At 45.9% G+C, this 72089-nt stretch overlaps 1 protein-coding gene across 2 annotated transcripts; it reads left to right on the top strand.

Annotated features, from left to right (window-relative positions):
* Positions 1–18470: 18470 nt before the first annotated feature.
* Positions 18471–49350, top strand: LOC138503236 (uromodulin-like). 2 transcript variants are annotated; one of them, XM_069622822.1, is made up of 10 exons: positions 18471–18699; positions 25413–25488; positions 26372–26467; positions 27507–27718; positions 28833–28993; positions 37262–37510; positions 41227–41380; positions 45533–45617; positions 47295–47327; positions 48661–49350. In XM_069622822.1, exons 2-10 carry the CDS (start codon positions 25440–25442, stop codon positions 48723–48725), a joined length of 1104 nt encoding a protein of 367 aa, XP_069478923.1. In that variant the 5' UTR covers positions 18471–18699; positions 25413–25439; the 3' UTR covers positions 48726–49350. The 2 variants fall into 2 exon arrangements, with proteins under 2 accessions (XP_069478923.1, XP_069478924.1); XM_069622823.1 differs by lacking the exon at positions 18471–18699 and adding an exon at positions 19188–19305.
* The last annotated feature ends 22739 nt before the right edge of the window (positions 49351–72089 follow it).

The following is a 72089-nucleotide window of genomic DNA, read 5'->3' on the forward strand; positions in this document are numbered from 1 at the left end:
CCCGGACTCCCTTCGGATACCTTAACTCCGGTAATGAGTTCAATATTTTCCTACATAAGGCCATGCCCGACCTGGGTGCGAGGGGTAACCTGGCTTATGTAGATGATGTCCTCATCAAAAGTTCATCTGTGGAGGAACACATAGCAGAGATCCGTTATGTTCTGACCCAGTTGAGGGCCGCCGGAGCAAAACTTTCCTTTCAGAAAGCACAGTGGTGTAGAACCCGTGTTAATTTCTTGGGGCATGAGATTACTCCTCAGGGTCTCTGTCCCCAGGAAAAGAAAGTGGAAGCACTTCAGAAACTGAAAGACCCCACAACTCTGCGGGAACTAAGGCGCCTCCTTGGACTGACTAATTACAGCAGAAAGTTCATTGAGGGCTACGCAGAGATCACCAGACCCCTGATTCATCTCCTGAAAGGGGGGGTCAAGTGGGAATGGGGCCCAGAACAAGCCGAGGCAGTAAAACAACTCAAAAGAAGCCTCTCAAAAGCGCCTTGCCTAGCTTACCCTGTCAGAAACAAGGAGTTCGTCCTGGAGACGGGGTTCTCTAATACGTCCTTGACAGCAGCATTATACCAAAAGCATGACAAGGTCAATAAAGATATCTCCTATGCGAGCAAAACTTTATCCTCTGTGGAGGAAAAATTCAACGATTGTGAGAAGGCACTCCTGGCAACGGTGTGGGCATTGAAGAATTACCGCCCGTTTATCCATGGGGAACACATCATAGTGGAGACTCTACACCAGCCTCTGCAATATCTCCAAAGTGATAGAATCCGGGCCGGAAATGTGAGTAATTCCCGAATTACTTCCTGGATTCTGTCAATGCAAGGCTTTCCTGTGGAGGTCAGATATGGCCAAAACAAGAAGAGTCCCCTCGCGCAAGGTCTGGCTGACTTGCATGATTGTGCCAGAGAAAACTGTCTCGAGGACGAAAGTCTAAAAATAAAGGACAACACGGAGGCATACATTAATTCCCCACACAAAGTCTTTGAAGAGGAAAAGTGTGAGGGAATGCCCACTGTCTATGTGGATGGATGCTCTTACCATGTTGACAACAACGGGGAGAAAGAACTGGTGGCTGGCGTAGGGAATGCATGGGTGAAGGAGTTTCCAGAACCCTCCGCTGGATACAAAATTGGTCCCCGAAGTAGTCAGGTGGCAGAATTGATGGCTGTGCATCAGGCCATCCTCACTGCTGTCCAGCATCAACTCCACGAACTGGTCATAATCACAGATTCGGATTATGTACGGACTGGGTTCGTGGAGCACCTGGTTAATTGGAAAACCAGAGGCATGTTATGTGCTAACAACAAACCCTTGAAACATGGGAAGTTGATCCAAAACATTGATGATCTGGTCACCTCGAATGAGATGACCATCTATTGGAAAAAGATCAAGGGTCATTCCAAAGTAGAGGGACCAGACAAAACTGGAAATGACTTAGCTGATCAGCAGCCAAAACTGGGGCCACCCAAGGGGATCTAATTGATATTGAGTCCCTGTTGGGGGAAATCCAGGTCACTGCTATCACTAGGTCCCAGACAAATGCTCACAATGACCTTTCAATTGCACAATGGAGTAAGGAGACCCCTGATGCTGATTTGATTACCGCTCAGAAGGGGGATCCAATAATTGGTAAATTTTACCAGCACCTTGAGGACCCTGAGAACTTTCCCCTGACGGATACCGATTACATTGGGAAAGAGGACCTAAGAGTGTTGATGAAATGTCCAAAAATGTTCCGAATCCAAGACGGTTTGCTGGTAAGGAAATCCAAAGCTGGCCACGATCAGTGGGTGGTTCCTACCTCATTCCGAAGCCTGATGTTAAGTCACGCCCATGATGCGGCCACCGCCGGTCATAGGGGGTTTCACACAACATTGGAAATCTTAAGAGAGGTTGCATACTGGCCACACATGGGGCAGGACCTCGACCAATACTTGAAGGGGTGTCTTGTGTGTGCACAATTTCAGCCATCATCCCTCACGCACCGTGCGCCTCTCCAAAAGCGGGGGATGACACTGCCATGGTCAGATTTACAAATCGACTTTGTAGGCCCCGTGATTCGCTCTGCTAGGGGGAATAAGTACATGTTGACTGTGACATGCTTGTTTACCAAGTGGGTGGAATGTCTCCCAGCCCCAAATTGCAAGGCAGAGACTGCAGCTGCCCTGATGATTAACCACATCTTTTCCCGTTTTGGTCTACCTCAAAGGATTGAGTCAGACAGGGGTAGCCACTTCACCAGTGAAGTGATGACAAAGACGTGGGAGATACTGGGGGTCAAAAGGAAGTTACATATTGCTTACAGGCCAGCTTCTTCTGGAGCAGTGGAACGCTACAACCGGACAATTGTGAGCATCTTAAAAATGTTTGTCGCAGATTCTGGGCCAAGTTGGGATATCCGATTACCTGTGGTCCTAATGGCCATCAGATCTACCCCTTCATCTGCAACCAAAATGTCACCATTTGAGTTGATGACTGGGTGCAAGATGGTGCTTCCTCAGCATTTGCTCTACAGGACCCAAGAGCAGACACTGATAAATGCCTCCACAACTCATGAGTATGTGGAGAATTTAAGGAAACACCTTCAACATGCTTTTGCTTATGCTCAGCGGAATCTAGAAAGATCAGCTGATAGCATGAAGACCCACTATGACCTGAAAACTTCCAGGAAGGAATATCAGGTGGGGGACCGGGTCTATCTATACAATTTCCAAAGGAACCAGGCCAAACAGCGAAAATGTTTGCCTACATGGAAGGGACCCTTTGAGATTATAGACAAAATCTCCCCTGTGGCCTACAAGATCCGCATCCCCAAAGGCGGTTTGGCAGAGGGGGAAGACAAGTTGGTCCACATTAACCAGTTGAAGTGTTGCCATCCCAGGCACACTCTGCAACAACTGGAGGAATCCTCTGGAATCCTAGAGGGTACTGTCTCAGATTAATTCAGTTCTAACTTAAAATATCCTACATATCGCCTATCAAATTCTGAGTTTCTCAATGTGGGTGTTTTCATTTTTGAATGCAAAAAGAAATGTGCATGTCCATATGTTTTGACTATAAATTTATATGCCACCCCACTATATCAATGGTGGGGGAAAAATGTCTATGAATAGGTATTGCCGCTCTTCCTTTGTCGTCCTAGGAGAAAGAAAACCTCGAGACTGGCCAAGGAGGACGATCCGGAGACCGGGAGCAGAGACGCAAGGGGCCCGGGGTACCGCCCAATCTTCCCATCAGGACCGGCGAGGAGAACCGATCGATCCGACCGGATGGAGAAAAAGATGCTGAACTGTGCCATCTATTGGAAGAAGATGAGGAAACATCCCAGGTCTTGCGAGTTCCATCAGTGAAACAGAATAGCCATCGCAAGAGGGGGGCTTGTGGGATGTTTTTACCCATACATCCGAGCCCTACCTCAAAACTGTGCAGTACTGACATGAAAAACATCATGATGGCCAGAGCTTCCCAGAAAATGCACAGGGAAATGCATGAAGAATAGGCTGCCACTCATTTTTGCCGATGTTATGGGCACAGAAGGGCACTGCCTAAAACCACCATTGGACTACCCACACAGTAGTCTGAAACCATTGGGAATGGCAATGCTGATTGCCAAAAGCAACCTAGAATTGTGAGGAATTCATTTTCTTAAATCCCAAAAATGGGTGCAGTACCAGTACTCACCACTATCAGAAAGCCGGCGTTTTAAAACAACACCAGACTTTGTGTAAAACTAAATAAATGAAGGCAGGCCAAAGAAAGACTTACTGAGAGGTGGATCCAATGTAAAGTTATATTCTGAAGTGACTTGAAGGTTTATAACAAGACTGGCTGAGCTGTGGATTTCAGCAGTTTAAGTAAATTTGGACTGAAAGACAGAAAAATCTAAATGTTTAGAAGAAATGAGTGACCTACTTTTGAGTGTCACATAGGTTGCAATTGTTTTAATGTAATAGTTCTAAACTTAGAATCAGCATCCTAGCTGCATATGTAAAAAATTGTCTTGACTTAAACTGGGGAACAAAAGTGACATTTTATCTGAAACCTGGCTTAAGGAACTGAATTCTGCCCACCAGCTACCCCCGACAGGAGATGAGACTTGCACAACAGCTGTGTTCCCAGGCCTAGCTGCCTTTTTGCTGCTCCCACCAAAAGGGATCTGACACTTCTCTGATTGAATTATCTGGGCTCTGCAGGAAATTGAACAAAGCCCTGTCCTGACTCAGGCAAATGTTTTATGGAAGTGGCCATAAAGGGCTTCCTCTTGAACAATGGGCCTTCCAGGGCCCAGGCAGATGGTTTATTGCAGGGGTAATAAAAATGGCTTCCTCTTGGCAGAAACTGGAAGGGGGAGAAACTGGAGACAGAGGCTGAGCTTGAAGAAAGTGGAAAGACTAGTTTCTGTACCATGTGACCTGAAAAGACACACCCCTGTAGACAGAATATGGTTTTAGAAAAATATGAATAACTCATAGTACGGACTTGTCATAATTATTTAAATGATACCATAATTCTTGTGATTTTTCTGCCCACATTTTAAGAGGTTTTTAGAACCGGTGGCATGATCTGGGGGCAAGCTAGCAGTTAAGAGGGTATTACTTAAAATGTATGCATGTTAAAAGTCTGATACTTCATCAATTAATGCCTGCATGCCTTGCACACATGTGTATAAATTTGAGTAAGAATCTGATATTGGTAACCTGACCAAAAAGTGAAATATGTTTCCATTTCTGAATGCAAGCTCCCAGGAAGAGCAGATTTGGACAGGGTATACCTCCTGTGATATGTGATGGGTGCATGTAATTTTAAACAAATGTGTACCTGTGCAATTATGTCTTTTGGGTCAAAATATAGATTGTGTGTAATTTGACAGGGGTGGGTTCTCTGTATCATAAACAGACCTCATCATGATGACACTTCATTTCATTCCCCCAATCAAGGGGAAGAGGATGAAGTGGCCAATGACAAGTGGAGAGGGGTAGAGCCTAGTGACGCTGCACACACACCCATTTTCAAAACACATAAAAGCAGACAGTCAGGACAGATAGGGACATTCAATTCCATTTGCTGCAACGCGCTCTGCCGGACCATACAACATCCAGAGATCCAGACTTCAAATCCATCAATCTCCAGAATCCAGAGAGGCTAGACCAGAGAGAGCAGAGCTGACCCAGACCACTGTTAGCAGAACCAGAGAGCTGACCCAGATCACTGTGAAGTGCAGAGACCAGACCAGAGTCCAGTCTAAAACCTGATCAGATCTGTGGCGAGGCCCATTTATTTCAAAAATATATTGTGAGTACCTAGCAGACTGTGCAGAACCAACTTCTTAGTTAAAATAATATAATTCAATCTATTTTATCTAAGTAGAACTGCCTCCTAACTGTCACCTGTCATTTGTAAAGCTGTCACCTGTCATTTTCTAGTTGCAAGCTGCACTTGTCACTTTGAATTTTAACATTCCAAATCCGAAAAACTACCTTTATTTAATCGCTCATATCTCCGTGACCGTTTGTGCTAGTTTAACTTTCCTCTGAAAGCTTAGAATCCTGGCTTTTCAACGAACCTAGAACCGCATTCCGATTCCATACACTTTTGCTGCAATCGCGAAAAACGCACACGCGAATTTGCCGCGATTTGCAAATTTCTCTACGTGTGAAAACAGCAGTTTCCTTGCTAAAAATTCGTTTGCCTCTTAAGAACCATCCCTGAATCATTGCTAGAGTGAGCCTGGACTAATATTAACTTAATACCACTCACCCTGAACCTCTAGAGGGAATTAAAAGCATTTTAGCATATTTTTCACTTCATTGCCAGCACATATAAAAGCATTTTGGGCCTGTGTTTCCAACTTCTGTAGTCTAAGCTTGCTGGGGTGAACTGAATTACATTTGATTGCATTTCTGAGAACTGTGTGTTTTCCTTCCATTTCCTTGCATTGCATAAAGGGGGGAGGGGATTGCCAGAGAAAAGTGATTACATTGTTTTGTTGAAATCATATTGAGTATTTTCTGTACTGCCTTTCATTCAACATTACATCCATCTGAACTTATATAAAGCATTCTCTACCACATTATTCTTCTGTTCCTATTCACAAGTGTGCTAGTGCCAGACTATCCATTATTGATTACTGCTCAGATTCAGTGTGATATTCAATTATTAATTTATTATAAAGTGTGATATATATATCTATTGTTTAAATTATCAAATAAACCTTTTAAACTTGCAAAACAGAACTACTTCTTGGCTCAGCGGGGTCAGGAGGATTCCAAGAGAGGGGTGTTATATAGGGGTAGTCATCCAGAACGCATGAACTGGACATAAAGACATATCAATAAGGGCTTCCATTCAGTATCCCAGACTAGGCATTGACTTAGCTGTAGTGTTGAATTGAATCCTCTTACAGTTACAGCAATCATCAGAAAGCACCACACCAGGCAGCGAAATAAGAGGACAGAGGTAAAAAGAATAAGGATAAAGCTACAATTACAAGCGCACACAGATATGACTCTCCAAGAGAGGGAGAAGGCAAATATGGAGGCACATCCAGTAGTTTAAAAAAAACACACACATGTGACTTTCAATAATGGGAAAAAAGCCTAGCTATTAATCAGAGCAGCCAAATACGCAGAGCACCCTTATTTGACATTCACTATTAAGGGAAAAAGACCTAGCTTTTAAGGACAGCCAGAAGTTTCAAAACATATAGATTTTACTTTCAAAAGTACGTAAAAAAGCCTAACAATTAAGCACAGCAAGCAATTATCAGGCAGCACACAGATTATATTTTGATGGCCTCAGTGATGGATTACAGACTGAGACTAGGCAGGTAAGAGGCTAATGCAGAGTGGGGCAGTACTGCCAAATTGAAAAGCATATGCACGAAAATACATATATGACTTTCCCAAAAGAGAGGGAGAAGCCCAGTTTCCAAGAGGCAGCAGTTGCAGAGACATACAGATTCACATTTTCTGCTCTCAATGGACTGATATATGAACAGTGAAGGGAGAATGCAAAGTGAGACAGAGGAACCCAGGATACAGTTCAGTTAGAAAGTCTAGCAGTGCAGACATAGAAAAAAGGCAAAACATGGTCAATTGCAGCCACTATGTACAGAAGATGCAGTGAGCGGCATTGTCTGTTGAGATGAGCAGGTCAGTGTGAAAGAGCGTCATTGATGGGGAGAGGTAGGTAAGACAGATGGTGGTGACACATATAATATGTTATACATGCAATGGCCTTTGGGACCTCAGAGGGGGAGGATATGCACTGTGGCAAGGACGAGAAATGAATGAGGCAGAAAGTTAAGAAGTAGCAGACTGTGAGATGAAGGATGTGTGAGGGCACACCCAGGGGGGAACTTAGAAGGGGATTCAGAAGGAGAAGTCGAAATGCGCCCTGTGACACACTCAGAGACATGAAGTGGGTGAGGGTGGAAGAGGAGGGTGAGAGAGAGGGTCTTACCAGTTCAGTGTACATGCAGGCATGGAGGCGGGATTATGGTCACGGATGAGAGTGGCGAGCAGGGTGCAGGCCCCCTACAGTCCCAGACAGGCCCAACAGGGAAAGCCTCAGCCCTTAAAGGCGGTCCTTTGAGGTGGCGGGTGTCGCCTGCCTGCTCCCGGGCCTGGAAGTGAGATGTAGATCAACCCGACCAATCAGGCACATCAAAGGGCAGCGGCCGGCTGAATAGACAATCAATGAATCTCCACGAGATCACAGGGGCTATGGCAAGATGTTGTATCCAAGAAGCAGGATGGCAAATCCAAAGCATAACAGAATGCAAGAGGTACAACTGGCATGGCTATTGGTTGGATAGTCCCATTGATCTGAAAAGATAAGGAAAAGGTTGTAATATCTATTTATAAGAGAGAACAACCCTCCGTTCTGTTCAAGCCCTGAAATTCTATTTACCAAAGGGCACGTACTAGATAGCTATGAAAACCAGGCCTTGTACCTAACAATGCTATCTTGAAAGGTTCAGCGAGTGCGACGACAGACAAACATGGCAGGAGAAAACACAAGTTCTCTAGAAGTGACAAAAGTACTGACTTGACACAAAAGGGCAGCAACGGCATACAGGAAGGGAATGAGTAACCGCACTATGAGATTCTAAATCTCCTATGTTTCCTTACTCATGAGGACTGAAGGGGAATAAATGAAGGGCTTGAATGTTGGATCGCTGGATTTGCATAAGAAACCTTCTGGTACCACCTGTGGAGCAACTCTGGCAATCAGATGCCGCTTTCAGCAGTACGTCTGTCTGCAAGCGGTACACCCCGGAAACACTCGGTTTGAGCTTCTGGCACCTTGCGACTTGTCTCCGAGCCTGGCACTATCCCTGTAATTGCCAAATTCGGTACAGACACCAGGCATCAGGACGTGTTAGAAGCCTCTGGTGTGGAACAGAGGTAAGTAATATGTATATAGATGTAAATGTTGCTGTGGGTAATGTTAGATGCATTACTGAATGTATAATGTCTGTTAGTGCCGACACAAATGTATCTTTGAAGGGACATGCATCACAATCAGGAAAAAACATAGGCCTGGGTTTTGAAAAATAATCGCTGTTCTAGAGTAAACCGTTTTTGTATCTGTGTTGACACTTTCGTTGACTACCAGCAGGATTGACCATACAAAGTCATTTAGAATAGTGCCAGTCCTTCAGCATGCTCACATGGGGGAATATTGGATGCTCATCCTTTACAGGTGCCCTCTTCAGCTGGTTCCTAACAAATAGAATTCTAATTATAGACACATTTCCACAAAGTGGAATATGCGTTGACCTGTACCCGACCTTTTATGTGGAACTGCTCCATAATTTTGAACAAGTTCTCTTGGCCGTTTTTAGTGTCTGAGAAGCTTGAGACAGGACAATCATCTTCATCATCTCGGCAGTAAACTAATGCGGTGCCCACAAAAGGAGTATCTGAGAAGCTTGAGACAGGATAATCGCCTTCATCATCTAGACATTAAACTGATGCAGTGCCCACAAAAGGAGTATCTGAGAAGCTTGAGACGGGACAATCATCTTCATCATCTAGACATTAAACTGATGCGGTGCCCACAAAAGGAGTATCTGAGAAGCTTGAGACAGGATAATCGCCTTCATCATCTAGACATTAAACTGATGCGGTGCCCACAAAAGGAGTATCTGAGAAGCTTGAGACGGGACAATCATCTTCATCATCTAGACATTAAACTGATACGGTGCCCACAACATGAGTGTCTGAGAAGCTTGAGACAGGACAATCACCTTCATCATCTAGACATTAAACTGATGCGGTGCCCACAAAAGGAGTATCTGAGAAGCTTGAGACAGGATAATCACCTTCATCATCTAGAGATTAAACTGATGCGGTGCCCACAACATGAGTGTCTGAGAAGCTTGAGACAGGACAATCACCTTCATCATCTAGACATTAAACTGATGCGGTGCCCACAAAAGGAGTATCTGAGAAGCTTGAGACAAGACAATCACCTTCATCATCTAGACATTAAACTGATGCGGTGCCCACAAAAGGAGTATCTGAGAAGCTTGAGACAAGACAATCATCTTCATCATATAGACATTAAACTGATGCGGTGCCCACAACATGAGTGTCTGAGAAGCTTGAGACAGGACAATCACCTTCATCATCTAGACATTAAACTGATGCGGTGCCCACAACATGAGTACTACTCACCCTCAACTTAATAGCAGGTACTCCTGCTAGTATTCTGAACAGAGAGACTCCTGCTAGGATTCCGCATAGAGGCATTCTTGTACGTTTTGATCTGCAGCTGATGGTAGATCTCCAAACTGAATTGCTACAAATCAGTCGCTGTCTGTTTTCATCTCTTCTCCCTATGCTCTCACATTTCACAGATTCAAGACAATCACACCTTTCCTTACCATGTTTCACCATTCATGCGGAGGATTCCCCGTGCTACATGCATAAGCCTGGGTTGACTGCTTTACAAATTGACTAGTACTTAAGCCTGAACGTAAGCAATCATTTTACTGTTGCAACACTCAGACACACACAAGTGTGGATTCTTAACTATTGGTTTCACACATATTATGTTGCAATGCACTAAATACACATGCGTACTGCCTACTTTCACAGGCAGTGGCCATGTATCCCAAGGAAATCATGCCATGGCCTTCACTTCTAAACAAGCTATACATGTCCTTTTTACATTTCTCTGCATCTCTCTCTAACAAAACATTAATCGCCCTGATCTTCCGATTGTTAAGCCCTTGGATACCATGTTGCCACCGATAAGTGTGCAACCTTTTCTTGACTAGACCGCTTTATTAAATCAGCAGGTGTTGGTTACCATAATGCAATGTAATTGCTTGGGTAGTACTTCTTTTTTAAGTCCATTGGGAAGCAAAAGTCTTTCTGAATGTTTCAGTCCATTTTTCCTTCTAATATGTAAACAATGATGCACTTTTTGGTATTGTGTTCAAAATAGAGTTCCTGGAGCCATGAAAATAGCAGCGGTGCATGGTATAAATCAACTTAAGAGAACATTTATACAATCATTTAGAAGAAAGCGGAAATCCCCAGTTTGAGGAAAACTCACTCGCATTAATGTAGGCCTGCACCTTTGTGTTTTAAGCTGTCTGTTATATGTGAAGGGTTGCACATTTTGCACTAAACACTTTATATCGGGAAAAAGGCACTGGCAACCCATATCGTATAGGTATTTTTGCATTATATGTATTATGGCATTTTTGCATATTGTGACAGTGAAATATGAATATCCAACTTTATGGTTATTTGTTTGTACATTGCATTTTCATTGGATGTTTGCGCCAAAATAAAGAGTGTACTGACTGATTGTGGGCATGCTGGTTATGTTATTGACTTAATAAAGAGCTTATCACCAACCCTTTGATCAAGGTAATAATGTCAGCTTTCAGAGCCTGCCTCAGGTATGGAGTCATCTACTGTTATGCGCGAGTCGCCACCCTGTACTTGTGGTACGTTTACTTACTCTGCTGGTTCGTGAGAATAGTTCAGGGGCAATGTGCTTGTCTTGGAAACAGCTCAGAGCAGCATGGGTTCGATTTCTGTTTCTGGACCCACGCTTAGAGGCCGGAGTCAAGAATTAAGACAGTTATTACAAAACAACTACTACCTCGGTAACGAGCACGGCAGGTGAATTACCCCAGAGATCTGTGTTCAGGCTCCGACACAGCTGCCATAGGTCTGCATTCTTCCAATGTCAAGAAATTGCACACAGTTACATTGTATAATAGTAACACAAGTATCATCATATACAAACAATTACCTCCATTGATGAAGCCAAACACAAAATAAAACAAACATTGGCAATGCCAACAGTTTTGGCTTTTGTGTAGGCATGGGAAAGGCACTTGACAGGCAAAGCCGAATTGATATTAACTGCTCATTGATGGTAGCAGGCATAAAATCGTAGTATGTTGGCATCTAGTAGTAGTGTCTGGCAAATGCCTAATACTTATACACAAACCAATAATGTTGGCTTTGCCAATGCTTGCTTCAAAATGGATTTCAGTCAAAGACATGCATAGTGCTTATAAACCGAGTGCCTGAAGAGAGACCTGGTTAAAACATATTTATTACTTCAGTAGCGAGTTTACAGCCCCAATTAAGTCATTAACTCTCAGAAGACTGCTTTGAGAAAAACATGGCAGGCATTTTGAGTGCCAAGTTTGATGGCAAGACTTGATTAAATCGAGCTCAAAGAGTTCTCATGAGAAAGGGTTTTGGAAGGGGAGGGGCAGGAATGGTGTGTGATTAGCATCACCATGGGCAATCAATGGGTGGGCAAATAGCCAAACAACTCCTTCAAGCTGTGTGTGCCTCCTCATATGCCATTTCTCCATAGCTGTACTCTAATGCATTAGTTTAGGCTTACAGGTGTCAGAAGCGACGCCTAATGGCCCAAATTAAAAGTAGTGTTATGAAATAAAGGAGCAGCAGTAGCACTCTTGATAATATCTCTCTGACGACACGTCATATTTATTATTAAGTTTGTCGGTTTAAACTTAGTCAGGTACTATTTGAACTGAGCTCCGCTCTCAAGAAAGTCCACTTTACAAGGTCAGGCTATCTATAATGATGTGTTCATACCAAAGAGATTTCCAGGCACGAGGGGATTTGAACCTGCGTCGCTCTGCATCGTTTTGCTTCCAAGACAAGCACGTTGGCACTGAGCTACACAACGTACATTCGAATACAGTCAAAATAAAAAATAAATGATTGACAAAGTGCGTAGTCTCCACAGAAGTGTGGCATGATCATTACACCTGATGCCTGGGCGGCATGGCCACAAGTGAGTTGCTCCCTGCAGTTTTGTGACACTTTCAGCACACTGAGATTAGTGTGTAGTGGCACAACAAAAAAGCCTCTGCTGTATGAGGCTGTCTTCCATTTAGAAGTGATTTTCTAAGATGTGCTGAGTGCTGAATCTCCAGGAATTTGGCATTGAGCTCTCCTTTCCAATCTGCATCGGTTTGTCAAATTCTTTTGATCAATTAACGGCTGCGCCCTCTTTGGCTTCATTCCTGAGTACTGCCTGTTCTTCTGATGTTCACAGTTCCACTTGCCTGGTGTACGAAGCCCTTCTCTAATTGTTATGTTTTTTAGGCCTTCAGGTTTTTTATTTTTTTGTCTGAAACTTAAGTGACATCTAGTGGAACAAAAACTCTTGGTGTGGATAGTGATAGATGGCAAATGTGCATGAATACACACACACCGCAGTGATGTGTCATTATGCACCCCTTGTGTATGTTTTGGCATTGTGAGTTGCTTAAGGTAAACATTCTGTGTGTGTCTTAGTTGCAATAGTTTCCCCCTGCGGCCTGTAATGGGAAATGTCCCAGATGTCCGAGGCTCGACAATAAAGTGTTTATTTTGCTGTAGTTTGTTTACCTACGTGCCTGTTTTGTGTGAAGTGCTTTAAGGATTGTTATCACTTGTAATTGTGTGAGCTTTATTTCACTCCTTTAGTTATGGCATGAATTTTATTGGTGAGAGAACAATGGGTGGCCCCTATTTTTTGTTACTGGGGGACGGCCTTTTTTAGGGGAAGAGACATATATAAAGAGAACATGAAAGGTAGTTACCCTAGTCTCAGAAACGACTTTATAAAGGTTAGTGAACCATCACAAGCTTGCAGAACACTGAATCCCAGTTTCAGAATGACCGTACCAAATCCATTAAAAAAATAGAAAATATACATTTTATTCCAAAACTATTACAAACAATCTACCAAAGAAACCACCGGGAATTACTAAAAGTACAGATGTTATGTGGTTAAAAGAGAACCAATATCAAAAAACAAAGAAAACATGTGGGGTTAGTATGTGAACGCTGTACCTGTTGGTGTTGCATTTTAGCCTATATGACAGAGACTTTACACACCAGATCTCAGCTCCTTCCCAACTTGTGATGATGCAACACCAACATCTGTAGCTTTTGAGAATTGATGATCTTTTGAATACAGCGGTTGCTGAATTTGGAAAATATTCGATTCACCTACTAACCCCACATGTTTTTTTTTGTTGTTTTTTTGATATTGGTTCTTTTAAGCACCTAACATCTGTAAATGCAGTAATTCCCAGATGTGTTTTAGTAGATTGTTTGCAATACTTTTGTAATAACATGTATATTTTCTATATTTTTATGGATTTGGTACAGTCTTTCTGAAACTGGGATTCAGTGTTCTTCAAGCTTGTGATGATGCACAAACCTTTATAAAGTCGTTTCTGAGAATGTGGTAGCCGTCTTTTATGTTCTCTTTATATATGAATTTTATTGGGGCATCTGAAGCTTTATTTGACATCTAAAGAACAGATATTTCGCAGCACTGCCATCTATTACCTATACAAACGTGTAAACGATAGTCTTTGTTAGCACTTGTTCTTAAGTGCAAGGAACAGATGCAAGAGCATGCATCTGTCTTACTTTAAGAACATCAGGAACTCCTTTACATGCACAATTCAGGCATAAACTTCCTGGAGACTAATGAAAAATAACACTGGCAGGTTCTATGCAATACACACTTTGAGGTTACTACCTGACACGCTAGGCTTTACACTGATGAGCTTGTCACCCAAATATCTTCATTTATATTTAAGACTTTGATTTGTAGGTAAGAGATGGTTTCCATACAATATATTTCAGAATGATATTTCAGGATAATGTATTATTACCTTGTCATTCCCACTGATACATTGCCATTTATACATACTTCATTTGAAACTATGATTTGTCTGAGTATACCTGAGGGTCCATACGATGTGTGGGCGTGCGTTGCAATGTTTCGTGGATGTGACTCCCAAGTGTGCATGTGGATTTTGCCTTGTCATTGTGCTTGTGGTGTAGCGTTAGCTTGTGGTGATGAAAAGGGAATTGCAGGCTCCCAACAGGAGCAGAGTATTTCCCTAGAATCCCACTAGCCCAAGGTCAGGGCACAGGACTCCTCCAGGCAGGGAAATGGATATTCGGAGACTCAGTTGGGGGGATGGTGGCAAGTGTTTTTTCTCTGGAACACCCGGTGTCTTGGAGATTGGTGATGTCATGGAGGACGAGGTGGATTTCTACTCTATATGTGGTTATCTATTACTGCCACCACATTTGTATCCAGTATAAAACATGTGTACTGCAATCAGGGGCGTTGCTAGGGGGGCTAAGGGGGCTATAGCCCCTGATCTTTTGGTTGTAGCCCTGGATAGAATCTCAGGAGCTACAGCCAATAGACTAGCTAGCCCCCAGTCCCAACAGTTCCGACATCAGCTTAGCCCCGGTTCTTTTCCAGTCCTAGCAACTAGTCTGCAATAACCCAAGGGTAGAAGCAAGAGAACATGCATTGAATATATCTTGGACATATCTGACAATTGTCCATTAAATTTGCATGTGGATGTATGTCATTCAGTGTGCATATGTTCTGCATATAAAGTTTAGCAGAGCCCTCAACCGTAGACGGTTGCTCTAGGGGTTGATAGGTCATTTCTAATGCCCACTCCCCCTCTTGCACTGCAACCCATAGAATAGAGCTGAGTGCCACATAAAATGTGGTCGAGCTGTCGCATAGTCACTGACATAGCAGTTACCTCTGCGCCTGAACACAATGCGCTGCTTGATTTGTACAATGTTTTTAAATAGTCATCTCTGCTAGTAATGGAATAGCCACCACATTTTAATTACTATTCACATGCATGTAATGTTCTTTGAATGTTGATGTTTGCACAGACTACGGTCTTCCAAATGGCCTTCATACATCGCAGCGCTTCGAAGCCATAATAATGGCAGTAGGTGCTATACAAATATCAAATAACATAACATATGACAGCCAAAACCTATTGGCTTTTCCAATGCTTGTTGTGTAGAGTTTCTGTGTTCTTTGCGGGGCAGTAACTATTGTGTTTTTGAAAGTTTGGAGTGCTTGATTGGGCTCTTTCTTAAAAGTTACGAAACATGTATTATGAAATAGTTAAGGCTGAAACAAGCATATGGCACCCCCCCCACAGACCTAGTGTAATTCTGCCACCCACCCCCACTTGAAATGAGGCCAGATGTACCTGGTGTAGGGCCAATCTGCTGCCACCCCTCTTGCAATGAAGTCTGATTCGCTGATACTAATGCAAGTCTTTGAGCTTTTGGGGTCCTGGTCCCTCTGGAGTTGTCCAGCTGTGCACCTTTCCCTTCTCGCTGCGGGGGGGGGGGGGAAGGGTGGTTCCAGGTAGTTAGTATGTTCAAAGGTTGACCTCCAAAAATGAGACGGACGAGTGACACCGGTAAAAGGCCGCAAGGGCCGAGGTGGAAACATGATCTAAAAATCACAAAGCAGCATAAAAGAGAGAATAAAACCTATATGGGGTTAGAATTAGGAACAGGGAAAAAATTGACACTTGAAAAAAGCACTACTTAGGAAAGATCTAGTTACGAAGAAGAGGGGGAGCAGTGTTCTGCTTAACACAAAAATTATATTATTTTAAAAGTGTCGCCTTTTCAAAAGTGTCGCCTTTTCAAAAGTGTCGGTCGGCTTTTGGAAGACAATTTAAAGATGTGTTCAACAGGAACAACTCGGCACAAGCTGAAGGTGCACTTGAGTCCACAAACAATATTTGTGGTGAGTGTTATGTTCCCCTTAGGCCAGCAGGGGGGAAGGGGCGGTGTCCAGTTAAGTGGTTATGTAGCCTGGAGACACAGGAGCAGCCCAGGCTGTGCTGTAATAACTTGTTGTCACCCGGTTTTGGTTATTTTGGTCCCCTGGACTTTGGTGTCTGCACATGTGAAGCTCAGAGGAAAACCCTACAGCGCCCCCTGCTGGCTGCTCAATATCTTCCTCCAATGAAAGAGTCGAACACAAAATCAAACAAGCATTGCAAAGGCAACAGTTAAGAGCTTTCGTGTAGGCACTTTCCCGGCATTGCCACAGTGGTATTAACTAGCCATTGATGGCAGCAGGTAGGAAATGGTGCAAGTACCTGGGCAGCAGTGCCTCGGAAATACCTAACACTTATACAGAAACAAAAACTGTTGGCTTTGCCAACGCTTGTTTTTAGCAGGACTTCAGTGAAGCACATGCAGAGTGCTGAAAAATCGAGTGGCTCAAGTCAGACCTGGTAGAGCCATTTGTATTACACCAATAGCACGGGTAATGTTCCATTTAAGTCATTAGCTCTCAGACGACTGCTTTGAAAAAACACTGTCAGGCACTTTGAGCGATAAGTTTGATGGTAAGGCATGATTAAAGCGAGCATGATTAAAGCGAGCTCAAAGAGTTCCCATGAGGACGCATTTTGGGCGGGAAGGAGAAGGAACTGCCACTGGGTGGGACTGGCCATAGGTATTAGCATGGTCATGGGTGGCCAAATACCAAACAACACCTGCACGCAGTGTGTTCCTCCTCATATGCCATTCTCCTTATCTATACTCAAATGCAGGGCCATCTTAAGCATTTTTGTGCCCTGGGCACGGACATCTTTGGGGCCCCCTCCACCAAACCAAAATAAGGGATCAAGATTACTGGTCGCGACCCCCACCCCACACCTGTTGCGCTCACCTCCTATAGGTTGATATTCTGTCTCACAGCATAATAAGCAGGTTTACTCCCTTTAGGTCCCCTTGTCCTCTTTATTCTTGTTCTAATCAGAATGATAAAGAAGGCCAACATTAGCAGTCTACAAAAGGGTTGCTGTTCTAGTACATACCAAGGTGGGGGCTCTGGGCAAGTGCCCCTTTTGCCCTCCCATAAAAACGTCTCTGCTCAAATGCAATAGTTTCGACTTAAAGGTGGTGCTTAAGTGCCACCTAGAAGCCCAAACTAATGAATAATGTGTTCAGCTCTGCCTCTTTGATCTCCATGATGACTGCATGTTGTACACATGAAGACATGTATAGTGGGGAAAACATGCACGGCAACAAGCAGCATTGCGCTATCAAATGAGACGTTCAAGCCTGGGCTATCACACAGGATCCTCTGTGACTTTAACCCCTTACCTGCTGGGCTATTATGCATCTCTACGCAAATAGGACGAGCATACTCCTCCTCTCAAAGCAGAAACAGAGTTTGCAGAGATGTAAAGTTCTCCAGGTCGTCCTACTACGAAGCTTAAGTTACTTTGCATTATGGCCCTTCCAGGCTTCAGTGAAAAGCAAGTAAAATAGCCCTGCTCCTATATCCCAAGAATTCAAACTAGCAGCAGCTAAAAGACAGGGCTCGCGAGCATCAAACGCGGCCTCAGAGGATGTGACGTCATTCCTGAACTGAAAGGACAGGAGGTCGGGATTGAGGTGCATCACAGAGCTGTGTACACGTCATCAGAGTTCTGAAATCAGGGGGGGGCAGGAGGTCAGGATTGAAGTGCATCACAGAGCTGTGTACACGTCATCAGAGTTCTGTGATCAGGGGGGCAGGAGGTCAGGATTGAGGTGCCTCACAGGGCTGTGTACATGAGATCAGAGTTCCGTGATCAGGGGGGCAGGAGGTCAGGATTGAGGTGCCTCGCAGGGCTGTGTACATGAGATCAGAGTTCCGTGATCAGGGGGACAGGAGGTCAGGATTGATGTGCCTCGCAGGGCTGTGTCCACGTGATCAGAGTTCTGAAATCAAGGGGGGGGCTGAAGGTCAGGATTGAATGATAGGGGTAGAGCTGCACGTGGTCGCCATTCTGAAATAACAGGAGCATTTGGTCAGAATAGAGGTACATTGGCAGAGCTGCGTGTGGTCAAGAGCGGCTGGTCTGTATTGAGGTGCACTGATAGAGCTGTGAAGGCAGCCTGTCAGTCCATGCATTTGAACAGTTCTTTAGGTCTCATGACAATAAGAAAATAACCCGGACCTTCAGGCCCCACCTCGGAAACAGGGCGCCACTGCGCACTGTGGCCTGGGGGCTTGTTACGCACCCACCAACCGGCCCATCCTGCTGTCGTCTACTGTCACCTTCGGGGATAAGCACTGGAATTGAAGGTAAATGTCACATTCCAGTGTCTGTGACTTCATGGTGTAGTGCTTCGCACACACCCCTCACCTGCGCAATGCTCATGGGTCAGGACCTACCCTCCCCCTTCTCAGGGGCGTATAAAAAGGCACGGGAGTGACTGGGGAGTACAATTCAGAAGAGGATTCTCCTGGAAAGAACTGAAGAGAGACTCCTGCAGAAATCCCAAGAGAGGCCCATACAGAGACGGCTCCAATCCATTCTCAGGTGAGTGGCGGCCTCGCTCACTCCTGACCGAGAGGCAGGCGGGGGCTTTGCTGTGCAGTCGGATCTATTGTATAATCCAATGAGGTGTGCTATTTTACTTAAAGCATTAGCTGATATGATGCAGTGTGATTCACGAACTAATGAGCTGTATTATTTGATGGCTGTTTTACTGAACATATTGCATTGTCTATTCGAGTATCTGAGGTGTGTATCACCAGAGGGGAAATATTCTATGATGGGATGTATTACCTGACAAGGTATTGTGGGATGCCATGTACTATCTGATGGGGTGCAAAATCTGAGGGGGTATTATTGAACATGATGCATCATCAGATGGTTTATACTATCTGATAGTGTGTTTCATCCAGATGGACTGCACTATGTGATGTATTGATTGATTTAGCATGGCATGTGTGCTAAAAGCCAATGTATCTGATGAAAAGTGCTATCTGATAAGATATGTTATCTAATGAGATGTATTATCTATGTATCATGTTTTGGGGTGTAATACCGGATCGGTGCTATTATCGGATGGAGCATATCATCTGATGGGATGTATCACCCGATGGAGTGTATTGCCAGACGTGATTGAATATCTGATATGAGGTATTATTATTATTGATCTGCTGTTGACTGTGTGTGATATAAGGTGCAAAAGATGGCACCTAAATAAAGTACCAATGTATGTATCACATGGTCTGATCCATCACATTATGGCAGGTGTGATATGATTATATGATATGATATGGCATTTATAACACACCTATACACACGTCTTTCAAGGCGTGACGAGGCAAGGGAGGGGCAACAGAGGGAAGACAAAGAAAATGATCTTACTAGGCAGGTGACATTGAGATCTCGCAAATGCAGGGGATGGAGGAAAGGGAAACGTGTGGGGGACAAGAGGGAAGGGGCAGTGCAACACATAGGATCAACAGTAAAATACATAAAATAAATTAAAACAATAGTTAAAAGTGTGGTCGTCATGTGGCAAGTGCAGGGGTAAGTTCTGAAATCAAGTGTCAAGAGCTGGTAGGGGACTGTAGGGATAAAAAAAAAACAGCCCCCAATTTCAGGTGTTGCCCAGGAGGCAGTGCAGGTGTTCAACTGGCGGGATGGGGGCCCTGGGCATAGATCCAAGGGTAGCCAGGTGACCAGCACAGTTTCAGTCAGGAGCACAGCAGGGGAGAGGAGGAGAAAAAGCAGAAGCAAAGAGGAAGGTCTGGAGGTGCTCCCGGAATCAGAGATGGTTCTCCTCAAGGTTCAGGGAGGCTGTTCCAGAGGGAGGCCCCAGCCGAAGATAGAAATCTACCACCAACTCGTTGCTTGGAGAAGCGACTGACCCTGAGGGAGTTGGAGGCGGATGAGCAAAGAGCTCGAGAAGGAAGATATTTAGGAAGAGAGAGTTGATTGTATTGAGGCCGCATGCCCTGGAAGGCCTTGTAGACAATGCAGAGGGTGTTGAACTTAATCCTCACAGCTACTGGGAGCCAGTACAGAGATTTCAGTCCTGGAGAGATACGATCCCTGGGCTTGAGGCCAAGGACAAGTCTAGCAGCCCTGTTCTGGATGAGTTGCAGAGGGTGGAGAGTAGAAGCAGGTAGATTTAGAAAGAGGCTGTTGCAGTAGTCCAGCCTAGAGGGAACCAAAGCTCTGGAGACAGTGAACTTCTGGGGGAAGGAGAGGAAATGAAGAATACCTCTGAGGAGGTGCAGCTGGCAGTGTGACTTCTTAGAGACGTCAGAGATGTGAGGAGAGAAGGAGAGTGTGGAGTCGAAGATGACCCTGAGGTTTTAGCCTCACAGGTATGATATGATATGATATGATATTTTATTTGTATCGCGCTCGTACACATGTGTTTCAGAGTGCGACTAGGCAAGGGAGGGAAACAGTGGAGAAACAACACAACAATGATCTTACTAGGCCCAGTGACATTGAGAACGTGGAAGTGCATGGGAAAGGGAAAAGGGAAAAAGCGCACGGAAAGGGAAGAGTGGAAAGGCAGAAGCAAAGAGGAAGATCTTGAGGTGCTTCCGGAACCGGAGATGGTTCTCCTCACGTTTTAGAGTGGGAGGGAGGCTGTTCCAGAGGGAGGCCCCAGCCGAAGATAGAGATCTACCCCCAGCTCGTTTCTTTGAAAAACGATTGACATGGAGGGAGTTAGAGGTAGAGGAGCGAAGATCTCGAGAGGGGAGGTATTAGCGGAGGCATAGCTGAAGGTATTTTGGAACCAGGCCCCAGAAAGTCTTGTGGTCAATCCAGAGGGTTTTGAATGTAATCCTTGCTTCTACTGGGAGCCAATGGAGAGATTTCAGAGCTGGAGAGATACAATCCCAGGGCTTGAGGCCAAGGACATGTTTCGCAGTCCTGTGGGACAGGAAGAGGGCCATGAGAGGCCAGCCAGAGAGCGACAGGCAAGAAAGGAGGGAGCAGGTGAGCTGATGAGGAGAATCTCCGTCTTACTGGCATTAAGGCAGCGATCATTGGCGGCACACCACTCCTGGATAGCAGATAGACAGTCACAGATGAGAGAAGGAGAAGAGGTGGCGGAAGGTGACCCTGAAAGTTAGCCGAGTGTCCTCCGCATAGCACTGAAAGTTGGGGCAGAGAGCAGCAATGCGGTGGGCAAGAAGAGTCAGGTATTGGTTGAGCAGCCAGGGAGAGAGGTTAGACCCCTGGGGAATACCACAGGTAGAGATAGAGGATAGGAAGAACCCAAGTTGGACCTGGGAGGGTTGATCAGAGAGGAAAGAGGTCAGCCTAGCCAGGGCTTGATCAGTGATAGCCGAGTTATCACAGAGATGGTTGATGAATTGGAATGTACTTAGTGTTCTGATCCCATCAGTATTCTGAATATTATACGATGGAATGACTTATCAGATGGGATGTATGGGGGACGGGGCTGTGGATGGTGACATCTGATAAGTTGCATTTTCTGATCATTAGGTGTTTCAATGCATTATCTGAAAGCAGGAATAGTTTAGTTCGCTGTATACAATAGGGTATGTTATCTAATCTGATGTATTTTCTATTCATCACATGTTCAGCTGTGTCGTTGATGGAATGTGAGGATGTTTTGTTCCATTCTGTTCTGTTCTATGTGCTACTGATTTTCTGATGGGGTGCATTTTCCATTATGTATTCATTATCTGATGGTGGGGTACCATCTGGTAGGGTCATGGTTTGCCCCATTGTATTATGTGATGGGGTATCATTTAGGATGGTGTATACATTTAGTGGATATTTAATCTGATCTGGTCGGATATGCTGTCAGATATGTTGCAGGATCTACTGAGTCATCTTATCCCTTACCTGTTGAGCTCCGTCGTCTCTGGTGAAGCTGTTTCTAATTTAATAGTTGCTCTGATATTGCATATGACTATGTCAGATGTTGCATATCTGCATGAACTGTCATTATTCATGTACCAGTAAACTGTAAGACTAAAACTTCAACATTGGGAGTAACCTGCAATGGCCCTGCAGTGTCTTGGAAATGACCCTCCTGAGTTCACTGGCGCTGAATCAAGCCATGCACCACACACAGTGTAGCAATTCTAATCAGCACCCAGATACTCTTGCCTTCAGTGGGAAGGAGGTACCCCAAGTACTCCCTTGGTTGCAGATGTGTACTGTCACCTGACTGTTTATTTTTTAGGTTGGGGGTCCAGCCGTATAGTGGTATGTAGGGGTGCTGCCTACAGGTCATCCCACTTTACACCCAGATAGCCCCAGGGCCCAGAACATGGTCCTCCATGCACTGTATGAAGAGATGCTCAGAGGGCCTGGTGATGGAGCTGGACATGCCCATATAAGGAGTTGGTTTGTCCCGTCTTGCTTCCTGGCCTCAGCACACACACCTGTTCATGCCAGGATGACCCAGTTTCTTTGCGTTCAATGTGTCAATGGGAAGCACCAAGGCTTGGCCATCCATTGGCATCATGTTATCCTCCATGTCATCTTATGTGTGATATGCTACACTTCTTTTTCTACACAGCACACTACTCTAACACTTATAAAGTAGCGCGCTTCTGATTTGTGTTACGTTGTATGAGGCAGAACCTATTTTTTCTGAAGGCTTAGAGGAATGAAACAACAGGTGTGTTTGCGCCTTATACAAATCGCGGTACTTCCTAAATCACTCCCACTTGATTTCCGAGAAATAGCTTTTGGGTGTATTTTTTTCTTGCGATTCTGAGTCCGTATTTCAAGTACAGTAGATTGCCCGTCAGCCCGCGTGACTACACCTACAAGCAATGCCACACAGCACTAGAACCCTGGCATCTACTTATAAATGGCCACTAAGATGTCTAGAGTCCAGTGCCCACGTGAATCCTTGTAAATGCAGCTAATGAAACTGCTGTACAGGGGACCTGTAAAGGGAGTGCCAGTCCAAATCTATACTGGACAGGGGTCTAAATCACAGAGTGCAGTGGGGGTATGACAGCTTGAGCATGCGCACCCCTTGTCCTCTACATATATAATTATCTCAGGATTTCGGTGCATTGGGAACTGAGCCTGTGCACAGCCAACACCCTAAAATCTAGTACATGAAAGGAAATATTGTCTCTGGATGGCACTTGCTCCCAATGGATTGTGATGTGATAGCTATGTATGCTCAAATGAACATTTGGATGCTGCTGAAATAGCTGTATATGCTTCAATGCTGAAAATGTTTTATTGTCAAGGTGAGTGTTGTGAAAAATAAAATGAGCATTAAGCCGAGTATGCATTATGTACTTAGGGATGCAAGCATACGTCCATTTTATCACAGACACATGTCATCAAATATAAATGATATGTGGTAATTCTTCTGTTCTTGGTTATGCAAAGCAGCAAGGAATCCACATTGGTGCTATTTGTCCCTTTCCCCTTTCCCACGGGGTATGTTGAAAGGTCACAATAAGAGTGTACCAGAATGTATACATTGGAATGATAATAATTTCGCTTTTATATAGCTCTATGAACCCTCAGGTATCTGATTGCTGCCGGTATTGGAACCTGCCTCATCAGATTCTGCACGGATGTCAAAGCGAGCGCTGTACTCGCTGTGCCACTTGACCGGCTAAAACTTTATATCATAACATAATGTATATGGTTAGATAAAGTTCTTTGCTCAGTGAGATAAGACACGTAACCTTATAATTAAGACTACAGTATATACTGAAAGCATTTATTAAGCATGCACATGCAAACGTTTCAGAAAGTGTCAGGTTACAATGTTGGTACAATTAAAAACTATTATATATTTGTAACAGATGCTTTAGCAAAAAGCACAGCCCGCCCTCCTCCTCGAGAGATCTCTTTTACCCTCTGGTCGCAGAGCTGACAGCAATGCCTGGGGTGGCTCTAGCAGATGTCCAGACAACTCAGCCCTCACCCACATAGAGAGACAGTGGCATAGAGAGAAAGACAGAGATAGAGTGCAGAGAGAGACAGACAGAGCTGCAAAGAGAGGGAATATTAGCACAATAAAATAAATTTCTTTTTTTTATACATATTTGCCTTTGCAACAAAAAAAACAGTCCGTGTCCCTACAAGAAATCCACTCTTATTTCTGGATGTGTAGCTGGCAGCAAAGGCTGAGGAGGGAGAGGGAGAGAGAGAAAGAGAGAGAGAGAGAGAGAGAGAGAGAACAGAGAGAGAGGAGAGATAGAGAGGAGAGAGAGAGGAGAGAGAACAAACTAGATCGAGGTATGGCATTCCAGGGACAGCAAGTGTGTTATTAAAACATGTTTTGCAGGAATACACTAGCAGTGCAATATATTGAACACCTGCTGTGCAGGTACACTCCCACTCCGCCGTGCATGGCCACATCACGACTCTGGCGGTAACCCTTAAATGTGGCGGTAGCGCTATTACCGCCGCATTTAAGGGTCCGCCATATCATGGCTTTGGCGGATTTCCCCCCAGCTCTGAATGTGCAGTACTATCGCCAGAGGGTGTGGGAGAGATGAGCTGTGCTTAGAGTTGTTGGATGCACTCATCCCTCAAGGATCAGCAGGTTAGGTGTGTATAGAATAGTCTCATAAAAGGGACTCCAGGTAACCCATTATCACCATAAAAGACATAGGTGGGGGCAGGCTTTGCTGATATCTGGAGCTCCCAAGAGTCAGGAGTTTCTAATCTATGGATTCCTACCTTCCCTGTGTCATCATAGCAGCCATTGTTGAGAGCTGGCTGTGCTGATAACTGTCGCTTCTTTGATATTTTGATACGTTTTAACAATTCTCAGAGGCACATCATGAAATCTGGGAAATTCCGCATTTCCGTTATAGTGAAATGTACAGACCATTACCAAATGGGTGTAAATGCCACCCGCCATGCCCATGCATGGCCGACGCCAGTTACATGGATTCATATGGAAACCCCACTATTTTTGAAAGTTGCAAAAAATATGCGGATTCCAGAGGAATCCACAGCATCTTCACCTGCATCCAAATTACACACGGGTGGAGGTGCTGTGGGGTGTGAGGCACAGCAAATGGGGAGAGCATATTAATTTCGATCTGTGCCACCGCTCCGCCTAGCGCATCATTACAAAGAAGCACAGTTCAGGGAAAACATGTCAACAATTTTTTTATGCATAATGTTTACATGCTGTGGGGTTGGAACACTACCATGCTAAGGAGCCCCCAGACTCCCCACTGTGTCTTAGTCTTGACTCCTGGCGTCATTGGCTGCAAAGAATCTAAGCTTGAAGGTGTCTCTTCTAGGTTCTCCATCAAACAGAAAATTGAAAGATGACTCCCCTGCTGGGACTGGCTATCGTTCTCTGCATATTGAGCTCAGGTGAGCAGCCGAGCGCTCTGATTGGCTATTGCTTCCATTCCCGCCCACCCCCCCCGTGTCAGATGGTACAGGTGTCATAAACGCTCTCTGTACTGTTGAAGAATTGCTGTGGCTGGGGTAGATGAGCGGAGCGCGCTTCATCCTGCTACTCAGACCATCCTCTTTCTCTTGTGTTTTTCTATTTCAAATATTGATGCTTTGGAGTGAAGGGAGGTGTTGGGAGTGAAGGGAGGCGATGGGAGTGAAGGGAGGCGATGAGAATGAAGGGAGGTAATGGGAGTGAAGGGAAATGATGGGAGTGAAGGGATCTGATGGGAGAGAAGGGTGGTGATGGGAGTGAAGGGAAGTGATGGGAGTGAAAGGAGGTGATGGGAGTGAAGGGAGGTGTTGGGAGTGAAGGGAGGCAATGGGAGTGAAGGGAGATGATGGGAGTGAAAGGGAGGTAATGGGAGTGAAGGGAGGTGATGGGGTGAAGGGAGGTGATGGGAGTGAAGGAAGGTCGTGGGAGTGAAAGGAGGAGATGGGAGTGAAGGGGAGTGATGGGTGTGAAGGGAAGTGATGGGAGTGAAGGGAGGTGATGGGATTGAAGGGAGGTAATGGGAGTAAAGTGAGGTGATGGGAGTGAAGGAAGGTGATGGGAGTGAAGGGAGGTAATGGGAGTGAAGGGAGGTGATGGGAGTGAAAGGAGGTGATGGGAGTAAAAGGCTGTGATGGGAGTGAAGGGATGTGATGGGAGTGGAGGGAAGTGATGGGAGTGGAGGGAGGTGATGGGTATCAAGGGAGGTGATGGGAGTGAAAGGAGGTGATGGGAGTGAAGGGAGGTGATGGGAGTGAAGGGCCTGGATCACTGTACTGACTTGCTCTCCCTCTCTTTCTCTCTCAGCGGCGTCTACCCACGCCCCACCGTGTGCGGCAGATGAGGTTTTGAACGCCACCTCGAACACATGCAGCTGCAACCTGACCCTGTACACTTCTCAAGGTAACACGCCCTGCCACCCCACATGCCCACACGGTTTCAGGGCACACAGGCTCTTCTCTGGAAACCTTTGGGTTGCAGAGTATTCTCCTCTGTCACTTCTGGAGGCATGACATGGAAGCAATGTTTTTCCTTGATCTTTGCTCTGTCACTTCTAAACCTATCTTCTTGAAGCAATGCTTCAAATCGATCTTTGTCTTGGTCACGCGTGAGGACACTCCTGGGAGTAATTCTTGACTTTGATCTTTACTACTTCCAGCAGTAGGGCCAAAAAGCAGAACATCCGTTCACAGTCAGTTCTGATAATAATGCCAAGAAGTAATGCTTAGCGCTGTATTATACTCCCGTCACTTCCAGGGGCAACGTCTAGAAGTGTAATGTGACTATGAACTAGACCGGCATCACCTGCAGGAACACGACCTGGAAGCAATGTGAACTGGATCTTTGCTACATCACCTCACCTTGAACCTTGCCTCATTTCCTTCTGGAGCATGACCCGGAGGCACTGTTTGACCTTGCCCATTGCCTATATTTATTCCAGGAGTATGTTCTGGAAGGAAGGTTTGACGTTGATCTTCTCCGTCGTCACACAGGGGAAGGAATATGGAGTGTACTTGTGCATTATAACAGTGGATGTGCTCGTAAACATCCCTTTCTACTAATGCTACAATGTGATTGGACCGCGAACAACTATGTTGGTTTGCCAACAACTGCAGAATGAAATCCCACTGCACACCAGATTTGGCACAAGACAATAAGTGGCAGCAGCAGGTGGAAGACTCGGTAGCGAGTATTCCAAGTATCTACTTCCGGGTTAATGGTATTTCTTACCACGACATCCACATGGGCTCAAACAGTGCACATGATTTCCCGAGTCCAGCCTTGATGTCAAGATGATGGATGGGAGAGTGAACAATAATCCGAGATTCTTTGATGGTTTTTCTTTCTTTCGTTCTCTGCTTTTTTCTGAATTTCCCGGCCTCGGGCTGCTCTCTCATTATTTGTATCGATTTTCTGAATGTCTGCCCTTGTCCCCATACAGCAAAACCTCCAACCCCCATCGTGCAGTGCCTCTCAGGCCAGATGAAGATTTCTGAGGGAAAATGCCAGCTGGAGAGGAGTGGGTTCAACTCGGACAACCTGCACCTGAGGGACCCCACCTGCAAGGGGATCGACGTGATTGATGTCAATGCCAATGCTACGGTCGTCGTCGCCACCAATACCACCTCCACCCTCTGCGGGAACACCCTGACGGTGAGGGTTGGCACTGGATCCCTAATCCACACACAGCAGGTTCTCTGCAAGGGAGCTTGGGTGGGTGGTGATTGCTAGGCAGACCCACATGGATGCCCAGGCTTGCACTGAAGGCTCCCCTGCACCCCTACCTCTTCTCTGAGACATCGCAGCGCAGAGATAAGGTGCATTATGTACTTTAGGTGTGAGTGCAGCAGTGGTGCATTGCTGGGCAGACCCAAATGGATGGCCAGGCTTGCATTGAAGGCTCCACTGCACTTCTACCTCTTCTCTGAGACATCGCAGCGCAGAGATAAGGTGCATTATGTACTTTAGGTGTGAGTGCAGCAGTGGTGCATTGCTAGGCAGACCCACATGGATGCCCAGGCTTGCACTGAAGGCTCCACTGCACTTCTACCTCTTCTCTGAGGCATCGCAAGGAAGAGATAAGGTGTGTTCTGTACTTTAGGTGTGAGTGCAGCAGTGGTGCATTGCTAGGCAGACCCACATGGATGCCCAGGCTTGCACTGAAGGCTCCACTGCACTTCTACCTCTTCTCTGAGACATCGCAGCACAGAGATAAGGTGCATTCTGTACTTTAGGTGTGAGTGCAGCGATGGTGCATTGCTAGGCAGACCCACATGGATGCCCAGGCTTGCACTGAAGGCGCAACTGCACTTCTACCTCTTCTCTGAGACATCCCAGGTCAGGGATAAGGTGCTTTCAGTACGCATTGTTGTTGTATTGTTCTTTATTTATTTTTAAAGTGCTTGTTGTTTAAATCGTTCTGGGAGTTTTAAATATTGATAAGATTAAACTAAACATAATATGTTCAGGACATGAGCCCCTGCATTCGATAGCCCCTCCTCCCTTCGCCAGCCTTCCATGATAAGTGACCATTGCTTTACTGTGTGCTTGATCTTGCTTCCATCCCAGGGACAGCACTCTTCACCATGACGACCATTGAGCATCCTCTGTACCCAGTCCCCTCTTGGATCTGCCTGTCCCCTCCGTGGCTGAAGGCATCCAAGCCCCGCCTCCGTGGCACCCATTGGACGAAGCGTTGAAGACTGATATTGTGCACTTTGTCTGGGACACTGCATACTCACTCTGGCTCTCTCTTGCTCCCTTGCAGGTGAATGGCACTCATGCGACCTACAGCAATCAGCTCCTCATACCAGCGAGGGTTTCTCAAAGTGGACTCGTATCAAAGCAAAACTTCACCTACAACATTTCCTGCTCCTACCCTCTCAATATGTCAGTCACCCTACTAACGACACTGACACCAATCCTAGGGTGAGTAGCTCTCGGGGCAGACACTCAGTGAGTGGTTCTCCGAGTTCATTAATGGGGATCACCTTTGTCTCTACAATTACGCTGGGTTCAGCTGCAGGACCTGCCTCGGTGTTAGATCTGGGCTCAGTGATATCTCCAGGCACAGTGGTATCCCTGAGCTCAGGGGTATCCATTGGCTCAGTGATTACCCTGTGTTCAGCAGCAGGACCTGCCTGAGTGGTAGACCTGGGCTCAGTCATAGCTCCAGGCGCAGTAGCATTCCTGAGCTTGGTGGTATCCTTTGACTCAGCGATTACCCTGGGTTCAGCAGCAGGACCTGTCTTGGTGGTGGACCTGGGTTTAGTGATAGCCCCGGTCATAGTGGTATCCCTGAGCTCGGGGGTATGCTTTGGCTCAGTGATTGCTATGGACTAGGGGTTGCTTTCATCTCCTCAAGAGAAGGCCTAAGGGTAAAGGGTTTTAGAAGGTGATATACTTATAAAAAATGTGATTCTTCATGAATGCATTTTGTAGTGGACAATGCAGGCATCAACTCAGCCTCATCTGCTTGGCCCCTAAAGGGTCAGAAATAGGGTTTACCGTGCTGTCTGCCAGTTAGTACCTCATGACACATCTGTAAATGTGGTTGTCTGTGCTGTATCCTACCTGACACCCCCACCAACCTATCAATCCATCACTCAGAAGCACCACACCAGTAGGATGGCACTGAAAACTGTGACAATTATGAGAAGTGGAGATATCTCAATCAGCCAACAGGGCTGCAAAGACACTCATGGGGGAGTATTGACATGCTGGGACTGTTCTAGGGTGACATGAATTGGGTGGAGGGTGACATAAGGGGTGACAGTGTGATATAATGAGAGCAAGTAGAAAGAGAGCACAGGGAGCTCAACCTGGCTGCACTGTGAAACGATGGTAATGTGTGTGAGCACACAGATCCCTTCTTGCTGCGCTACAAATATAATCTGGCTATGCCCTGTACCACAGTCACAGCTGCTTGCAATTGTGCATCTAACTGCACGTGTTCCATGATGTCAAAATTCACAAATTTATAGAGATTTTCACAAAAGATAGTCTTTTTTTTATGTCCAAATAGTGTTTTATTTGTGCTGTGAGTTTTGTAAAGTAAAAGGCAACACTTGTTTCGACCAAGAAGTCTTCCTCAAGGCTGCTTTGGTTATTTTGTCCAGATTCTCAGTTCTTACTTGTTTTCCACTTTCGTAATTGTGTTGGGGCAAAAGTTTGCCTATATGCCCAATCTGACACTTAACGCCAGTTGTGGCATTCCCATTATGGGGTGCGTTTGGGCAGGTGAGCACACCCCTACAGTACAGTGGCTCCTCCTTTCATCGACTATCTAAACCTCTGCCACTTTCTTCTTTGTGAAGTGGAGAGACTGGGAATGCTGGCGGCAACCTTCTGGCCTGTGGTATTAAAGCACTGTCCAGTCACCTAATACGGTGCAACAGACTTGCAGGTGACAGGGAATCAGGCCCCAGGAGGGCTGCAGGGGGTGCTTGGGTGGCTGTGGTCATCTGGCCTGTGGTATTAAAGCACTGTCAAGTCACCTAATACGGTGCAACAGACTTGCAGGCCACAGGGAATCAAGCACCAGGCGGGATGCAGGGGGTGCTTGGGCGGCTGGGATCAGGAATAACTTGTCTGGGTTGTGGTTGGTGGGTTAGGTTAGCCTACCTACCCAAAACCTCATTCCCTCTGAACTATCTACTGTCTCATTCTCATTCTTCCTTCCACTTTAATTATCTTTGCTGCCCCTAACTTTCCACCCTTTTTTTCAAGAGTCCATGCAAGAAACTTTAATGGCAATATAATGTAATGTAAAAACAATTTATATAGAGCAAGGACCATGGGCAAAAAGGCATCTGGCAAGTGCAAAACAGAACCTTTGAGTAGAAGTGGTCGAGACTTAGTGAAGAAGAGCGGTTCCCTCTGGGATAATTCATAGGGAACCTCTGGGTGTGTCACAATGGCTTGTCCTCTATAAATTGTCCTTCTCAACACTGGGGGAAAATCAAAGTAAGCAAAAGTTTAAATTCACCTCCAAAACGTTATCGACCTATCGAGTGACCCCTTTACAATAATAAAAATAAGTGAACAGGCGGATGTAGCAGAGGAGCGCGAGGGCTGAGAAGGCTGTACCTCCTAAAATAGGCTGAAGCACACCACCACTAAGCCATTATCCCCCAAAAAAGCCCCTCCCCTTCTAAGAGCGTGCCCAGCAGCCCAGGCAATCTGAAAAGGCACATGCGGCAGGTGATGGATACCATCCTGGTTAGCTCTAGATGGAGGAAGGGATCCGATAAGGAGATCCAGAGTACACAGATTCCAGTGGACTGGAGTGGGTTGAAATAAAGGTCATTCTATGTCAAGACCGGAGGGGAGCTTTATGCTCCATCTTCACATGTGTTCCTGTCTCCAGGAGGTTCAACAAAACAAACCACATCTTATTTTTTTACATTTCTTGAAAACTGACAATTCCCTTAGTTCCAGTCTTTCTGTAGTCCATCATGCCTGTGCATGTGATCATAGTCCTTCCTGTTCCTGTCATCTCCCTCTTCTTCTTTCCTGCTCTGCAAGCAGGTAAGTAAACTTTTCCTTAGCACCTAACTCAGTACCTATTAAATGTGTTTATGGTTGTCATAGAGCGCACGCAGAGCATATTTAAAGCCGTAAAGTGCGCGCGCCTTATTGCCGTGACACACATATTATCAGTGATAGTATAACTTTCTGAGGAGTTTTAGAGATACAGACTTTGGCGGCCCGTGCCAAACTCACAGCATGCTTGGGGTTCCGCCAAACTCTGCATAGAGCTAGGAAACTCCAGCCCCTCCATAGGAAAGGCAAAGCGACTGCCCCCACCCTCAGGGGGTCAGGCCAGCACCTCCCGAAACAATCCGAAAGTGCATCAATAGCACGAATCAGGGCAAGGGAGCAGTAGCCCCCAACCTCAGAAAGGAGGAGCTTCCCTCCACGGAAATCAAGACGGAATTCCACAGAACGTAATATTCCAACCGGCAGAACCGAATAACACACGGTGTTAAGCGCAAGTGATTACATAGCAAAGCTGCACACGCCGTAGCACTCTATTTAATATCCCTTAGGTGGGGAGAGCTTGCATAAATAAACACGAGCATTCACTACCAGCAGGCAGACAGCTACCCAGATTAGCAGCAAGACTTGTGCTGCAGGATACAGAAAGCTCAGAGCAAGTGCTGAAGCTTGCACAGCAGGAAAAAACTGGTGCAGCCAAGCTGAGAACACAGTGAGAGAGTGGACGTGCCACAACACCTGAAGACAGGTACACAAGGCACAGACCCAGACCATACTAACATGACAGAATTCGAATGGAGTGGAGGAACAGGCTGAGGACCTGGCCTATAGTTTTCAAGAAGTGCTCGGCAACTCACTGGTAAAGGCAGTGGCACAAGGGGTGAGACCCCTGCAAGAGAGACTGGCAACCATTGAGACTTTCTTAAGCCAGAAGAGCAAGGACACCAACGATAATGCAAGCACGTCCACAAGGGCCACGACAGAGGGCCCTCAGGAGTATAATTAGATCCAGAAGAGAGAGATCTCTTCTGACCCACTGGCGCAACCAGATGGGGCAGTTGATGAGGCCACAGAGGCTACCGACACCTTCATGAAACTAAGGGATGAATTAAAGTGCAAATCGCGAGTACCGAGCCTCACTACCCTCTACCCAGTGGATGAAAATATGGGAAATGAGGGGCAGGATTCAGAGGAAGAACCCACAGAGACCCCACAATCCTCAAAAGAAGAGGAAGACAGAGCCGATGAGGACGAGATACAACCACCTCCCAAGAAACAGCTAAGGAAGGAGAATAACATAGAGGAAAATTATGAGATGTCAGACATGTTTTAGCAGAGAATATCCGAAACCTGAAATCGTTAGACTGGCTGCCCTCACCACGAGGCACCAAATACATGATACAGAGGCTGCACAAGGCCCTCAAAAGGGAAGTGAGGCAGCGCATGAGGCCGAATGCCCGAGGCCAGAGCTGCCGGGGAAGGTGGAAGAGGCACCAGAACTAGACCCGAAGATGCTGGCCTTCGTGTCAAAGACCACCAGAGACCCCTGGAAGGGGATAGATACATTGTGGAGGAGCTGCCAGGAAAAGGTACTCGATATTGCAGGGCGCTTGGCCAACATTTTGGACCTGACAGAGAGGTCCCGAGACACCGGCAAAGAGGTGGACCCAGGCATACTAACTAACTGGGCACAAAGGGCAATTTGCCACCTAGGCAACACAAACTGCACCATATCTTCAGAATGCAGGAGCGGCCTCCTCCTAGAGATTGACCCCCAGCTAGGAGACCTAGCCTCCTACAGAGTGGGGGAGGTAGTGCAGGGACTCCTGTTCGGGGAGATGTTCGGAAAGGATATGGGGAGATTTGTAGGCTCTTACTCCTCCCTAGAGAAGCCTCAAGCACCTATAAAAACTATAAAAAAGATATTCCTGGGCAGAGTTTTCTCTGGCACTGGTCGACATCGAGGCCGAGCGACCAGTCAATATCAAGCCACAAGAAGGCCTCAAAATAACAGGGCTCACTACTGGGACAACAAGCAGCAAGATTGTTTCTTCCCCATGAGAGGGCGTGTCCCAAGAGGAAGATGAGAAGGAGATCAGGGAAGAGGAAAAAGCTTCCCCACAGGTGAGACATACATAGTACCCGCCAGTTGTGGGGGGAACACAACGCTTCTGGGAGAACTGGCGCGCACTTTCCAGCGACACCTGAGTTTTGCAATCAAAGGGTTGCAACTAGAATGTATATGGGTACCCACGCAGGCCCAACCTCCCGACCAATGCACATGGCGCAGGTAGAGAAAGAGACTTTATATACGGAACTGCAAAGCTTAGCACAGAAGAGAGCCATAGAGCCGTGCACCACACCCCCAAGATTCATAAGCAACATGTTCGTGGTGCACAGGAAAGACAAAGTAAGACCCGTAAAAAACCTACAAGAGCTCAACGGCTGGGTGACAAACCACCATTTCAAGATGGAAGGGATTCACCAGCTCTGGGATATCCACAGACAGGTCGACTGGCTCAAGAGGATCGACCTAAAGGACGCTTACCTCACAATACCAGTCCAAAGGAGATACCAACCCTTCCTAGCGTTCGACTGGGACAGACAATTTTGGCAATTCACGACAATGCCATTTGAGCTAGCCTCAGTGCCATGGGACTTCACGAAGTGCATGAAGATGAAAGCGGCAGCAATAAGAGAGAAAGGGATCAGGGTGATTATTTACCTGGACGATATCCTTTTGCTAGTGAACAGCAGAGAGACGCTCCAGTATCAGACAGGCTGTGTGAAGGAGCCTTTAGCATCACTAGGTTTCCTAGTGAATTCAGAGAAGATCCCGACGAGGCTAATAGACTTCCTCGGGTTCAGCATAGACACCAAGATGGCTACCTTAGAAATACTGGCGAGGAAAGTAAGAGATTTAAAAAGAGAGATAAGAAGCTGCATAGACAAGAGCATAGTGTTCCTGAGGACAATAGCGCGAGTAGTAGGTCTACTAGCTGCATCAATTCAATCGATATTTCCAGGGCCCCTACATTATCAGGCCCTGCAATGACTAAAGATAAAGCACCTACAGCAGGGGCTAAAGTACCACCAAACAGAACCCCTCAATGTAGAATCCAGGACAGAACTGGAAAATACGGATGCCTGGAATGGGAAGGTCATATTCATAGACTGACCCAATCTGATGATAGAGTCAGACGCCAGCAGAGCAGGATGGGGAGCCCCCTGCATGGAACTAGAAACAGGGAGAAAATGGAGCGCAGAAGAACTCAAGATGCACAAAAACTGTCTGGAACTGCTAGCCGTGTCATTCGCAATCAAAGCTTTCACGAAAGGCAAAGTGAATTCCTGTATTCTGCTGAAGATGGACAATATATCAGCGGTCAGATACATCAATCACTTACGAGGCATGAAATCCAGATTGCTGGTGGAGCTAGCCAAGGATTTTTGGCACTTCTGCCTCGAATCAGGGACCTTGGTTGTAGCAGAATATTTTCCGGGCTGGCTCAATATAGTAGCGGGCTAGAACTCCAGACACTTCTCAGACTCCAGCGACTGGATGATAGACAAGAGTATTTTTCAACAGATCGAGAGCTATGGGGACCAGTCCACATAGACCAATTTGTATACACGTTGAAGGCTCAGAAGAGCAGGTTAGATCCAGCTGGAGGTTAGATCTGACAACGGCAGGAGTAGACGCTTTCCTTCAAGAGAGGATGGGAGCCACGCACTATATTTTCCCACCTTTCATAATGACGAACAGAGTGCTAGCGAAAGTCCACCGAGAGGAAACAAAGATGATAGTAGTGGCTCCAATATGGAAGTCGCAAGTATGGTTCCCGATGATGATGAAACTGGTGACCGATTACCCAAGAGTACTTCTGCCAGGAGACAACCTACTCACGGACACAGCTGGGTCATATCATCCTCTAAGACTTTAGAGGGACTCTCCTGCTGATGGCGTGCACGATAGCAGAAGACGCTGTGACCTCCTGGGTATTTCGGCACAAGCTGCTCTCCTCATCACAGAATAATGGGCACCGTCCACGAGATGGAGCTATGATGCAGCTTGGAGCAGATGGTCTCGATGGTGCAAAGGGAGAAATCTTCATCCCATTTCGGCCCCTGTAGTGGAGATCTTGAATATTTCTGGCAGAGCTGCTGCAAGGCAGGAAGGCGTACAGGATGATAGGAGTGTACAGGTCCGCCATATCAGCAGGACATCTGCCCGTCGAAGGCATGCCCGTAGAAGAGAACGCATCGGCCGTTCGTCTCCTTAGAGGAGTACGATTCTGGAGACCACCAGAACAAAGATACAACGTCCTATGTGATGTGAAGATAGTTCTGAAACTACTCGCCGGCTGGCCAGTAAACAGATACCTGTCGTTGAAACAGCCATCAGGGAAACTAGCAATGCTTTTATCCCTAGTCTCCTGTAGGAGAGTACTGGGCGTCAGAGTGCTGGACGTGAACAAAAAGGCATATGGACCAGAAGGAGTTACCTGTACATTAGTCAGGAGAACAAAGACCGGTTCCACACCAATAGTTTACCCTTACCTGCTAAATAACCCCAAATGGTGTGTAGAAGCCTGCATAATGGAATACGAGTATATAAAGACCATTGGCGACAACGCAATTGTTTATAGCGTGGAGGAAGCCTCACAAAGCAGTCGCTATGGCCACCATAGCAAGATGGGTGCGCAAGGTGATGCAATTATTAGGAGCAGACATGTCTAGATTTGGAGAGCATTCCGTGAGGTGCGCGTTGGCTGCAAAGGCACTAGCGCAAGGCGCGAAGTTCCAAAGATGTTCTGCAAGCGACCGACTGGTCCAGCGATACTACGTTTAGAACATTCTATTTCACACCTGTGCAATCAGTAGCAGCGACAGTAATGACGAGCTTTGTACAAGCATACGGCTCTCCTCCGGTCTTGACAATGAAAGAAGATTACCCCTGCTAATAGCACAAGGAGTCTTAATTCTATTAAGGACAAGGAGGCGAGCATTAACTTCCTGCCCTAGATACACAGGAGAGTTAATGTCAATGTCTATGATTATGTTTATGGTGGATTTTCTCTTGAAATAGGGTTGTGTATCCACGTCCCTAACATGCTCTTTATGTTTTCGGTAGGAGATGACCAGAAGAACAACTGAGTCAGGCTAGCGAGAGCATAGGCTGATCAAGCGGCGAAGCACGTCAGGCTTATGCGGAGACCAAGCAGAGTAGTGCAGATGAGAGAGGAGGCTCTGTATGTGGACAAGGTCAGAGTTTTTGGTTCCTTGTTGGAGTGCAGTTAAGAGCATTAAAGAAGAGGGAGATTACAGGAACAGGAAGGACTATGATCACATGCACAGGCATGCTGGACTACAGAAAGACTGGAACTAAGGGAATTGTAGTTTTTCAAGAAATGTAAAAAAAAGAAAATGTGTTTTTCCCATCTGGGAAGTTATAACGTTTTGATTTTGTTGAAACTGCTGGAGACAGCAATAAATGTGAAGCATAATGCTCGCCTCCTTGTCTTTAATAGAATCAAGACTCACTGTGCTATTAGCAGGGGTAATCTTCATTGTGCGACGATAATGATAATGTGTTATTTGTATAGCGCGTAACATATGCAATATCAGCCAGCACCACTGACGCCTGTTGCTTCAGCACATGAGACATGACAGCTAATTCTTCTATTTCTATTCCAGCGTCAACAATATCCAGCTCCCAGGAGGGGTCGGCACAGTATTTGTTATGATGCTCGGCTACACAGATCCTGCCTTCGCTGTCCCTTACACCGGAAATACCCTGACCTTGAACGTCGAGGACCCCCTCTACGTCAGCGTCATCATACCGGACCTTGACGCTGCGTCATTCTCTTTGGCAGTCACGCGCCTGTACGCCACCGGCATCAACGATCCCAATGCGACACCGCAATATGACATCATCACCAATGGGTAAGTCCTAGAACAGCTCCCTACATATTCCAAAGGAGAGAGTCCTGCTGTCCGTATGTCCAAGTGCCATTACCACCATGTGCGGACAACCCACACTTGAGACATTAGAAAACTGACCAAAGTACAGCCATTATTGCAGATTGTTTCAAATGTCTGTTTAATAAAGTTTTAAAGACAGGACAGTGCAAGTGTAACAACACTCATCAATGCACAGCATTTGGTTAAGCAGTCTGTACAATCTGGTATTACACTATGGCTTCCCAAGAGGTATTATGGCTATTATGTTTATAATCACTAGTATTGCCATTATTAGCGTCAGTGTTATTAGTAATATTAATAATGAGGGACATTAAGAGGCCAACTTCAAGGGAGGGCAGCCTTTGGGTTATCCAGAAATCGTCCTCTTGCACATTTCACACTGCATTATCAGTGTCCCTGCAGTGAGCGCAGTGCTAGCCATCCTCTCTGATGCTGGCGTCTGCTTATAGCCTCCATTGTTAATATTCCTGCAGTGATCGCTGCCGTGTGTGTCAGGGTTTCCTCCTTGAGGGGCCTTGGAGCCACTACTGCACCGGGAAAGGGGGCTTCTTCTCTGAGGACCCTTGTTGTGGTTCCATCAGTGTGAGCGGAGATCTCATCAGTTTGGGCTCCCTTACTCATGGCTCCTGTGTGAGGGATTGTTTCTTCTGGCGGGGACCCTGCAGTGGCAGTTGACATGCAAGTCGAAGTCTGGGCTCCTGCAGTGACTGCTGCAGTGTGAGTGTGAGTTTTTTCTGATAGGACTCTTGCATTGAGCATTGACCGCTGCAGTGTAATTGGTCATCTCCTCTATCAGAAGTCTTGAATTGACCTGCTAAAGTTTGAGCGATTCTTCACTCAAAGCTGCAGTGTGAGTCAGTGTTTCTTCCAGTACGACCCTTGCACTGACAGATGCAGTGTGAGTGGCTGTTTCTTCCAGTAGCTCTCCTGCAGTGACCGCTGCAGTGTGAGTGGCTGTTTCTTCCAGTAGGTCTCCTGCATTGACAGCTGCAGTGTGAGTTGTGGTCTGGTCTTCTGTGGTGACATCTGCAGTGTGAGTCAGTGTTTCTTCCAGTAGGTCTCCTGCAGTGACCATTGCAGTATGAGTGGGGGTTTCCACTGTTAGGACCTGTGTAGTGACTGCTGCAGTGTGAGTGGGTGTTTCTTCCAGTGGATGCAGTGACAGCTAAAGTGTGAGTGGGGGGTTTCCTCTGTTAGGACTCGTGCAGTGACCTCTGCATTGTGAATGGGTGTTTCTTCTGGTGGGGCCCCCAGAGTGGCAGTTTAAGTGTGAGTGGAGGTCTGGGCTCCTGCAGTGACTGTTGTAGTGTGAGTGGGTGTTTCTTCCAGTAGGTCTCCTTCAGTGACAGCTGAAGTGTGAGTTGGGGGGTTTCCTCTGTTAGGACTCGTGCAGTGACAGCTGCAGTGTGAGTGATCATCTCCTCTATCAGAAGTCTTGAATTGATCTGCTACAGTGTGAGCGATTCTTTACTCAAAGCTGCAGTGTGAGTGGCTGTTTCTTCCAGTGCTTCTCCTGCAGTGACAGCTGGCGTGTGAGTGGGTGTTTCTTCCAGTAGGTCACCATCAGTGACAGCTGAAGTGTGAGTTGTGGTCTGGTCTTCTGTGGTGGCATCTGCAGTGTGAGTCGGTGTTTGTTCCAGTAGGTCTCCTGCAGTGACCATTGCAGTATGAGTGGGGGTTTCCACTGTTAGGACCTGTGTAGTGACTCCTGCAGTGTGAGTGGGTGTTTCTTTCAGTGGGTGTCCTGCAGTGACAGCTAAAGTGTGAGTCGGGGGTTTCCTCTGTTAGGACTCGTGCAGTGACCTCTGCATTGTGAATGGGTGTTTCTTCTGGTGGGGCCCCCAGAGTGGCAGTTTAAGTGTGAGTGGAGGTCTGGGCTCCTGCAGTGACTGTTGTAGTGTGAGTGGGTGTTTCTTCCAGTAGGTCTCCTGCACTGACAGCTGCAGTGCGAGTTGTGGTCTGGTCTACTGTGGTGACAGCTGCAGTGTGAGTGAGGGTCTGGCCTACTGTCAGGGCCGCTGCAGTATGACACGGGGTGTCCTCCATCAGGAATCCTGCAGTGTGAATGGCAGTGACAGGTGAAGTGAGGGCGCCGCTCGCCATCCTCTTGAAGCTGATGTGGTGTCAGCGTCCTGAGTGAAAGGGATGGCATTGCTGCTTCACATGGGATGAGCAGTGCCTAGCTACGGGCACCGCATATTTATAGATGGGCACTCATTGACGTTCAGAGTCTAGGGATGGGCCCTACATTTCTGGTGGGTGGGCACCAGGCCCAGTGCTACGCAAGGGATGGGCACAGCACTGCATGTCTGGAGAGTGAGCAACATGGGTAGTTCTGGGCCTAGGGATGGGCACTGCACGTCTGGAGGATGGGAACCAGAAGCATCTCCGTGCCCAGGGATGGGCACTGCACGTCTGGAGGGTGGGCACCAGGAGCATCTCCGTGCCCAGGGATGGGCACTGCACGTCTGGAGGGTGGGCACCAGGAGCATGTCCGTGCCTAGGACTGGCCACTACATGTCTGGAGGGTGAGCAGCAGGGGGAATGTTGGCTTTAGAGATTGTCACTGCTTGTCAGAGAGCTTGGCACCAGTGTTTGTGCTGTGTTTTGTGGTTGCCACTGTCGCTGCACGGTCTCTAGGGATGGGCACTGTATATCATAAGGGTGGGCACCAGGAGTAGTGCAGTTTTTAGGGAGGGTGCAGTGCAGGGTCTTGTGATGTCTGGAGAGTAGGCACCAGGAGCAGTGTTGTGTCTAGAGATGGGCAAAGCCTGGCCAGGTGGCACTACAGTGTCTTGTGATGGGCACTGGATGCCTGGAGAGTAGGCACCATGAGCAATGCTGGGTAGTGGGTGGGATGGGCACCGCATGTCCGGTGGGTGGGCAGCAGGCGGAGTCCTGTGATCAGGGAGGGGTAGCTCATGTCTGGAGGGTGGGCACCAGGTGCACTGCACACTCTAGCGGTGGGCACTGCATATCTGGACGATGGTCTGCAGGGCTTAGTGTTGTCTCTAGAGATGGACACTGCATGTCCAGGTGGCATTACAGTGTCTTGTGATGGCACGGGATGGCTGGAGAGTTGGCACCATGAGCGATGCTGTGTCATGGGTGGGATGGTCACTGCACGTCCAATGGGTGGGCAACAGGCGGAGTCCTGTGTTCAAGGAGGGGTAGCTCATGTCTGGAGGGTGGGCACCAGGTGCACTGCACGCTCTAGGGGTGGGCACTGCATATCTGGACGGTGGTCTGCAGGGGTAGTGTTGTCTCTAGAGATGGACACTGCATGTCCAGGTGGTATTATGGTGTCTTGTGATGGCCACTGGAAGTCTGGAGAGTAGACACCAGGAGCAATGCTATGTCATGGGATGGGCACTGCACTTCTGGTGCAGGAGGTGCCCCATGTTCATGGATGGGTAGCACATGTCTGAGGGTGGGCACCAGGAGCAGTGCTGTGTCGAAGATGGACAATGCACGCCGGGGGGCTGGGCGCCAGTGGCAGCATGGGGTCTGGAGACAGACATTATATGTATCAGAGATCAGTGGACCCCCAGGGCCGCCCTGTGTTTATGTATGGGCATCGTTTGCCTGGAAGATGGGCACCAGGGTTTTTCTCTACCTAGGCATGGGCACTGAATGTCTGCATGTAAACCCGGCTCCCTCCTCTTCCTCCTCTGCAGGTGCCCCTCTGCTGTCCTGGCGGATTCATTGACCATTCGTAACAACGGAAACTACAGCGAAGCCCGGTTTGAGATCAAAGTGTTCAAGATCACCAACTCCGACTACCTCTACCTGTTCGCCAACGTTACCATCTGTCAGGGTCGGTGTATCCCGGTAAGTACCACAGGCTCTGAGTTCCGCTGTGCGTGCAAAGCTGTGTAAAGGGCCTGCGCCCTTCTTCTATAGTCTCCTGGCGCCGTTTCCCATCCTCCCAACTCACTGAAAAGCCAGTTAAATATCTCCATAAAAAAACACAGAACGAGCATAGGGCCCTCTAGGGCCCCTTGAATAGTGTACATTAAATATCTTACAGGCAGTTGTTTTTGGAACAACACAGGTCACTTTTTTAACGAGTCAATTTACGGGCAATTTTAGTAAAGCAGGCCCTAAACATAATCCCTGGATCCCTGCAATGCATCAGCCCTTCGTAAAGCAGGTCCTAAACATAATTGCAGCGATCCCTGCAATGCATCTGCCTTTAGTAAAGCAGGTCCTAAACATAATCCCAGTGATCCTCAAATGCATCAGCCCTTAGTAAAGCAGGCCCTAAACATAACCCCTGTGATCCCTACAATCTATCAGCCCTTACTAAAGCAGGTCCTAAACATAATCCCTGCAATGCATCAGCCCTTAGTAAAGCAGGCCCTAAACATGACCCCTGTGATCCCTGCAATGTATCAGCCCTTAGTAAAGCAGGCCCTAAACATAATCCCTGTGATCCCTGCAATGCATCAGCCTTTAGTAAAGCAGGCCCTAAACATGACCCCTGTGATCCCTGCAATGTATCAGCCCTTAGTAAAGCAGGCCCTAAACATAATCCCTGTGATCCCTGCAATGCATCAGCCTTTAGTAAAGCAGGCCCTAAACATAATCCCTGTGATCCTTGCAATGCACCAGCCTTTAGTAAAGCAGGTCCTAAGCATAATCCCTGTGATCCCTCAAATGCATCAGCCCATAGTAAAGCAGGCCCTAAACATAATCCCTGTGATCCCTGCAATGCACCAGCCTTTAGTAAAGCAGGCCCTGAGCATAATCCCTGGTGGCCTTCTCCTTTCCTGGGCTTTCCAACCAGGGTTTATAACCCTTCAGTGTGAACTCCAGGTAAGTCCTTCTCAGTTAGAACACGCCTCAGGTATCCTTTCCTACTGGGGACAGTCTGTACATCCCATACTCCTGTATGGAGCAGATCCCAGGCCACTCTGCAGTTGTTAAGGAGTCCAGTTGTCCTTAAGGGTGACTGCCCTGGCTTCTGCAGCCAGCGTGTAATGCTCTTGGCTACCATCCGCAGCCTGATTTCTAGTGAATTAGGATTGTCCAATAAATCCACCCCCCCCAACTGGCTCTGCCCTTCTGTTTCCGGCCTCCCATTTCTGGCCTCCCTCGTGAGGAGTGTAGGCAACTTGAGTGCCTGAGGGACAGCCCACTATGCCAGCTGCACCTCTCCCCTCCCCCCCCCCGTTCAGGTCCTGGTGCAGTTGCTGAACGTCAGCAGCAGCTACCATGTGTGAAGGGTAGATCAATTCTCTTGCCTTCACATAACCTGGGCATTTGTCCACAGTTATACCAATTCTATTGCTCTTTCCATTCGCTACCCCTACCTCCCTCTTCTGGAAAAATGGCAGATGGAGACATTCTTCTTTTGTTGTCATAAAAGGCTGCAGGTTTATTATCACAACATTACTAAACACTACATGCGACAAGTTTGTGAAATCGTTCTCCAGGTGCAGCGACAAGCTGACTACTCCATCACAAAACATTGATTCCCCCATATTCCAACCAAGTCCACTATAGGCCAAAGCTCCCCCAACCCTTATTCTTTGTGCCCCGCCTGCCCTTGCAGGTGGTCCTGGGCTGGAGGAGGGCTGTTTTTGCCGGAGGAAGCCGAACCCTCATCGATATACCTCCAGCACCCTTGCTGCTAGGCCTCAGAGGAATGCTGATTGCGAGAGGAGAGAAAACCCCTCACGCTTTCCCACGGCTAGTTCATGGAACCTCTGCAGGAAGAGCCGCCGGGTTGGCAATAAGCCCCTGCTTCTTCCCTCTGCTTTTATCTCCCTCAGCTGCTTTCCCTGCCTCTCTTAGTTTCTTGGCTGCTTCAGTTTGCTGCCTAATCGCCTTCGCTTTCAGAGTTAATGTCCTTCTTTTGGCCTCAGGTTCCTCTTCTTCAATGGCCAGTAACTCTTGCATGGCCTGTTCCTCCGTGTAGGTGGGAAACAACAAAGGGGACTATGACCTGCCATCTGAAGCACCATCTACTTCCCCATCAAGTTCTGCTGCCACCCTTTGTGGCCAGTTTGCCCCGTGCCTGGCTGCTGCCATTCTTGCTATTTGAATAAATTGCTCCAGATCCTTTTCGGCACTGCTTCCTCCTGGTGTACCCGCCCCTTGTGTCGACATCTTGTGTGTCCTGAAGGATTTTTAAAAGAGGTCCCTCACTTGTTATCCCTTATAGTTTTTTTTAAGGTGCTGATTTGTTGCGGAGTGTTATTTTTTCTGAAATACCCAAAACACACAAATCAATTGGAATGCCCTGATTGGTGTCCCCCTTTGCGGTGGCACACGCACTGCACCTAGAGCTGTTTCACAAACTTCACCGCCACCAGCCACTTTTGTTCAGAAGTGCAAAAACGCTTTTAAAATATCCACAGAGTTCTCCGCAGCGGCCCATTATGCAATCCAGTCCTCAGCGATGCTGTTATACCAAGTGTTCACCGCTGCAGCCCGTCAGTCCTTACAACTTCGACGGTGCCTGCAGCCCGCCCACACTCTGATCTTTGCTGCTCCTCGAGCCAGGGTGCCGTTTAAGGCTGTGAACCCGCCGTGCCGCAGTGACGGAGGGGTACCCCCTCTTCACCTTCAACTCACCGTGCTGCTCCCTCTCACCAGTGCTCTTCCACGCCAGCCCTTCCTCACTGCTGGATTCCAGTCGGGATGTCCCTGATCTTCACGGCAGCTTCCTGGCACACGCACCGTCTCTCAATGAACAAACTGCTCCAAACACATAACTGCCCCCGGCCTCGTTCCTCCGATGTTCGTTGGGTGAACAGATGGTGCTACCATATCCTAAAGGGCACGCCCCTTCCTTTGTTGCCTTTTCATGGCCTTCTTATCATGTTTGGGGGGCTTCCCACCCCCTGACAGCTCTTTCTGAGCTTAACACCTGCCCAACCCCACCCCCTTGCCCAGGTGGGAGGAAGCATGACGCTGCCCTGTTATCTGGGCGCCTCCTCTAGGGTTTCCCCGTCGACACCTCCATAACTGATCCACAAAGCCGCTGAAAGAAAAAACATTTCATAAGCAGGGTAGCCATTTCTAATTGTTATCAAGCAACTCAGTAGAGAAGCCACTGTAAAGCCAGGCACAGTCACACGGAGAGGGCCTGCAGATATGGGGCCACTCACTCCAGTATCAACTCTCTGCTGCAACCTATCCCCACCCTCAAGTGTTTCTCCCACTCTGTACTTGCGTTGACGATGACATTGCGTCTGCGTTTTTGCGTGTCGCAGTGTTTCTGTGAAACATGTGTAAGGATATCAGTAAAGATGAAGTAGTGCGAACCTATAAGGGAGAACAGAAGCAAAAATACCGGGAGATTAATGCCGGCGAAGGCCCAGATTCACTGGGCAAAGGACCAAGAGCCTAAATGTGCTGCCCTGAGCTGATAACCGATCCATGAACATTGTCTGATTGATAGAAATGATGTCATCCATTCATCGCTGATTGGCAGGCACAGTGCTGGCAGCCTTCATGTTGACTAATTTGCGGGACTGCTGTCCTCCACTGATGGCCGATTGGTACTTGCTGTCCCCCTTTAATGACTGATTGATGGGTGTGTTGTTCTCCTTTGGTATCTGATTGACAGGCATGTGCTGCCACCTGGTGTTGAAAGTGCTGTCCTCTATTGATGGTTTATTGATATGAATGCTGCCCTCCAAAGATGGCAGATCGAAAGATATGTGCTCTCCTCTACTGAGAGCTGATTGAAAGATGACCTGTCTGTTTCTGTTGGCTGATTGATCCTTGTGCCGACCTACATCGATGGCTGATTGTTGGATGTGATGTCCTCTGCTGATGCTTGATTGCTGATGGGTAAACACGTGTCCTCAATTGATTTGCTGTTCCAGCTGGGTAATTGATTGACAGATGTGACCCACCCTGCCTGTGGCTGATTAGCAGCTGTGCTGTCCTTTCTTGATAACTGATTGGTAGACCCGTATCACCCACAGACATTGTCATTTTTTAGTAACACACTGCTTTGTTTTGTAGGGTTGCAATGGTCCACGCGCAGGTCGTATCGGAAAGAGTGGAGACTCATCTACAGGCCAAGTGGGCACTGGGCCCTTTGAAAGAAGTGAGTGACCACCTTGTCTTGCCTTCCACTCTGCACACATTGACCTCTAGCACCAGAAAGGTTTTCCTGGAGCATGCGCTATTGCTGTCAGATTCCTTGACAGCACAGGACACCCTGGCCGCTTTCCCGCTGAAGCCGGTAGATACACGTGACAATAAGGGGGGCATCTTAAAATGCTTAAGAGAAGAGAAGGCAGCATTAACTTTTCCCTAATTATTTTAATTTGAGATGTTACAAATAGTGGTTTAATGCATCCTTTAATTTCTAAAGCACTTGATCATGCAGGAGAAAACGTCCAATCATATGGTTTTCCAACATTACTGCTTGTTATTGTGGCAGGAAACCATAAATGACGTGCAGTGCCACATTGAGACCCTGTGCTGGCCCAAGGTCTGATCATGCCTTCAGTTGCAGAGATACCAGGATGTCTATAATACAAGGGACCATTAATAAGTTCAGATGACAGCATCGTCACTGTCAAAAGGAAATGGGAACTAAAGGGAGTGTAGCTACATGAATGAGACAAAGGTTAATGTGCAAAGAGTAGCCATTACGAGTCCTGGGCAAGTCTCCCAAAAACCCATCCAAGAATCCCTGCAGACTCTACCACTGGATTTACGTGGATCCAGGAGAGCCTGTACATGACTCCAGACATCCAAGTATCCTATGTTAGACAGGGAAGCCATTCCCAAGATTCAGAGCTAAGGTTTTAGAATCTCAGCTGAGATTGTGATGTTTTTGTGGGATTCAGGTGAGCTTTTAGGTGGGAAGTGAGTTTGGATGCCTATATGGGAAACGCACAACTTGCTGTTTACTTTGTGGGTTGAGATAAACTGCAGGAACGTGAGGCGAGGCTGATCAACATTTGAGTCAACAGCAAATAACCTATCTCCAGCACACCAACAAATAAACATCTCTTCCTGAAAGTGTGCTAATAATGATAGAAATTCATCTGCTCAGGTAAGCTATTTCCCTAAATCAGGTCATGTGTGAGGGCACGCGCTCAATCAAGCCTTCCCACTGCAAATCCTCCTGCATCTAGACAGGTGGTGTGTTGCATCACGCACCCAACACCCTGCCACTAATCGTATGTGAGCAGGCATTCAATCAAGCCACCAGCACAAGATTGGCCTGGCAAAGTGTAATCTGTCTTAAGCAAAACCCAAAATCCCTAGCAAGGCTTGGTTAGCCTTCCCTTCTATGAAATACAGATAATTTCCTCAAAAGATGTTTTTAAAATTAAAAAATATAATCACAGGCCGTTCGGTTCTAAAATCCCCCAAAGAAATCAATGCCTATTAGCCTTGCCTAAAATAAAGTGCTTGAGCTTTCAAACACCAAATAACATCACCCTCCTACCTCTCTGAAAAACTCAATTAACTGGTGAAGATCTCCAGATCCAAGTTATTTACATAGAGTCCAATCTGGATGCCTGAAATTCTTTGGCCAAATCTCTTAAAAGTTTGAGAAGGGCAGCGAATCCCCGAATACAGTTGAAATTCAGCGGATTTGGGGATCGTCCGAACCTGTTCGGCCAGGTTATCCACTACAAAAATACATCAGGTTTGGTTTTGGCCGCCATAGGTTATTTGTCTGATATGAAATGAGAATAGCTAAGCAGTGAAAATAAATAAAGATACATTTTTACTATGTGTGATGCCACTTTTTCTCTTTTAGTGACACCAGATCCAACATCCTGGGCTTCTGACCGTAAGTATGACTTGCGTTTCTTATTTTTTATAGTTACCATTAGGTGCAAGATGTAGACTAAGCCCAAGGATAACTTTTGAATTAGGGAAACTGTACCAAAGAATAGTCGCCCTTGCCGTTTAGTTCATATAGTGAGAACTCTTGTACAAGATTTCACAGGTTCACGCAGAGAAGAGACACAACTGCCTGCTCACTGAAAACCTTAGTGAATGATTCCAAGTGAAATTGGACATGTTCTGTCATTAAAGTGTTTTGGACCTCATTCACCATTTTATAGTCCAAACGGTCACCTTTTGACTTGGCATTACCCCAGTATCAATCCTTCAGTTGATTGAGGTTGCATGGCACTCCCTAGCCTTGCCCTAGCTAGCTCTAATGTGCCTTGGATCCCTTTGGTTATTTTTGGGTGGGGTGGGTAGTCAGGGCTCCTATTGAACACCCCCTGTACTAACAGTGATGTTTCATTGAACCAATGGCAATCTGGCAGGCTGTGAGAAGTCATGGCCCTGCTAGACCATAATTTGGGCTGACAGTGATGTGTGATGGCCTTTATCAGCCCTCCTTTGGGCTTTGAATGAGATGAGGTATCAGGGCCTCCACTGGTCATCCTATGGGTGTCGGAATTGCTGTAGTAGAGGCCAATGTTTAGGGTTGTTGATGTTGGGGGTGACAGAAGTGTGGGGGATGTCTGTTGCAGGTGTGGGGGCTAGCAGTTTGTGGATTAGCGGATAATGATTAATAGTGACATAACCGTGGAGGTTTACAGAGAAAATACAATATGTGTTTAGTAAGTGCTGAATAAGAGATGTTTAGTGACGACATTGAGAATGGTCTGTTAGCATGGAAGAGGAGATGTCTCTGTTAAGGCTGGAGAGATTTGTATTTTTTTCAAGTTGCTAATAGACAAGAAGTAGAGGTGTCTCTAGTACATGATACGAGAGAGGTGTCTAGGACATCTGGTGTCCAGGGGGTAGTTGCGGTGGCTATAGGAATGGAGTGGACTCTGGTTGGGAAAGGGTAGTGAAAGAGAGCTTTTGGTCATGCTGGAACCTTTGTTACATTGCCAGGAAACCAACAGTTGGGTTCTGAGCCTCCAAGGAAACATTCCATGAAGGTGTTCCTCATCATGTCATCATATATATCCATAGGGACCAATGTCATTTTCTATCCTCTAACCACTGATGCTCAGGTGTAGATGTGAAGCCTGCCTCTCAACACTGCATGACTGTTCAAGCCAACAGCACCGAGATCTTCATTACTGGATAACTGAGACGATATGTGATGCATGCATGGATGAACCAGATTAATTCAATGAACTATGTTTGGATTTTAGGCTTCTCCTGGACCTGGACGGTGAACTCACTCATGCTTTCCCTGCTCGGACTGAGACTCCTGTAAATGACAGAGAATGTCCACCGCTGACCAACACAGGAACATTCTCATAAACCATCCCTGGAACTGCGACTGGTCAACAGGCATCACTGCATTCAAGCCTCCAGGATCTCGGATGGAGCACGTAACTGACCAAGGGGTTTCCTCTCCCATCCGCAGCAGTCCTGGATCTCTCAGGGACCGCTCTCCGAAACTACCATCCGACATGGGGTGCAGGGGCTAGATCTCAGCTTTGCTTGCAACCTTTTACAGACATTGACCTTGCCTCTTGAATTGACTATACATTTCTCTGTGACCGCCTTGTGGTACCGATACCCATTAAAGGATCTGTGTATGATGTGGGACTGCAGGAGGTTTTCTTTAAGCATGCTTCATTAAGCATATCTGTGTGTGAGAGCGATGCACATGTAATAGGTCTGTGGAAAGGGGAGCTTTGTTACAGGACTGGCATTTGTCGTGCAGGGGTTGCAGCCTTCACTCAGCAGAACACAGCATTCCTTCCATGCCGCCTCGGTTTCAATAATGACTTTAATTTATATTATATTTCCTTGGACTGCAGGCAATATGCACTGGGCCGCTCTAAGTGTAATCTCTCGTTCTCGTGCACTAAATAAACTTAATAGCAATTGCAGCTTTGCCTTGTGTTGAATTGTGCATCTTATGTTTTTTGCTGTTATTGTGTGCCCATTTTATAAAATGCACTCCTTAGCACAGTGCATTTAAGGGTGACCCTGCTGTAGAAGGATAATACTCTAAATATGGGCATCCATTTCAGGGAGTTGGGCAAGAGACAGTGTAGATTGATTTAGATTTTATGGGTGAAAATCCACAGTCCCTAATTCTTGCCAAAGGAAACCATTGATACTTGTGGAGGATGGCATACACACTCTTCAGTGCAAGTGGAGATCATGCAACCAACTAACCCACAGGAGAATGTAGCACAATAGATTTGGAGCCCTCTCAGTGAGTGAGAACAGTCCATGAAGGTCATTATCTGTCAGTGCTCCAGTACCCACTTATGCTCCAGAGGCTACAGCTTTAAGATAAGCCATTCCATGAGCCTCTGGCTATTACAGACTCTTTTTTGCAGCACTCTTACCTGCCAGAAGAATAGGAGGATATATATATATATATATATATATATATATACTGGCGCTTGCCGCAATCTATTTGCTATAAAGCTAGCCTCAAGATTACTTCATCTGCTTGTGATTCTTTTGCATCAGGTACACATGTAAAATAGCTTGATGTCTTCATCTTTTTCTGTGGCATAAGCTTCTTCACCTCGATCCCGAGATGTCATTTATGATATAATATGAGATGATGAGTTATTTATAAGTGCTTAATACCCAGAGGTTTCTAAGCGCGGACCCAGGGATCAAACCTGTGTTGCTTCGTGTAGTCTTGCTTCCAAGGCAAGCACATTGCCCCTAAGCTATCCTCCCGAGACATCCTTGATACTTTCTTGATGCCTTATAGAATATCTTCATTCTCTTGTCTCTGTATCTTCTATATACCTCAGCTCAACTCTGTGTATCATTTACTGGTGATGGTTGGTGACGTCACCACTCTTCTTTACCGTTTATTTGCTCTGCTTCTTCAGGGATCTCATCATCTAAACAACCATCATATTTTCACGTATGCAGGTATGGTTGTCTCAATGCGAATCTTGCCTCTAGTATTCCTTTTGGCCTTTGTCGTTTCAACTGTTCTGTGTATGTCGCATACTCTGGTTTCCAACATATAGGCAATATGGGATGGACGGTTGAGGTGGGGGTACTTGGCTCCTCCTTTACACTGTACAGCCTCAAGAATAATGTGGAGCTGTATACGTAAGAATCTCAACTCTGTTGGTCTCCGCAGATCACAGGGTTGCCAAACATAAACAGTAAACAAGGCTGGAAAGACTGGTGCCCCCCCCCCCGTCCCCTGCACAGCTATCAATCCAATGGTTGGTTATCACTTGCAATGGCATTAAATCTAAAAGAAAGTACCAGCAAGAAAAGCAACACCTGGGACGGACCCAAGGCATAATCTAAACAGCTGATCAGGATGTCATTGTGAGGGATGAAGAAGCCTGTCACCATGTGATGGAGGACAAGAACAGAATAGCCAGATGTGTCTCAAAGATGCATCATCACGCCAGTAACATTTATCAGAGGTTTCTGTATCCCATAGGACAGACAGAAGCCGGACGGAAGGGGATCCATTATGGAATTGTTGTTCGCTGATGGTTGTTGTTGGAAGGTGGCCACTAAACGAAAACATGCTACGCAAAGATTGACCCAAGATGGATTTAATCAAAAGAGCTGAAGGGGTCCAATTAAAGGACTTTCATATGCACTCGTTTGAAAGTTATGTGTTCATTAAGGGGGTTAGCAGAGGGTCATACATTTCAAATGGATTGTGTCCTCCCACGTATTCCTCATTTTATGATATTATATCTCAGCAGCTTTGCTGCTTCAGAATATTTTTTCTCCTGACAGAGTTATTAACGGCGCACTTCAGTTTTATTTGTAAGAAAATGTCTTCATCATCAACTCGTTTGACACCAAAGTCTGGTTTTAAAATATGGTACGACCGTGGGTCGAAGATGTCTATTCTGGATCCTCACTGCGTCTGCCTGTGGTGTCTGGGCTCGGGGCACTGTACCGACGGCTGCGGGTCCTGTCAGGCCATGACAGAGAAAGCTCTCAGGGAGCACAGAGGTAAACTGGCAGTGGGGAGGGTGGATTTGTAGTTTTCTTCGAAGAAAGAAAAAAAGTCAGGCGAGTCTATAGACTCCTCCTGGCATAAGAAATCGAAGAGGTCCCGATCGAGGAGTCGATCGAGGCAGTCTTCGTCTTCCTCAAGGAAGGCAAATAAGAGATGCTATAGGTCTCCCTCTTCATCATCTGATTCCTCTACTGAGGTAATCAGATGCCTGAAAAAATCTGATTCCCCAAGAAAATGGGATGCTTTTAGATCAGAGATGATGCGTATTTTAGAGAACGCATCCTTGACCCCCTCAAAAGAATCGCACAAAATCCATGCCAAGGTCGCTCCTTCGGACGACTTAAGGAAGTCGAAGGCTACTACTTAGAAGCCGTACATGAAGCCGGCAATACGTTGAGAGAGTTCTCGACCCAACGAGAAGTCGTTGAGAGTATCGACTCGGAAACCGAGTCCTTCTTCGATACCACTGAAAAAACACAAATCGTCGAAGAACTCGACGAATTTGTCGACTCTATAGTGAGTCAAACATCTCAATGCCAAATTCGAAGGTGATGCCGAGTAAACCTGCACCATTTTCGAAGACATCTTCGACACTGTCGACGGCCACTTCGAATTTGTCGAGGCCTTTGCCCATTCAGGACAAGGTTTACAAACCTGTTCTGAAGAAATACTTTCTTAAGTCTGTGGGCCTCATTACGAGTACGGCGGTAGGGGGTTAACGGGACCAGTAAGTATGCCGGTGCCGTTAACCCCCTACCACTGCATTCCAAGGTCCATTAGCGGGTCCCGCTAAGGGACCAGGGAGCTAATAACGGGCCCGCTATTTGCGGGCCCGTTATTAGCTCCTTCCCAATTCCCATTGAGCCCTATGGGGGCTCGAATGGGAATGGGGAATGGTTTTCAGAATGGGGACATACCGGGTCCTGCAAGTTTGGAATCACCCGGTAAGTCCCCATTCCAACTACCCGGTCCTGGACACGGGTTTGGAGGCAGCAATAGTGCTATTAGCACCATGGCTGCCTCCAAACTCGTAATGAGGTCTTATGTCTTCAATATATGAGGAGGCACAGCCCTCTGAAGAGGATTTCCCTCCTTTTGGGGTTACAATTTGGCACTCAGAATGCGCCAGAAGAACTCATTAATGAACAGTCCAAAATGAGAGACCTTTATGATTCTCTCTAGTCGCCTAGTGGTCTTGACACCTTGACATAACTGGAATTTGGCAGGCCTTACCCTTTGGAGCATGCAGATTCGACCTATAGAAATATCATTTATAGGGTCACAGAGTACATGGGTTGGAGCAGAGCTTCCCCTAAGTATGAACAGGATGATATGTCTGACATCCTAGACCAAGGCCCTCAGAAGGATCCAATTCTGCCCTTCCACAAAACCCTTCAGAGGAGACAGTCACTGCAAATTGAGAAGCCTTGGAATCTGGATCTGCAGTTAACAGAAACTTTGCAAGGAAGTACAGGCCTTCCAGCAGCGATCCAGAATACCTGAGCAAGCACCCAACACCTGAGAGCTTGGTAGTTCAGTCTGCCACATCAACCAGGCAATCGGCTTACCCCTCTATCCCCCCAGATAGAGATGACAAGAAGGTAGATGCCTGAGTACGTAAGGTTTTCACGTCAGGCAGAATGGCCTTGAAATCTACCAACGTCTCCTGTACTCTTTCAAGATTCACTTATACCCTGTGGGACTGTGTTGCCATGGCGGCTGATCACATCCCGGAAAGCGAAGAAAGAGACGGCTTCCTGGCTATAGTTAAGGATGGAAAGGAGGTAATAGGAGAATGTCTCCAGTCAGGTATGGATACTGATGACAGCATCAGCAGATCCATGGCTGCTAGCACTGTAATATGCAGGTTTGCGTGGTTGGAGAAGTCAGGGTTTGCACCGGATGTGCAGGCCAGACTGCTGAACATGCCCTTTGATGTTTCGAGGTTGTTTGGGAGCTAGGCGGATGAAAGTCTGGAGAAGTTGCAGACCTCCAAGGCGGCAAATAAATCCCTTAGCGCCTCCATTCGACAATCTAAACCAACATATTCAGGCTCGTCTTCCTGGAGGGGTCGTTCTTTTTGTTTCTATTCCTCAATTGGATGAGGAAGAGGACCTGCCGGACAAAGGGGACAAAGAAGATTCCCTCGTGGTGGACTAAGAAGGAGTGCTAAATCAGCCCCAGCAGTGGCAACTTTACCCTCAGCCACTACTGCAGCTGGCTCTAAGCCACTCTGAGGCCTTGATCCACAAGACCCTGGAGGAAGGCAGAATTTCTCAGCATCTGAACAAATGGTAGGTCTTAATTTGGAAACGGTAGCCCAAGGTTACTGCCTTCCTTTTCAAAAAACGCCTCAAAACCATCCACCGTGATCCAACTCTGTTAAAATTTCAGATCCGCTCCTTGTGCAGAAGATTTTAATCTTGCTAGAGAAAGGTGCAATAGAATGTGTACCTGTAGCGGAGAGGAACAAGGGTTGGTATTCCCCCTACTTTCTCATTCCCTGGAAGGACAGGGGATTGAGACGCATCTTGGACTTAAGAAACTTGTACAAGTTCCTCAGAAAGCGCAAGTTCAAGATGGTGACCCTTTCTCAGATCCTTCAGGCTCTCCAACTCCAAGACTTGTTGGTATCATTGTACCTTCAAGATGCTAACTTTCATGTGCCAATCCATCTCAAGCACAGAAAGTACCTGAGGTTCGTGGTTTGTGGTTTTCATGATCAGTTTAGAGTTCTGCCATTCGGGCTGACCTCCGCCCCGAGGATTTTCACCAAGTTGATGGCGGTAGTGGCAGCAAATCTCAGGAATGGGGGGATTCACGTCTACCCCTACCAGGACTATTTGGATGATCACGCTCGTTCACCCGAACAAGCCCAGGACCATCTCAGTATCACCTGCCACTCCCTTCACAGACTGGGCTTCTCCCTCAATTACAAGAAGTCCCATATGATACCATTCCAAAGTCTCCAATTCATTGGAGCAGTCCTGGATACTTCCTCATGGAAAGCCTCGCCTACCCAGGTGAGGGCTCAATACATTCAGCAGATGGTAACAAAATTCCAGAATGCCCAGAATCTTCCGGCCATCTATTTTCACAGGTTGCTCGGTCTCATGTCATCCTGCATTTTTCTGGTGCTAGAGGCCCGATTGAGAATGAGATCCCTTCAATGGGCTCCCAGGACTCAGTGGTCCCAATTCTCAGGGAATATGTCAGACCAACTGCAGGTTCGGAGCAGAGTTGCTCAGAACCTTCTATGGTGGGCTTGCAAAGACAACATTCGCAAGGGAGAATCTTTTGGCAACCATGGCCTGTGATAACGGGAGTGAGGGACACCTCACTCACGGGGTGGGGAGCACACACCAACGAACTGACGATCAGCGGTCGTTGGTCTCCATCTGAGTCCAAACTACACATCACCCTGTTGGAGCGGAGGGCCATCAGGTTAGCACTGAAGGCCTTTCTGCCATCTGTACAGGGAAAGAATGTCCTGATAGTGACGGACAACACAGTGTCCATGTAATACCTCAACAAGAGAGGAGGTGTAGGGTCACTACCACTGTGCAGAGAGGCAATGCAGCTCTGGTTCGGGGCAATACAAGAAGTCATCTCTCTGTAGGCAGTTCACCTAGCCGGAGAGCAGAACACGGCGGCGGATGCTGTAAGCAAGCAGATCACAGTCTCCCACGAGAGGGAACTAGCTCAGGAAGTATTTCAAGAGATCTTCACCCTTTGGGGACCCCCTCAAGTGGATCTGTTTGCGACTGTACCAACCAGAAGTGCAAACTGTATTGCTCCAAGGAATTTCCCCCAAGAGGAGCTCTAGGGGACACGTTTTTAGTGGACTGAGAATGTCCATTCCTGCACGTCTTTCCTCCAGTCCCCGTCATTCCTCAAGTGATCAGGAGGTTAAGAAAGTTTAGGAAATCCATGATCCTAATTGCTCCGGATTGGGCCAGGAGGACATAACACCCCGACATTGTGGACATGTCCATCTGCCCTCCAATACGTCTTCCACAAAGAGAGGATATTCTCTCGCAAGAGGAAGGTCAGGTTCTCCATCCAGAGGTCAAAATACTCGGCCTTCATCCATGGTTTCTGAGAGGCTGAGATACAAGGATTGGGACCTATCAGATGACGTAATGGAGATGTTGCTTTCGACCAGAATGCCAGCAACCAAATCCTTGTTCCGGTGTCATTGGAATAAATTCAGTAACTGGTGAAAGGATAAGAATGTGGATCCATTCCAATGTAGCACACCTATGGCGCTTTCTTTCCTGCTGCTTTTAGCCAATCTGGGGCTCCAAATTGAAACCATATAAAGATACCTGGCAGCGCTTTCAATTTTTAAGCGTCTTCAGAAGAAGTTACCTATTTCAAAATCCTCTTGAATGTACAATGTTGAAAGGGACTTGCTAATGTATACTCTCCAGTTCCATTTAATGTATTAAAATTCCTGTCATGTATCCCATTCGAGCCTTAACATTCATGTCCTTTAAGGCTCTAACATTGAAAACAGTCCTACTTTTCGCAATAACATCAGCCTGCAGTGTGAGTTGCAGGCTCTTTCTTGCAAGCCTCCTCATACTACTTTCTATAAAGATCAATTCATCCTCAGGGTAAAAACATCATTCCAACCGAAGGTAGTCTCTGACTTCCATCTGTGGCAGAAGATAACACTACCAACTTTCGATCCTCCTCCTCATTCAGGCAAATAGGAAGAGAGACTACATAGGCTACACCCTAAAAGGGCTCTAAGCTTTTACATTTAAAGAATGGCTAAATTCCGACAGGATGATCAACTTTTTATTGGGTATACTGCCCCCAAATTGGGACTGGCAGTCACAAAACAAACAATATCCAGGTGTATCATACTAGCTATTGGAGAATGTTATAGACTTGGAGGAAAGGACATAACGGAAGGCCTAAGGGATAATTCAACAAAGGGCACGGCAACCTCTGCAGCTCTTCAAAGTGGTGTCCCAATTAATGACATCTGTTCAGCGGCTACTTGGTCATCCATTTATACATTTGTAAAACATTACTGCCTGTATTCTTCCTCCAGTCAGGGCAGACTTTTTGCGAAGGTCCATGATTAAATTGATTGATACTCCCACCTCCAAATTGTCACTGCTTTAGGAGTCTATCATAATATGATGAATATGTGGGAGGACACAATCCATTCGAAGAACAAGTTACTTAGCCCTGGTAACATTCTTTCGATACAATGTTTTTCCCACGTATTCCTCACCGCCCCTCCCAGCCTATCCCGCCATTCAATTTATGTGTATTACACTCTGCTCTTTATGAGAACCTATGGTCTTGGATATGCCTGGTTAATCCCTCGAATAAGGGGGAAAGGAAAAAACAGAACTGAAGCCATTCCGAAAGCAGCTGAGCTGGGTGTTCTCTCAGACAGCCCTTTCAGATGAGTAGCAATACCCTGGAGATGGATGGGGATGCAGATTTTATTGATACATCAATAATCAAGATGACACGAATAGCTTGGCAAAGTTTGTCTGTTTTAATGTCAAGTATCTTAAACAGGGAGTACAACAAACATCAGCAATAGCTTGATACTCTCACTTTACTTCATAAAAAACAGGGCTTTTGTACCCATAATTAGTCATCATTGACGTTTGGACCTGTGTCATTACCAACGTCATCCTACGTGCCAAACTATAAAAACCCAACAGAAGGTGTGATTGAGACTAAGTGAAGTTCTAAGTATAAGCTCTATATCTGTATGGAGTAACGAAAGAAGGTGGTAGGATAATTAACATCAGGTAGGGCAACTAAGCCATCTCCTTAAAATGGCCACTATGAACGTCACTAACTCTACGATGTCTCATTGGCTATACAAGCTATAGGACCCCCAAATATGTAGTCCCCTACAATTGGTTAGCTCCTAACCCCTGTCAGTACTATTCCACCTACTTCTAGCAGCATGCAGACCAAACACAGGTGCGGGTGAACTTGTTTTAGCACCAGCTTCCCACCGATTAGCATATCATCCATCATCACCTCAATGGTCCAGTATCAATGAATGCTTTGAAGTTGGCCTTGAGAATGTACTGTGTTCTGAGAATTTTTAAGGAGTATGGGCACCAGCTGGCTTCCGTGCGTAGGTGTGACCATCTAGTTCATCCAACTTCCCTCTATCACGTGACTGGACACCATGAAATTGAGCCTTTTTGTGTATTTGATTTTATTTTACAATAGTCCTTTGACGTCTTTTGTTTTGCTTGACCTCTCTGAACAGGAGCCTCTGTTCTTTCACGTTAATTGTATCCAATGTCAGCCAATTCTAGTTTGATAAGACCTTGGCTTTCTTGGCTCAGTGAACTCTTTTAGCTGAGATTCCTTCTGTAAATTCAATTGCTTTTCTTAACTCTGACACTGAAATTAGGCCTTCTTGCTTTGTTCGGTAATGCTTATATGCGTAGTGGAAACAACCATTCTTTAATGTCCATATGTATCTATATATGAATATGTTGGCGCTTGCCGTGGTCTAACTATTCAAAAGCATGTGTGAAGTATTGGCTCACACAGTATTGTAGATAAATTGGTTTATTCAAGATCCATAGATAAACCCACTGGCTCCACCACAGCTCGTTCCTCTCGCAGTTCACTCAGATCAGCATCCTTTCTCCTGGGTTTCACATTCTATATTCCCTCTTCTATTACATAACTGTCCCACAATTACATATAAAGGTGTTAACTAAATGCATGTTCATGTACTAAGATATCACAATGTGGCTAGCTTCATGATTTCTTTGCTGCTTGCACTTCATTGCATCTGTACATGTTTAAACGAACTAAGTATCTTCATCAGATCTGTGGCATAAGGTTCTTCACCTTGATCCGAATATGTCACTTATCCTTGGCACTTCTTGACGTTTACGAATCGTCTGCATCCTCTGGTCTGTTTATCTCTTCAATGGGTGTTAATTCGATTTTGTGTGATGTCAACATTCATCCTTGCCATTTAGTTTCTCTGCTTCTTCAGGGATCTCGTTCAAATGGCCATCATATTATCTTGTATGCCAGTATGGTTTCCTCAATGGGTACTTTACCTCCCATATTCTCTTAGGTATAGGTATTCTTATGGGTAGTGCACAGAGTCCACTCTCATCTCTTTGCTGTTTTAACTGTTCAGTATACGTCACATACTTTGGTTCAAACTTTTCAGATAATGTAGGTGGGGCAGTTGGAGTGGGGGTACTTGGCTCCTCCTCTACACTCCCCCCTCTGGGTGATTCATCAACCACTCTCACATCATCCTTTACATCTCGAAATCCTGGTCTGAAGAAATGCTTCTTAGGGATCCATATTTTTAAGACTCCCTTCAAGCATCCAGCTGATTTCACATGCTCATCCTTGTTCCATGTCATGAGCATGCACTGTCCACTTGGACTGCAATAGATCCATCTTCCCACATACCTCTTATGGTCCTTTGGATACAGGAACTTTGTTCCCTCAGGTGCATGAATACTGTCCTTTACAAAGTCTCTGATTTCTTCATCAGTCATATCTTTAGGCTTCCATCCTGGTTCAACATCAATCATGATTTTCATCCCTATGGCTTTCTTTGCTGTCTTCTTGCACTGAGAGATTATCATCTTGATGACACAGAATCCAAGCATCACTAATAACAACAAGGCTCCAAAAAAAATTAACATATCTGCCATCCATCGTGGAACCCATGAGAAGAGTGATCAAAACCAGCTGTCATCAGCAATGTCTTCTACCACTTCTATCATCTGGCCATGGAGTTTTGTCAGCATGTATATGGCCTCTGTCAAGTTTCCATTCTCGTCATCATGAGAAGGTGTAAATGTGCAACATGATTCTCCAATCCATAGCTGTTATCATGTCCAAAATGTATCTGTTCTGGAGAGTCATCAGACGTATGGATGTCATCTCTTCTCTGATTGCATTGAATCCCATTATGGTAGTATTATTTGTCTGCAGCAATTCCCACCTGGTGATCTGAAGCCACTTGGTATTTGCTCCAACCTGGATCCTTGGGATGAAGATCAACGTGAACACTGAAGAAGTCTGGCTGAATAGTCTGTGTTCATATGGAATAGCATCAAAGGCTTCTATCGATTAGTTCTCCCTCTTTATTCAATTTATCAGCTCCACAAATCTCTTCTTCCTCAGATGAACATCTGCTTTTGGGAAAATGTCAAGGTTCAAATCACTTTTTGGAATCACCAATGCAGGAACATGGACATTCACCAATGTGCAGATTCCTCCCCAATCTTTTGACAGTCTGATGTAGGCTTTGGAGCCACAAGCCCAATAATGATCCATGATTACTCCTGTTCCATGCACCATTCCTGATGTATCAAAGATACGATCGCGCTTCTGATTTTCTCCAACTTTTCTTGTACCATTCGGTCTAAAACACAACTTCGAGCTGTCCAAAGGCACTATTTGCAAGGGTCCTCCTCTGTCTTTGACCCATGTCAATAGTTTAGAAAGTTTTGACCACACTGGTTTGCATATCTCCTGAACATTCAAAATAGTGGATTCAGGACGATTAGTTACCATCTAGGCTCTGCAGATCATCATTCCTTTTTCCCATCTATCTGGTGATAGTATTGTTCCCCAGATCTGCATTTGACCTCTGTTCTTCCATCTAGGAGCTCCTTCTGCAGTTTCTCCTGTGTTCTCCAGTTTTTTGTTCACTTCTCTTCTGATTTCTGCTCCTTTACTCCACGGTTTTCATATCTTATCATGTGATTCTTTGTCTCTGCATTGTTTCATGTCTTTATATTTTAAACATACTCATCTTCATCTGGATCTGTCTTTTCAGTTGCCCATTTGAGAGAAGCACTGCTTCACATGAACTGGCCTCTTGTTTTGCAAAGTGATACGTGTGAAACACAATGTGCTGTTTGGACATCAATTTCAACTGCTATGAAGATTTTTGATTTTCCCATACTGTATGGCAAGAGTGCACATATGAAGCATTGTTCATCTGACATCCTTTTTCCAACTTCTTTCATGTGTTGGTACCATATGTTATTTCCCAAGTGTGCTGTAATGTCCAGGTAATTATTTAGTTCATAATTATCTTCTTGTGTGCTTCATTTGGTTCTCAAACTCTTCATGTAGTTTTCTATGACTTTGGGCCTCATTGCGACCCTGGCAGTAGCCGTGTCCTTATTGCCGCCGGTAATGATTTTTTACCGAGTCCCAGAAAAGGGCACTAACTGGGTCATGCCGACCTTGGCGGACATGGTAATTGCCCTTTAATGGGACCCGGTAAAAATGTATCCCCATTCCCATTGAGCCTCATAGGGCTCAATGGGAATGGGGAGGATGCTTACAACGGGCCCGTTAATGACGAGTCCGTTGTTAACATCCTCGATGCCTGGTCTGACCAGGCGTTCCTTAGCGGGATCCGCTGCAGACGTCGTAATAGGGCGGCCCGGAATGAATGGTACCAGTCCCTTACCGGCACCGTACATTCCGTGGCCACCTGGATCGTAATGAGGCCCTATGTCTCTAAATGTATCAACATAGCTCCTTATGGGTTTGTTTACAGGGACATCCGGCCGGGTTCCCTGTGTAGCAGAAAGTTCAGCAAGTCCTTCTCTATCCATCTGCCTTTTTCTAGCAGCAGCTAATGACGGCCATAAAGATTCTGCTATAATCTCTATGCGTGACTTTTCTTTGGGACTTGTGCTTGGGTCCTGTGTCACTGGACCAGGTGTGTCTGCATGCACTACCTGGGTAGGCCCAAACTTTATAAACCCCTTAGTTTGCCTGATCCGCCGACCCAGTCTCCGACGTTCAAAAGCATTCTCTGAAACAAGTGCTGTCTGGGACTGATTACTAACAACATCCATTTCAAGCTCTGGTATCTTGTCATCTTTTCTTGGGACAGGAATAACTATGTAGGGTATAGGCTGCTTGCAGTTGCCATGCTCATCGTTTCCTTCTGCTCAGAAACATATACAGGAGTCTGAGCTCCATTTGCTCCTATATAAAATGCAGTTCTCACAGTTAGTGAAAGCAATATGATTATAAACACAATGAGGGTATAGATGACACAGAGGTATGTCACTTTGCAACATTTGCTTCTTGGACAAAGTGTGTGTCTGTCCCATGGGGCAATACAATGTTACTGTTGAAATTCCCCATTTGATGCTAAGAAAGGAAAAACGTATTTTAATGGTTCTGCATTTTTAGCTTGTTTGTGGAAGCTGCTGTCTTCTTCAGCATTCGTCCTTGATCAATTATCTGCTTTCTGGATGATAACAACGACCTTGTCTGTATATCTGGAACCAGTTTTTTTTTTCACCAATCGAGATGCAAATGTTCCTTTATCGTGAAGAAAAACGATCTCTGCTTCCTATATCAGCTCCCAATCAATACCTCAAATTTGCTTCAGTCCAGATGACATGTTGCTTCCCTTTCAACGTGAACAAAAGGTTTTGGGCCTCATTACGAGTTTGGAGGCAGCCATGGAGCTGCTAGCTCCATGGCTGCCTCCAAACAGGGCTCCTTTACCAGGTTCCTGCAATGAGGAATAACTGGGTCATTCCAATATAGGAGGACCCGGTAGTTCCTCCTTGCAGGAACCATTCCCCATTCCCATTTGAGCCCCCATAGTGCTCAATGGGAATGGGAAGGGAGGTAATAACGGGCAAATTACATCTGTCCCGTTATTACTTCCCTCTTCCCCTTGCGAGACCCGGAAAGGATGCCTGGTTTTACCAGGTGTCTGATCCGGGTCCCGCAAAGGGAAGCTCGTAATCAGCGCCCCCTTCATTACGGGAGCGCCACCCTTATAATGAGCCCCTTTGTCTTTTATTCACTACCTCGATCTGTCCCTCGGTGGAAACTTTTTATACAGCTCTGTGATTTTTTTCAGAATAGAAGCTCACCTTAATGATCATCCCTTCAAAGAATACATTCAGCTTTGCAGTGTTTCTTGGATCTCTCAGAAAAATTACCACATATGTGTATCTTCCAACAAGATGCGTGTATTCCTCAATTAGACAAAAGAACACCACACTCACTAGTCTATGTGCTACATCGGCTGATAAGGGCATTTGTATTTTCTTCACTGTACTCAGGTAACTTCAAGAATTCTTCAGTGATGATTATAAGCAATCTTCTTACAATTTTCTCATTGTCAGGATCTCGAATGAAAGCTGGAATGCGGCAAGTTCTTCCCACCAGTGAAGGATAAAAACGCAACACCAACTAAAAATATGTGAGTATGTTCCTAGAAAGGTCATCACTGGGTAACACCATGAGTAGATCCAAACAAGAACTCTGTGTGGAAATAATCAGGGTATTGTACCCTCTTCCAATTGCTGTATCCACAATCAAAATCTGGCATACTCCTCTTCTTATCAAGGCTTTAAGTACGCCTCAGTCCAAAGTCAATAAGCTACTGTGGCTTTAAGAATGCATATCTTCCCTTAACTCTGCGACTAAGATGCACAGAGTGTTCAAATGTGTCCTTTGACCCTTTTATTTATAGCTCAAAAGGGAGTGTCCAAAGGCAAGCCAGAGTCCAACTAAAAGGTTCTTTACTCTTTCCACTTGTCAGGTTATGCGTCCTTCTTCCTCGTCATAGATCTCGTCTGCACGTGCTGTGGTTCTTCCCTGATGATTGTAGCTTCTTCGCGTAGAGGTGTAGGCAGAGGGGTTTCTCCAGAGTAGATCTTTATGTCTCCCAAGAAGATACAAGTGCTCCTACCCTGCAATTTGACAGCAGATGGCGTTATGTCCTCAACGACAAAAAGAGAGTTGAAACAGGGCTCGTCCCACGTTTTCCCTGTGTGGTTATGAACTAGGACCGCATCTCTGGGGTAAAGTTGGGGAAGACGAAATTCCAGAGGTTGGGTTGCTGAAGCATCTCCCTCTGTGTTCTGTACTGCTCTACACCCTCGTCTCTGCAACTGTCCTGAAATGACAGAAAAACTGGAAGTTCAAATACTTTTGCAATTCCAATCCTAGAACTTCTGATGTTGGCTGAGCATCACTTCTAACTTGGGATGTAGGCATTTAGGGTGTTCTCATTCACCTTCCTGTAACGATTTTGTGTGGCGTCAGATGGTGGCCAGAACCTGGTTGGTTCCTCAATGCATATAATGCCAGTGGTAGGCAATGCAATCATGCTATCTTCAGGGTAAGCTTCAACTTGGTTATTCTTTCTTTTAACAGGCCATTGAGCTTTTCACAGATTCCATTTCCTTGCAAATGATAAGCCGAAGAAAACTTGTGCTTTATACCAAGCAACAAGCTGATCTGCTCGAAAACTGTATTAACAAAATGAGGTCCATTATCCGATCTCATTACCTCTCACACTCCCCTTCTAGAAAACACTTCTCACACTAAAACATTGGCTGCACAGGTCTGGGTGTGTCCATGGACCTGCCTCTATCCGTCTTGAGAAAGGACACAGTACAAGCAAGTATCTATATCCATTGCATACTTGTATCATGTCGACATAGTTGATATGCAAGTGCTGTAAAGGGCCATTGGGTCTCGGAATGTCTCCCCTTACTATGCGCAATGTATGCCCAGGTGTGAGTTCTTGGCAAATAATACAATTTACCATAAAAAATGCAACATGTTCCATTAGGTTTGGCACAAACCAACTCTCAGCAATAGTTAAGCAAGGTTCTCCTTAGTTGTTTGCGCTGGGTAGTGTAGCTGTTCCAGTGCCACCCATGATAAGGCTATAGGCATCACTGGTTCACCAGTGCTGTCTTGTCGTCACAATGCTTCAGAGGGGTGTAAAGAACACCCTCTTCGCTCCCACAAATTCTTTTCCTCTTGCAGTGCCTCCCTTTGAAGATCCATTATCCTTCCATTACAATCCTCATTTCAGTCATCCTTTCATTCACATCAAAAGTCTTCACATTCAGCATCCCTATATCTGTATTTGCTATAAGTTTAGCCTCAGCGTCTGCTGCTTGATTTCTGCGCAAGATAAAATCTATTCCTTTGGTGTGAGCTGCGCATTTAACGACTGCTATGCCCACTGGGATTTGTAGTGCCTTAATAAGCCTGTCCAATAAGGCTGTGTACTGCATTGGGGTGACGTCCGCTCGAAGGTAGCCCCTTCTTTTCCATCGTGCTAATCCTGCATGCACCGTCGACATCACATAGGTGGAGTCGCTGTACACTGTTACTTCCTGGTCTGCGTGATTCTCAATCGCGAGTATCAACGCCAATAATTCTGCAGCTTGCGCTGAATAATCAGATGGCAATCAAGTACTAACGAGTACTCGAAATTCTCCATTTACCAGATGTTACACCACAGCGGCACCTGTGTATCTTTGGCCATCATTTTGATCGATTCTTGAAGACTTGTCAATGAAAACAATCTCTCACCTGCTAGTGCATTCTCCTTTACTCTAGGGAGCTCATCAAATAACTCTTCATAGTTCGTGCAGTCATGCATCGGCTCTCCTTCTGTAATAGGCTCAGCTATAAACATTGCTGGGTTCACTATTTTACATCAAACTATTTTAATCACTGGATTTGATATGACTATGTCATAGGCAGAAGCCGTTTGAGAAGTCAACGTGCATTTCGGTTTTTCCAAAATGGCAAATACTACGTGTTGAACAACGAACATCATAGCATCCCATCACTATACTTGTAGCCTTTTCTATGGCGAACGCAGTGGCTGCCATGCTTTGTTTGCATGGAAAGTAACCTCTCATTACTGTGTCTAAGATTCCACTGTAATATGCAAGCGGTTTGTACCCCAATGTAGTTCTCTGTGTGATTACTGCTGTGATAAAAGTGCCATCTGTATGCGAGAATAAAAATAATTCCTCTGTACAACTGGGGATCCCTAGGTCTGGGACTGTGCAGATTGCCTTTTTTAATTCCTCAAATCCTTCTTCCCTTACCTTAGTCCACACAATATTTTCTTGTGTCGCCTGTTCTTTCTTCAAGGCCTATAAGAGAGGCCTTGTATACAAGCTATAGTCAAAGACCCAGGCCCTGACATAATTACATAGTCCCAAATAACTCTGCATCTGTTTTATCTTGTGTGGCTTAGCTGTTTTTAAAATGGCCTCAGCTCTTTCAGGAGTAACTTTCTTTCCCTCATGTGAAATCAATTGTCCTTTGTGCAACACTTCTTGTTGACAATATTGTAACTTTTCCTTGTCAACCTTATATCCTTTGTCAGCGAGTATAATCATCAGCTGAACAGAATCGCGTCTGCACTCTTCCTCTGTGGTGCTGCCAACTAAAATGTCATCTACTTATTGCAGCACAACTCTTTCTAAAGCAATATTGCGCAAGTCCATCTAGAGGATTCTGTTGAAAATTGATGGAGACTCACAGTACCCCTTGGGCAGCCTTGTGATTTTTAATCATACTTGTCTAAAAGTAAACAATGTCAAATCTTGTGAGTCTTTATGCAATGGGATTGAGAAAAACAAATTTTTCAAGTCAATCACCGTGAAATATCGTGCATCAACAGGTATATTACATAGAATCGTAGATGGGTTCAGGACTATAGGGAACTCCCCTCCTTTTTCTAGCAAAGGAAATTGGGATGCCCCAAACTCGGTCTCATCTCTCATTTGTCTACCGCCGGGTTAGTATTCCCACATCTTCATCTACCTGGCAATGATCTTAACCGGCTTACATAAGGCGGGGACTCCCCCCTCTGACTATGGGGTTGCCCTTTATGTTGGTCTGATTGTGTCAGTGGCTCTGATGCCTTAAACATAGGTAATTTAAATCCGACCATCCTACTTCCTTATCCATAGACGAATATCCCTCTGGACCACATACATTACTTCTTTCTTACCTTTGGAAGGTTTCCCTTTATTCATCTGATACTCATTGTGCCCAAGTCATGCAACTTCTCTTGTCATCATCTCTATTCAATGTTAGTTTGTCTAAAGACAGCTCCTTATGTCTCGTACGACAGGAGGCTTCCTCTGTGTCATACAACTGTGTGCTCTCCAGACGATCATGTTTTCCCTTCCGGTTTGATTCTTTCTCGTGATATACTTTATCGATCGCTTCCCCAATACTCCGCAAGTTAAACTTGTTTTCTAGATTTGCTCTAGATGTGCCTGGTAATGACTCAGATTCGGGAAAAAATGTCTCTATGTCTTCCCATGCTACCTGTGGATTGGGATTTCTTAGTTCCCTTTCCAAATAATCAAGATCGTGTGCTCCCTGCTTTCTTTTGCATTCCATGTCATCATCGATTTTTCAGCGCTTTATTGCTTCTTCTCTCACTCTGCCTTCCTCTTTCTTTTTTATATCCCTTCGTTCATATGCCCTTCAAATCTCCTCATCCCTTCGTCTCTGTATTCTTTTCTCTCTTATCCTTTCCTGTTCATCATCTTCTATTCTTTTTCTGTTGTTGCGTTTTCTTTGCTCTTCTGCTCTCTTTTGCTTTTTTAGCTTGCTCATCTTGATATAACTGTTCCCATCGTTGTCTGTCTTTTCTTTTCACTCCTTCATCTTTCAATCGTTCCTCCCTTTCTTTGTCCTATCTGTCTTGTTCTTCTTGATTTCCCCTTTGTCTTACATCCTCAATGCCTTTACCATTGAGTTTAAGTAAAATCTGACCTCCCATCCATTCATTCAGTAAGAGCACAATCCCATCAGTTTTATCCTTGACTCCTTTCCATCTCTTTATTTCTCTCCTTATATCTAGAGATGTGCTTGCTCGATCACTTCTCTCCTTATCGCTTCTCTCATTGTCCCTCAGGATTTTGGAGGTTACATCTTTCTCTGTATCTTTCTCTGTGCCCTCGTCACTACTTTGCGAAGGTGACTCATATGACAGATTACTGTATCCCGTCGCTGCTTTTAGTTCCCTTAATGGGTATAACCCATCAACATTATTAGTTTTGTCTTTTACTTCAGACGGGGCGGGCGGAGCAGAAGGCTCTTCACCCCCCTCTTTATATACATTGAGTATCCAGTCTAAAGGAGGCTCCACCTTCCTTTCTTGTTGGTACATTTTCCAAAGCTCTAGACTTGCTATGTGCTTTTCTAGCTTTTTTCCTGTATACGGTGCATGCAAATATGTGGTCATATGCTGCAGGTCTGCCTTCGATAATGATCTGCCTTGTGGCCATGGCCCAAACATTTTATCTGCGGTTCCTATAATCCACTCTGCACTGTATTCTTTAAGTATAAGCGCGTGCTTCGGCAGCTGCTTGAAAAGATGCACTAATGGAGTAACCTCTTCCATTTTAACCTTTCACTTTTCTCTTTGCTACCACTCACTTAATTTTCAATCACAATATTTTTTTAAATATGTCTAAATCAAAATACACTTATGAGCGAGCACCAATCGTCACAAGCTCCAATCCCGTGGTAACACAATTATTTACTTTCATCTTGCTAAAATACACCCATCAGCATACAATTTTTAAAACAATCAATTTCCGTGTCTCAATTTCACGCTTCTCTATTACATAAAGAATTTTCTTTAAACTCTGACGTCATCACACCTTTCAATCACATAAAACAAACAGACAAACTTGATCAGCCACATATACTGTTCACGATCTTCTTCTCAAGACTCACCTTGCCCTCTAAAATTTGCTCCAATTGGAATTTAAACCTATCTCTTTCTGGATCATCTTTAATCGATCCCGTCTTCTACGTCATCCACTTATGGCATTCTAGATAGAGGTTTCTGCTAGCACTCTTTGAAGTCTAGGAACAGGGCATATCCTCTTATCGTGGCCTCACTGACAACTATTATTCTTTATATATATATTGCTTGGCCACACTCAAGTCAATGGGCCTCATTACACGGTAGGCGGAGAACCGGTTCATGCCGGTAAAATACTGGCACCACCTTGGCGGAAAGGGGAATTACCGCCCCATTCCAAGGTTGGTGGGGTGGTAATTCCCCCTTCCACCATTGCCCTTCCCCATTCCCATTTTTTCCCCATAGGGCATAAGGGGAATGGGGAAGGCGCTAATTACGGTACCGCAAATTGTGGTACCGTAATTAGCTCCCTGGGTCGCTTTGCGGGTTGGTTTTTAACGCCTGCAAAAAGCAGGCGTTAAATACCCCAACCCGCAAAGGGACCTCGTAGTAAGGCGGTAAGGATTTACCGGTACCGGTAAAATACCGGTACCGGTAAACCCTTACCACCTACCGTGTAATGAGGCCCAATATCTTGTTTCCCATATACATATATATTACACACTTACTCTTGCGTTATATTTTATCCCACCTCCCTCCGTTACTCTCCATTATTTACTATGCATGCATCCCTTTGCCACACTCTTTGGTCTATTTATTCACTGTCCGCATGTTTTTCTTCTTCGGACCCTTGGGATCACTGCCTTTGTTACCGCCTCTTCGAGCCGCTTTTCGATCCGCTTCTCGTAGATGCAGGAGGGGTTTCTATCTGAAAATAGGAGTCCTGTCAAACCATCCCTTGCAAGGAGTTGTTGATTCTATCCACTATCTATGGGGAGCTTCACGTCCTGTCAGCCAAATGGAAAAGGTTGTGCAATATTGCTGAGACTCTAAAGTTACTTATGTTGACGGCTGATGGTTATATCATGTAACCATCCAACTCTACCAAGTGAGCTGGGTGTTCTCTCAGACAGCCCTTTAAGATGAGGAGCAATACCCTGGAGATGGATGGGGATGCAGACTTTATTCATAAAAAGCTGACACAAATAGCTTGGCAAAGTTCATCTGTTTTAATGTCAAGTATCTAAAACAGGGAGTAAAACGAACATCAACAATCTCTCGAAACTCTGACTCCACTTACTTCATAAAAAAATGGAGCTTTTGTACCCATAATTGGTCATCATTGACGTTTTGACCTGCGTCATTACCAACATCATCCTACGTGGCAAATTACAAAAGGTGTCATTGGGTCTAAGTGAAGTTCTAAGTATAAGCTCTATATCTGTATGGAGTAACAAAAGAAGGTGGTAGGATAATTAACATCAGGTGGGGCAATTAAAACCTTCCCATTAAAATGGCCACTATGTATGTCACTAAATGTATGAATTTCCATTGGCTACACAAGCTATAGGACCCCCAACTACGTGGTCCCCTACAATTGGTTAGCTCCTAACCCCGGCAGTACTTTTCCACCTACATCTAGCAGCACGCAGACCGAACAACCAGGTGCGGGTGCGCTCCTCTTAGCACCAGCTTCCCACCAATTAGCATATCATCCATCATCACCTTAATGGTCCAGAATCAATTAGTGCTTTGAAATTGTTTTTGAGTCTGTACTGTGTTCTGAGAATATTTAAGGAGTATGGGCACCAGCCGGCCTCTGTGCGTAGGTTTGACCATCTCGTTTGTCCAACTTCCCTCTATCACGGCCCTGGACACCATGAAATTGAGCCTTTTTGTGTATTTGATTTTATTCTCCAATAGTCCTCTGATGTCTTTTGTTTTGCTTGACCTCTCTGAACAGGAGCCTCTGTTCTTTCACATTAATTGTATCCAATGTCAGCCAATTCCAGTTTGATAAGGCCTTGGCTTTCTTGGCTCAGTGAACTCTTTTAGCTGAGATTCCTTCTGTAAATTCAATTGCTTTTCTTTACTGCAACACTGAAATTAGGCCTTCTTGCTTTGTTCGGTACTGCTTATATGCGTAGTGGAAACAACCATCCTTTACTTGTCCATATGTATTAGACCACACTAGTGGCTGTGTAGTTATGGTTAAGTTGCTGTTTCCGTAGGAAGAGCTTTTTTTGGGCGGTTTATAACTCCGCTCCCCCTGGACCAATCCTCACCAAACTTTGAAAGCAAAGTATATGGCCCACGCTGAATATATTTGCAAAGATTGGTGTGGTTTGGTCCAGGGGGGAGAAGTTATAGAGGGGATCCCAAAATGTCTTTTTTTCCCATAGACTGAATGGGGGAAAAACTTTGTGCACGCCTACAGCCCAAACCGCTGGATGGATTTTCACCAAAATTGCAGCAGGAGCAGGGGCTTGGTCCCGAAAGCGTGCTTTTGTAAACTTTGTGACAATCCGTCCAGTAGTTTTCTTTAAAACGACCAACAAGTAGGTCTAAAAAAATTAGTGATATCTATGTACGCTCCGCAGAGACACTTCCCTGTTCGCTCCGCGGGCAGGACACCGATTGGGTAATAGGCTGGTGTCATGTCCACAGATATGTGACGTGTCCGCCGTTTGGCTGGAGTGAGGCATGATGTGCGTCAGATTGTTTCGATGCGCCTGCCATCTTGGATCCGCCGACAGCGCGGCGACGAACAGAGGCGAAATGCAGTTTTGGGGAGTGTTTTGGTGTGCAAGAGTGCTTGGGGAGGTTTAGGGAGGAAGAGATGGGTGAAATACTGCATTTATTTAGGTGGCAGGCGCCACTGATGTATTAGACAAGCCTGCGCAGTCCGGGATGTTCGTAATTACTGAAAATGCGGGGTGTCCTAAGGATAGTATTGCCGTCCGTGCTGTGCGCAGGCAAGTTGAAACTGTTCTACGAAACGCGTGGTGTCAGCGGACTTTAAAATTGAGTATATGCTGCAGTTAAAAATGTTCAATCAATGAGTGTGATATTGAGTTATAAGCCACAATGGGTGTGATATGCTGCGGTGGTTGTGGCCAGGACCTAGAGCCTTGGGTGCATGGCTGAAGGCCAAGCACCCAAGACCAAAGTTATAAGTAGTGAAGTTATAAGCCACAATGGGTGACTTAGAAACTGTTCTATGGAAACGCGTGGTGTCAGCGGACTTTAAAATTGAGTATATGCTGCAGTTAAAATGTTTGATTCTATGGGTGTGATAATGAGTTATAAGCCACCATGGTTGTGATATGCTGCAGTGGTTGTGGCCAGGCCATAGATTCTTGGGTGCATGGCCGTAGGCTGTAGGCCATACACCCAAGATTCTACGCCCTGGCCACAACCATTGCAGCATATCACAACCATAGATCACACCCATAGAATCGAATATCTATCAGGTGGTTGTGGGGAGGGCCTAGAGTCCATGCACCCAAGACCAAAGTTATAAGTAGTGAAGTTACAAGCCACAATGGGTGCGATATGCTGCGGTGGTTGTGGCCAGGACCTAGAGTCTTGGGTGCATGGCCAAAGGCCAAGCACCCAAGACCAAAGTTATAAGTATTGAAGTCATAAGCCACAATGGGTGTGCTATGCTGCGGTGGTTGTGGCCAGGACCTAGAGTCTTGGGTGCATGACCGAAGGCCAAAGTTATTAGCACTGAAGTTATAAGGCACCATGGGTTCAGCCCAGACCAAAGTTATAAGTACTGAAGTTATAAGCCACTTTGGGTGTGATATGCTATAAGGAGTGAAGTTATAAGCCACCATGGGTTTGATATACTGTGGTGGTTGTGGCCAGGACCTAGAGTCTTGGGTGCAGCCAAGACCAAAGTTATAAGTAGTGAAGTTATAAGCCACAATGGGTGTGATATGCTGCGGTGGTTGTGGCCAGGACCTAGAGTCTTGGGTGCATGACCGAAGGCCATACACCCAAGACCAAAGTGATTAGCACTGAAGTTATAAGCCACCATGGTTTTCATATACTGTGGTGGTTGTGGCCAGGACCTAGTGTCTTGGGTGCAGCCAAGACCAAAGTTATAAGTACTGAAGTTATAAGCCACTATGGGTGTGATATGCTATAAGCAGTGAAGTTATACACCACCATGGTTTTGA

Source organism: Ambystoma mexicanum, chromosome 11, assembly GCF_040938575.1.
Source record: "Ambystoma mexicanum isolate Mex_15411 chromosome 11, UKY_AmexF1_1, whole genome shotgun sequence".
Lineage (NCBI taxonomy): Eukaryota > Metazoa > Chordata > Amphibia > Caudata > Ambystomatidae > Ambystoma > Ambystoma mexicanum.

Coding starts and splice junctions, on each gene's coding strand:
- LOC138503236 (XM_069622822.1), top strand. CDS start 25,440: ATGACTCCCCTGCTGGGACTGGCTATCGTTCTCTGCATATTGAGCTCA. Junction 25,489..26,371: donor TCTCTGCATATTGAGCTCAG/GTGAGCAGCCGA, acceptor TTTCTCTCTCAG/CGGCGTCTACCCACGCCCCA. Junction 28,994..37,261: donor ACACTGACACCAATCCTAGG/GTGAGTAGCTCT, acceptor TTTCTATTCCAG/CGTCAACAATATCCAGCTCC.